Genomic DNA, 72,089 nt, shown 5'->3' on the forward strand with positions numbered 1-72,089 from the left:
CATTAGTTTAAGAATACGATACAGTACACACTAGTTTAAGAATATAATACGATATTTATTAGTTTGATAATATAGAGAACACATTAGTTTGAGAATATGATACAGTTTACATCAGTTTGAGAATATGATACAGTACACATTAGTTTGAGAATATGATACAGTACACATTAGTTTCAGAATATGATACAGTACACATTAGTTTGAGAATATGATACAGTTCAAATTAGTGAAAGAAAATGTTTAAGAATATGAGTTTGGAATATGATGCACAACACAATCATTAGTTTGAGAGGATGATAGTATATAGAGTACACTTTAGTTGAAAATATGATACAGTACATATTAGTTTGAGAATATAATTGAGATCATACTACTTTAAGAATATGATAGAGTGCATATTAGTTTGAGAATATTATACACTTCGCATTAGTTTGAGAATATGATACAGTACACATAAGTATGAGAATATGGTACAGTACACATAAGTATGAGAATATGGTACAGTACGCATAAGTATGAGAATATGGTACAGTACACATTAGTTGAAAATATAATACAACACATATTAGTTTGAGAATATGATACAGTACACATTAGCTTGAGAATATGCTACGGTACACATTAGTTGAAAATATGATACACTACACATTATTTTAAAAATATGATATAGTACACCATGTGAGATTATGATTAGAGTTATAAGATGTTTTTATAATTGCTACATTTAAAAAAAATGTGATGATAATGAATGTCTAGTTATGTATTCTTATGTCTGAGCTTGGTGGTAACTGTTCACAATTAAGTGTGTATGGTCTTAAGATATTAAGAGTGGTTGACATGAAAAAAGCTTGTAATTGTTTGGATGGGACAATAAATCGAGGCCCTGTAAGCTGTGAAAGTTAAAGATCTCTTGACAGTTAGAAATCGAAACAAGAGTAGGCTAATGCCGCTGTTGTAGCAAAATGTTCTGTGTGGCACACTACATGGTGTTGCTCATCCTGAATAGCCCAAACATTGCTATTTCATTCCATTTTGGGCGTATGTTATCTTTAGCTATTTAAGATTTTTATCATTGTTTAAAAGTTCCATGCCCGTCTTCATTAGCCCACACGGTGCAGAATAGTAGGACTTAAAACTCCATTCATTTCATTTTCATTTTTAAAAGTTTCATTCATGGAATTGAGATTAGAATGATTTATGCAATAATCATGATATTAAGATTGATAGAGATATAAAACGTGGGGTATTTGTTGGTAATTTGATCATCTTGTGTACTCTACAGTCAGATTATAATAACTACCACAATACCATGGAGATTAAACTAGTCTTTATTGATTCTAGACCAAATAAAGACAGCTTCATTCTTAAACCAGATAATTTGTGGTCCGTTGTTTCAAATTCTGTCTGTCTTGAACCATATCCTGGAACCGTAATCAGAAATATTTAATGTCAATTCAGTTTAGTATTTTCTTAATCTGATTGGTCAATCACTTGAATTGACTAAGTTTCATAAACCAATCAGATTTTTGTATTACTTTAAATCTGAATTTTATCTAAATTTAGTTTTTTGAGAAAAGGGCTCCTGTTCGAAAATCCTTGCCTTACATACCCTTTCTGGTGAGATCTCTAAATATATGTTAAGAATGTTCCTTCATATTTCACGGCTCAGTTTCTATTTCATGTCATACAAATCAGGAGTTAACATGGGAATTATGTCTAGCCATGCAAATGGGGCAATAAACCACAGCTTCTGTGTTAATCACTGCCTTTACCAGCAAATGTTCCTCTGACACGACATTCACATCATAATCAACACATCACGCGGGCTAAAGAATTTGGAAAAAGAAAAAAGGGAAAAAAGTTATTGAATATCTCTCATTTTAATTTGTAAAATATAAAATGGTTGCGCAGTGAAATCCGATTTGTCAGACCTCATGTTGTAGGATGATTTAAACCCCGGAATTTTATCTTAAAAGTCACTTCATTAGCACAAACAGGTGCAAAAAACTAGCATGTAAAACTCCATCTATTTTCATTTGAAAGTCACTAAGTATACTTCTGGGACCAATTCCAGATATGGATTGACATGCAATATAAACATCTATATGTAATCAAAACAAAAACTTGTTGACAACATGCCCCCTAGTTACAATCAATCTATACAGATTTGTACAGAGATGATTTGCCACTTGACGCTAAATTACTTGTTAAATATAAATCAATTAGATTGAGGGCACTTGGGGGAGTCTTAACATACACAGTGTATTGTCAGTTAATCATTGTATTTCAAGACTCATGCTTCTATTTTCAGCACTTTTATTTGCCATCGACGTCAAGTCTTGAATTTCAAGTAATTTGATAACTAATTTTATCCATTGTTCAAGACTATTGATTACTCTTTCATCAATCAATAGACACCATTATCAAGTACCTGTTTCTCAAGATAGACTTTGATTGACAATTCTGTTAATGCTTGATAAACCTGATTTTAAAAATGTTCATTCGACAGAATCAGTACACTATAATTTTGGTAGTTAGGTTTCAGCCCTGTTAACGGTCATCGTTTGATACGAAAACATATAAGATGGCAAACCAAAATAGATTAAAACATATAGTAAGATAGATGAGAATTATTTGTTTTCGCTGGCAGTAATGAAACTCTAATGGTTACTTATGTGGTATAAACTTAATACTGTCTGATATACCAAAATGTCAGGGGATTAAGCTATTAGCTCAATCTTAGACATTGTGAAATATTATTTTGCTATTGCGGTATTGGCAAATGAAGCGAATACCTCATAGTAAATTTGACGATTATTTTTTGTAGGTCTAATTTTCTCGGGAAATATTTTAAGCTTTAATCATATAGGATTGAAAAGGCACTATATAAGCTCAAAAATTCTTTACTGATAACTTTAGTAATTACTAAAAAGAATGAAATTTCAGTTTGGACTGCAAGGATCAGTTTTCGGATGGTTATCATCGTTCTTAACAGATATATTTCAATCAATCATCATACAAAAATTCAGTTCGAAAATATCAGCCTGTTATGTGGAGTTCCACAGGGTTCAGTTCTGGGCCCAGTTCTGTTTGTGTTATATACAGAACAGCTGGGGAAGCTGATGGATGGAATTGCCAGACACTCGTATGCCGATGACACACAACTTTACACTAGTTACCTTCTTGCACCTGTAGATTTTGCTAATGCAACTATGCTTTGAGGAGATCAAATCATGCATGACACATAATATGCTAAAACTTGATGATTCTAAAACAGAATATGCTCATTGGACCATCACCTCATGTTAAGAAAACTAGAAGCGGATCATTTATAAATAGGCAATAATATCCTGCCATTTCAAGAGGGCGTAAAAAATCTGGTTACACGATTTTACATTAAGCATATACAGTCAATTACTGAATCTGCTACAGCAACACTTGTTTGCTCTCTAGTGTTAAGTCGAGTCGCCTGTCTGAAACACCTCCAATATAATTAGACTGCAAACAATCCAAAATATCGCCGCCTGCATAGTAACAATATCATCAAAACACGCCCATATTTCACCAATTCTGAAGAAGCTCCAATGATTACCAGTATCAATGAGAGTCTCCTTGACCAATACACTACAAAATGACTCTAGAATACAGATCTTATTGCGAATAAGTGCCAGCACTAAATCTGAGATCTCGCCGAAAAAAAAAGTTACAAGTGTCCAATTACAGCATGCAAACTTATGGTTTCGGCGCCTCATCATTGGCTGCTGCCAACGTTTGGAATAACCTTCCAGAAAGTTTAAAATCTGTGTCAACACACATAATGTTCAAAAAAGGTGAAAACACGTTTTATTTGACTCTAGTTTCTATACACTGTAGACTATGATTTCTATATTCACTAGTTCATGTAAGCACCATGGGCACACTTCTGTGTGGAGTTTAGCGCAATTTAAATATATCCATTATTATTAATATTATTAATTAACGCACAGTTCTAAATCTAGCCCTAAACCTACAATACAGAGTTTGTGTATAGATAAGAAGTCAATGATTCTATATCATTTTCTACAATATTGAGTAAAATAGTTTCCCGCTTTGAATCCCGTGATTTTCTGTTGATATTTTTTTTGTTAATTTCAGAATACAATGGTGTTCTTTATTGTATAACAGAAGTTAGACAGCGAGTTTTCTTCCAAAGGCAGCAAAATTCTGCAGTTATTGTGAATTATATTTTATTAAAGAATGAATACAATATTTAGCTTACAATTTATTTGATTTGAATACACATTATTAACGAGCTTGCAGTACAAACATTTAATTTCATGTCTTAGTTAATATTTTAAACAATTTTATAAAGGTATATAAGATTTTCTTTCTATATGTTTTAAGAAGATTTAAACCGAAATTCTACAATTAACGCAGTCTTCGTCCTTTAGTTTCCTTAGCTTTTTGTAAGTAAATAATCTATTCAAGCATCCCAGGGTTCATAATATCAAATGTATGATTTCGTTATTTCCATTGTAAGTGATGCCATTTGAACTTATAAAGTCAAAGTAAAGTAAATGTTTCTTAAAGAGTATCCTCTATTTTTATCACTGCCAAGAAAGGTCAATATTACCTGCTATAATCCACTTTTCATGTCCAACACGCAAGGAGTAATTAAGTTTGTCCTGGTCATTTAAAGAGTCTTTCTATTGCAATGATGAATCAAAATGTCACATATACCTCTTTTCTGTCTTCCAAATGTCAACACAAATTCTTTTTATTTAAAGAGCAGACTTCAAGAATGATAGCAACTAGAAATCTCTTTCTTAAGGACAAAGATAGTAATCTATTTGATTCGCGATTAAGGACGAAAATGATGAAAGCTGGGTGGATATTGTGCCCACAATTTTTGTCCTTCAATCCATCTGATCACATGTATCCCGAGCTCATTGTTTAGGCCTCAGTTTTTTTTATTTTGATTTGTAAGTTTGAAAAGATCATATGAATCAAACAACCCAAAGCAGGAAAAATGGATAAATATTTAATTACATTAAAAGACAAATTGCTTGATGGTTCCGACACTACTACGACTGACACTGGTATTGAAATCACAGCGGGCAACACTATAATAACATTATAGCACAACTAAACGAATATTCTTTGAAGTTATCGACTTGATTCTGAATGAGATGAGGATGAAATTTCAGGACAATCACTGGTTGTATACAGTTCCACTCGTGCAATGTCTCGGAATTCTCCTCAATTTTTGGATCAGGCGGCTCTGACACCGTTATCCAAGCTTGGAGTAGAAATTCCCTCTGTCGCTGAACTTGAGGTGTCAAAACAATTTCTCCAGTCAGAAAAGCAGGACCCCAATCAGAAGCAGAAATTGGCTTTCCCTAAATTATATGCACAGGCTGCAAGCGTTGCCACATTCGGTTCTAGTACCGCTGTGTGTGAAAGCAGCTTTTCAACTCTTACTCGCGTTGACTCACCACAGCGACGATCTATAACTCAGCTTCGCCCGCTCAATCTTGTTCTTCTTGCCTTAAACAGGAAGCGTACCCAGAAAATTAACTTGGACGTATTTGTTCAACGTTTTGCCATAAAACATACCCGACTACGTTCAAACTAAAACGGCAATAAAAATGTAAGATATAACTAGCAAAAATCTAAAATCGAATCTAAAATACTCTGTGAAAGTCCGTTTCCCGACGTTTGATAGTCTGTCAAGGTGCTCTGCTAAATTGCCCCCTTCGATTGCACGTTTGCAATCCCAGGGAGTACTGGTCAGGCTACGGGCCTGTTTTCAGCGTAAATATGATGTATTGTACGGGCATTATCTCATTGTGTCTCTACAGACTACAGATTGTTATTATTTTTGATTCGTTGGTGCGTACCAAGGAGATTTTCGGTTTTATGTTGATTGAGGATGATGCCTATTGATTTTTGTGATGTTTTGATAAATTTTCACTAATTTTCAATTTAGGACTAAATGAAAGAACCACATACGTGTGACCGAAAATTATAATTGTGCAGATCGACGCTTTCAGTTCCCAGATACACATAAAATGTTTAGATAACTCCCTTACAATTAACTGAAATATCAGCTATGACTTAATGAATGGTGAATTTTTAATACAAGAAGTTCTTGCTTAAGTTTCCACCTACTAGTAATTCCAACTAATATCTTAATTTATTATCATCCAAACCGATGTTACTGAAAAGTTTCTTCCTGTTTATTATCAATTTGGCCATTATTTCAAAGATTATTTTAAGATATACTCAATGAAATGGCAGTTTTAAAAGATTTAAAGTCTTTGATTTATGATAAAACTGTCAATAATTATGTTATGTTATCCTCCCACATTCTATATAATTATATACTTTATCATTTTAATATCAATATTTTCACTGTTAATTATCTTCTTTACATTTTAAATAACCCTGCATAATATTACACTTTTTACATCATCAACATACTTTGTTTTGATACCATCTGGTATTTCCTTTGATGTTACATTTTCAGTCTGAAACGTATGTCAAGCAACGCTTATGTCAAATGTTAAAATGGTTGAAAAAAAAACCTATACAGTTAATATCACAATCAGAAGGGAAAATTCATTATTTATGTTATACGCCCACACAAAAGTCCATCAGTCAACATTTCTTGTTACCGAAATAGAGACTACAGTTTCCATTTGATTTTATTGAAATTTGGTGGGATCATTTAGATTAAGATCAAGGGAAAGTTTGAAATTGGCAGTTTTTTGATAAACAATATTTGAATTTGCCTAGCTGAAACGCTTCAAACTCAGTTCGTGAAAACTATAGAAACAACACCCTGCTATTTACTTGATAAAAATTTGCGTGATCTTTGCATCAGATCTCGGACAACTGAATCTGACAATTATTTTTCGATTAACGGTTTTGGAGTAATAGCACTACTTTAATCGAAATGATCAACTGTATCTGTTTTGAATGCACGATTCAGTGTGCTAGGTTATCTTATTTCAAAAATCTGATATTTTTTGTCTCCGTTGTCATCTAACAAGTTTTCTACCTCTGTCCGGTTCTAATGACGTTATTTTAATCAAAGCGTGCCATGAAGAAGAGAAATTGTAATCCGAGTTTAGATAAATTACGTATTATACAGAATGATAATCCGCATTCAAGAACACAAAGAAAATCTTGGTACAAACCGCAGGGTGGTCCCCTAGTGGACGTCGGCATTGGAATTTGTCTTGTAATTTTTGGTCGAAATGAACATAACTGATCTTCGCTCTACTAATGTATCTATAACTTTTATTGCATGTGTTAAATCATAATGTGGTTCTGTTATCAGATGTTAAAATGAATGATTCGTGGTCTAAAATCCCTTAACTTTGCACAATTATTGGTTTAAACATTGATATATTCCTCACACGGTTTCCGTGATTATACCGGTTGATAGTCAATGAGGCTCTTTAACTTCTCCAGTATAATTGATTATCGATATTGTGTGGGGGAGTATAGTGACGTATTAAGATTGTTAAGATGGTGAATGAAAAATAGTCATGGCAAGTTGAAAGTTAACCTAATATCCAGCATTTCAAACTAATTACACATGATGAGTGGTAGACATCTTATTTAATAAACTCTTTAATTCGCTCAACATTTGAAATCTGAATCATGTTAATAGACGAATTATTGGCATATCAATTGCTATAAATATATAAAATACTTAAAAAGACAGCAAAGAGCTTAATGTCAGAGAATTCATACAAGTTGCAAATTTGAAACAGTTAACCAATGCGAAATCCTTCTCCGAGATCAGTTATAAAAAGTTGTTCCATGTCTTGATGATTAATGCTGCAACGAATTCAGCTCTCAAAAATTTTCGATTGAACATCCGATGAAACTTCATGGTTCATATTTTCAGATCGGTGATATATGGTTTTTGGGCCATAACTAACTGTTCGTGCTAATGCATATTGATAGGATTTAAATATGGTCCAGAATGCCTTTTTTCAATGTTTTTAAAGCTATCGTGAAATTCTCTGCGCATTCGGAAATCTTCGATAGTCTCCAAGATGAATTAGATTTCTGAAACAATTTTTTATCTTCTGGGTCGTTTCTGGGACACTTGGCTGAAGTGGAGTTTGCATAATCATGACTGCTTTCTCTCTTTCACCAGAATGTTCTGGTATGCCAGGGTAGAAAAATTGATTATGGAGGGTTGTCCTATAAAAAGGAACACTTTCTTCGAGTAGAATAAACGTTTTTCGCAAAGATCTCAGCACATCACGGTCAAAACTTTCGAGTCGTGATTGCTGACGGTCGGCGGCATATTATTGTCTGGAGATGTACACGGATATTCGGACACGCATAAGTACCACAGAACCTGTCATAAACTACAGATATGAGACTATATGATATGGTTCAACAAGCGTGATAATGTCAATCATGATTTTCAAGATGTCAGTTTATCAATGTTTTTCACGTCAGTAATATTGTCTTCTTACCTCCGGACATAAATTGTATAATAACCAATAATAGAGAATATTATTTTTCTAATGTCAGTCCTCGTGATTACACCGCCCACTATTCGTATTCTATTAGTGAATGTTGGACAGCCTTTAACAACTATTGATATTTGCCCGAGAAACCAAATCTTAAAGTAAAACTGTCTGAAATAATACAATCGAATTAAAAAATTCGATTACAGTTTCGTTTTTTCGGTCTACAATGGAGACAGACAAAAATAATGAAACGAAATTGGAATCTAATTTTAATTCGATTGGAAATCATGTGACCCAAATTTTCGAAAAGTCAACCAAACCTTTCCCAATGGGTCCAGGGCTCCAAGAAAAACATTCTGGTTTTTGCATCATGCCTTCCATCATAATTATGAAATGTGATCAACTATATAAAATAAATTGAAATTTCAATCCCTCTTTAAACCCGCTTATTCCTAATAATTAATGATATGAAAATTAGGTTGCAATTACCAACAAGCAGTTGGAGGTAGCAAAGAAGAAATGTCTAAATTTTCAATTCGTTCGAGAAAGGGGTGTAACGCTAAACCTCAAACTAGATTACGTGGTAAATAGCCTCGACCTATTTTGCAAATAATTTTAACTTAAAGTGAACTATATATTAAGCTTCAAAGAATTCCAATACCAGCTTCTTACTTTAAAGTACACGACTCGGCACTGTGGCATCTGCTGTTAGATACACCACTTCAAACAAAATTTATATTTTACAAACTAAATAACCATAATGCACCTCAATTAAAGGTAGAATTTAAAAGAAAAAAATACTAGCCCTTATATATATATATATATATATATATATATATGTATATATAAACAATTGCTCGGCATAGAAAAGCGCACACCAACTTTCCGACCTTCTCCTACGTCAGAAATACATCATAATTATCTGAACAGAAAAGTAATTTGATAATGGAGGCAACATTAAACCTTAATAATTGAACTGTCTTCGTTTTATTTAAAAAGAGAAGCAATATGTACAGAGAGGTCCATATGAAGATCAGTCAAAATTATTCCAGTCGTTCTAAATAACTGACTCCTTTTCATACCTATCTCAAATTTGGATATCCTACTTTAATTTTTTTTAAATAGTTCATGCATTAGTTTGGAGGAATTCATTTAAAGGATGACAGTCCAAAAAATCTCAAACTTTCGGAGAAAATTTCTTCTTATAGGTCAAATTATCGTGCGATGAGATAGATAATTTGGGTCAGCAATTGTGGATATTATTCTTGTTCTTGGCATTTTCTTGGTGGCACTGACCCGTTGATATAGGTCTAATAATTGCAGACAGTGTTCCTTAATGGCGAGTATTCTATTTTGATTACCTATTTTGTGTTTTATGTGAACTTTCAGAATGATCAATCAATTCATTAACGCTTTCGGACGACATTAAAATACGATCAAATCTAAAGTGTCCCTTAAATGCCACACATAATATAAAGAGAAGCTATATATATATATAGAGAGTTATGCTGACTTTAAAACTCTGAACATCTTTTGATCTCCTTCTTTGTTTTGATTTTCAATTATCTGATTACGGTATATAAAAAAGATATGTTGAATGTTGGCATGCATGCCCTTCAAGATCGTCTGGTGTCGTACTGTGAATGTTTATAATAACTAGTTAGACTGATACTGATTCATTCATAAAGTTGGAAACCAGGAAAAGCTCTGATGTCTATTACAAAGGAATACGTTTAAAGCCAAACAATGCCAGAAATGCATATAGTCACAAACTCTTTTGATACAGAATTTCTTCCATATTATATAGCAGATTGTAAAGTGTCCTTAAAGTAGGAAAAGCAATTGAAATTGTAGCCTAATAGGTAACGATAATGACACATAACGATCTTTAAATGGTGCCTTAGTGATTTGGTAAATTGATTATACGTTTCTCTGTGAAATCCGGGAATCGGTTCTAAGAAAAGACGGTTTAACATTAGGCCTATGTGCCTAACAAAGAGATTATCAAATGCAAACATCGAGGGATACTATAATCAACGTGGTTCGATTTCAAGCGAATAGCGAATATGATAAAAAAATTAATGGTTGTCACAAGTTAACTATTGCGTGGAACACTTTATATAAGATATAACAAGTTTCATCCCGTTCTTATCAGACCCTCGTTGTCCAATTTCCAGTTATCTATAGCACATATCTTGTAGCAACATCGTTACGGTGTTCAAATACTTGCAGTGTGGTTTTCGTACCATAAGATCAGCTATAGACATGATGTTCTCCCTCAAACAACTTCAGAATAAATGTAGGAACCAACGGAAGCCACTCTTCGTTGCCTTCATAGACCTCATAAAGGCTTTCTACAGTAGGGATGGTCTCTTCCATGATCCTTCCCAAGATTTGGTGTCCACCCAAATTCTCGGCGTCATCACGGATCTGTTCGCGAAGACATTGTCCTTTTGATTGCCCAAAATCAGCTGTCTTCAACATACGGAGCGGTGTGCAACAGGGTAACACCATGGTTTTCACCCTCTTTTGAATCATATTTGCTGTGATGCTGAAACTCTAATTTGGTCTACCAGCTTATGGTGCCTACCTCCGATGGAATGCTCTTCAACCTATTCAAGTGCCTGAGTGACTACCTAGCAGACCACCAGCAGTAACCACCAACTCAGCCGAGGACCTACAGGAGCTCACGATTCACTACCATAAGCTTTGGAAGTCGTGTTGACTCTACCTCACCATTGGCATCAGTTACCATGATCTTCGTTAATCTCAGGCACGCTTTGACTCAGATCTCAACAAGCGCATCAGCACTAACCACTAAAAGTGTTCAGACCTTATCGTCGAAACTTAAGCCTTCTTAGTCATGTATATCCATAATTATCCGTGTTTGAACATTACATTAACGACTCGTCTTTTCAAGACCCTGCCATAATGTAGAACAGTAAGGAATGAATAATCAAAAGTTCTTGGTATATCGTATTTCTTATTATAGCTATATCAAAAATACGGCAAATTTTCGCATAAGAAAGAAATATAAAGTGAAATCCTAATTTGAGGTATTTGTGAATGAATTATATGATTCTTGTACATTTCTAGTATTTTTGAAGACTATTCATATATTCAAGGCCCACAATCAACCTGTGAAAATGCTAAACTATGGGCTTTAAATACAATGATAAGTATCCGAGCACCAAAGTAAGTTTAACGGTGGACTGTTTGATAGATTACCTGAAATAATGTTATAATTATATGTCACGGATTTTCTAAATTACACACGTCTAAATAAACCACATGGAGAGAAAAAACAAAAGAAAATCAGCAAGTGATTTCAAGGACTTGGATAAGACAATTAAGAATGGGATGTCACAAGTTAATATTGTTATATTGATAATGTATAAACTGTGTGACGTTAACAAGTATTAAGTGGCCCCAACAATCAATAATAGGAACGTGTAAAGTACTCTATTTACAATAAATCAATACAAATCTATTTATTACTCTTTAAGATTGGTGTGGGAGGGGGCGGGAACCAGACATCTAAAGTTTCGAGTACTTTTTCTTCAAGCCCCGCCCTATCTACAATCCCAGAGCACAATATATGATTTTGCTGTTTATATCAATTACAAATAGGGAATCTTTAATTTTCATTTGATATATATTCCAGTGAATGGTTTATTTTGTTTCATTATATATATATATCTAGTTGGGAATTAGTGTTTTTTATCAAAAAAGGTAAGTGTTTGTCTAAAAATGTGTTTCAAATATTTTCCAATAGAAATATTTATAAAAAATTTAACCGTATAGTTTTAATATGTGATGTACTAAGTGTCACTTAAATTGAAAAATGACGAACAGGTTCATGTAATTTTAAATTTCTGAACTTGATACGATTGGAAGTAACCGATATGAGCGAAAAGATTTCACAGATCTGCACGGACAGATTGATCCTTGCTTATTGATATTAATTCACAGTTCGTTTAACAGATCAGTTCAAATTCGAAGAGCTGTCCGATAAGAATGTGAATATCACCTAAATTTGTCTCAGACGACGTCTGATTCAGGAAAGCGCTTTACAGGTAGATATAAAAATAAAAATCCGTACAAGCAAGGAAATGCCGTCCATAAATATCTCGTCTAATTAAGTATGGCAAAATCGATAGTTAAAGTTGTTTAGTAGTGGACTCCCCCAAAGGAAAGTACCATCGGGTGTTTCGAAAAGAGAGAGCATGGTTGACATTGTAAATCAATTATTTCGACAAAAGCATTAATTAACAGAATAGTACATCGTCTGGACGGTGTAGATATACCACAATAAAATATTGCTTGTATTTGTAACAGGAAATATTTCACCAGAAAGGTGTGCTCTGAATGAGCTTAACTTTTGGAGAATGATACTCTAGTGACAACTAGTTGACTAATCCTTTTAGTTCCAGTAGGTGACCTTGGATGATAGCAAAATGAGTGTCTTTCAAATCCAGAATTACTTGCGGGAAAAGTAAGAATTTTTTTAACTGTTAATTTGCTGACTCCGAACTTTATGACGGTAGCCAATAACCATTGTAGGGGTCAATAGCTTTAGTTCCGGATTGAGTGGTAGATTATCTCAAAAAAGCACTTGCCTAACTCACAAAGATAAATAACAAACTGTGGCTCAACTGGGGCCCGTGGATTTAAGTAGGTCTTCCTCGGGAAATTCTTTTGAGACACATGCTCTCCTGCATATTTTTAAGGAATGAGAGTCCGTTGACTTGATTCAACCATTGCCTGTTGAACTAATGTATACAAATGATAATGGGTTACAAAATATTATTCATGATTAACAGTATTGCTGGTTATTCAAAATATTACTACAATTGCTTAAGAACATTAGAAATGTGCGTCATCTTACCCAAGTGATAAGTTTACTATACATGTATATATATAAAATGTTGCGAGAAACGATGTCTTTCTGTACTTGGGGGAGTATATCCAAGGTTTTAATAATGAAGGTATAACAAGCTATTATATTTGTCGCCTATCAATCTACCCTCTAATCCCTTGTAATGAAATTAATTAAATACTATGGGCAAGGATAAAGATATTTTAGACCACAATATCCCATTCCTCTCGGATAATGAGACGAAAATATTTAAGGCAGTGTTTCCTTTAATATTTAAAAATTGCGAATGTACATCTTCAATTTACATTACATTCATAATTCATATATAGATTATAGATTAAGATAACTTTGGAGTAGAAATTCATTTCAAAAACAAAATTTAAGTGACAGATTCGTAATTTTCGGTGGTTGCTTTCGGTCTCGAAAACGTAAATAGTCTTATTTAATACTAGAAATGTACAAAGATCGCATAATTCCCCCCAAAATACCCCAAACTTGGAAATTATTTTTCTATATATATGGCAGTATTCAAAAAAGACGAATCGTCCTTTTAACTTTCAAACGCATATTATGCTGGACACACATGGATTTGAAGGCTCAAATTTCGACAGTGAGCTGCGAATACTTTTACCGATTAGCTTAGCTAAAATATTCCCATTTCCTAGACTAGGGACCGATTGGTCAAAACGGATAGCGAATCTGGTATTAGGGAATATCGGTTTAAAAGGTTCAACTGCGAATAGTAAGTTTTTCAATAAAACCACTTATTGGCCTGTCTAAAATTTAGATAACTCAAATTGGTAAATAATTGAAGGCAATATTGATATTCTAAACCGTCACAGTAATGTTATAAAAAACAATCACCACAATAAATCTCAAACGAAAGACATGTGTATCAAAGCTTTTGTTTGGGGTCCAAACATGGTAGGGGTAGGGACACGTGGGCGTGACCTACGCAACGTTGTCCCCAAGTTCATAACACACAACACAAAGTTCAGATGCCGTTTTGTCACGTTAGTCGACCTGCTAAAAACGATCTTAAGGAAAGTGACAGACTGTGCTTACAAATTTTTTCGGAAGTACCAGGTAGGTCAAAAGAAAAGATATCTAGGATTTCGAGAATATATTACCCTGTTTAAAAGTTAATAATTTCATTCTATCAGAAAAAATCGTTTGTTGAGAAAGTGAAATGCCATAAATAAGCCAGTTTCAGAACGGGAGCGGCATAAGGTGTTTCGAAATGTTGTGCATGCCTCGACACGAGCTTAATCCTTGACCACCAGCAGAGTCATCGGCACAATAAGTTTGCTGTATTACCCCTGAGATTTAATAACGATTGCTTTTGTTTTCGAGACTCACCACATAGGCCTACATATGTATAAGCTTCATGCCATCCTATGTTTTACTGATGTTGACGACCAACTATAGATGGTATCTTTTTATTAACTGAAAGGCCCTTGTATTATATTAAATCAAGGCACGAAATCACTGTCGAACATTATAGGATAAACTGAAAGATTTAATGTAAGAAATGAGATAGCATAATTTTGTCAAATTATATTGCTTTTCTTCAGCCCACACAATCTTTCAACGTCACCAAATCTAGTGGGGTTAATTAACTGTATTCCTAATTTCGACAATTTTTCGCATTATTCTTGTGCATTTAAATGGAAAATTATTTTGATAGAAAACTGAGACTATACATGATATTTAACTTAAAATCAAGACTAAAACCTTGCTCTAAAAAATTATCCGGTTATTAACTAGAATAGTTTCTTTTCATCAAAAAGGGTTAATGAAAATGTTAGTGATTGAAATGAAATTTATTACAATTAGAGTGAGATCTAATACAATAAAGATTGATGAGATATTTATTACAATAAAGGTTATTGAGAAAGTCATTGCTAAATGATCTGATGAGATGTTTATTCCAATAAGGTTTAACAAGAGATATAATACAATAAAGTTTGTTGAGATATTTATTACAATAGGGGTTAAACGTGAGATCTGATACAATAAAGTTTGTTGAGATATTTATTACAATAGAGGTTTAACGTGAGATCTGATACAATAAAGATTGATGCTATTTATTACAATAGGGGTTTAACGTGAGATCTGATACAATAAAGTTTTGTGAGATGTTTATTCCAATAGAGTTGAACGTGAGATCTGATACAATAAAGTTTGGTGAGATATTTATTACAATAGGGTTTAACGTGAGATCTAATACAATAAAGTTGGTGAGATATTTATTACAATAGGGGTTTAACGTGAGATCTGATAAAATAAAGTTTGTTGAGATATTTATTACAATAGGGGTTTAACTTGAGATCTGATACAATAAAGTTTTGTGAGATATTTATTACAATAGGGGTTTAACGTGAGATCTGATACAATAAAGTTTGGTGAGATATTTATTTCAATAGGGGTTTAACGTGAGATCTGATACAATAAAGTGTGGTGAGATATTTATTACAATAGGGGTTTAACGTGAGATCTGATACAATAAAGTGTGGTGAGATATTTATTACAATAGGGGTTTAACGTGAGATCTGATACAATAAAGTGTGGTGAGATATTTATTACAATAGGGGTTTATCGTGAGATCTGATACAATAAAGTGTGGTGAGATATTTATTACAATAGGGGTTTAACGTGAGATCTGATAAAATAAAGTTTGTTGAGATATTTATTACAATAGGGGTTTAACTTGAGATCTGATACAATAAAGTTTTGTGAGATATTTATTACAATAGGGGTTTAACGTGAGATCTGATACAATAAAGTTTGGTGAGATATTTATTTCAATAGAGTTTAACGTGAGATCTGATACATTAAAGTTTTGTGAGATGTTTATTACAATAGGGGTTTAACGTGAGATCTGATGCAATAAAGTGTGGTGAGATATTTATTACAATAGAGTTTAACGTGAGATCTGATACAATAAAGTGTGGTGAGATATTTATTACAATATGTGTTTAACGTGAGATCTGATACAATAAAGATTGATGATATTTATTACAATAAAGTAAGATCTGATACAATAAAGTGTGGTGAGATATTTATTACAATAGGGGTTTAACGTGAGATCTGATACAATAAAGTGTGGTGAGATATTTATTACAATAGAGTTTAACGTGAGATCTGATACAATAAAGTTTGGTGAGATATTTATTACAATAGGGGTTTAACGTGAGATCTGATACAATAAAGTGTGGTGAGATATTTATTACAATAGAGTTTAACGTGAGATCTGATACAATAAAGATTGATGATATTTATATATTAAGAGAGGATGAAATTCATTCCAAAATGATCTGATGAGATATTTATTAGGGGTATCTGAACAATTTAAGACACAAAAAAAAGTTTGATGAGAAAACTGTAAAAGATATTGATAAGAGCTGTTGAAATGAAAGGGATTCACGAAATTCGTTGATTTATATCGTTTGATGAGAAATTTAAGGTTTTCCCCGTTTCAGGGTACGCACTGAAAAACACTTTTGAATGACGCTTAAACCATTTTTACGCGATATTGAGTTATGAATTAGTCTTGGTGGATTCATCGTATTATAGAGGGATTCTGTTGTATAGTTATGACACCAGGTAGGTCAAGGGATGAACATAGACTCTTATCTAATTGGAAAAATCTGAACGAAACTTTAATCCCCGTCTATTAGACTGATACAATGAGCGAAGAAATGAACGTAACATTCAATTCGTTCATTAATCGTTAGTAAGATATGATCAATAACCATCTTATTTCTATTTGAAGTGAAGTTGGGGGTGTTGAAGTCAACAACTCTTGACTTGAATTGAAACATCTGTAAATGAGGCTAATCAACTTATTGAACCCTGAATCATCACGTAGCACCTGTTCCAAATTTCATCGCTTAGCGCCCAATGCCTATTTTAACATATTAAAAAATAACTCAAGAAATATTCATAAATAAATAGTAAAAATCGTGAAAATCACGATAAGTTAAGTCAAAAGGAATAATAGATTTTGATATCATATACCTTAATTCAAAGGTTGATAGATACCGTTATACTTCCCATGATTATTAAGCTGTGTCCATTTCTATGGACCCCGAAGTCAGCCGCAAATGGAATTGTGACTGACTCCAGTAGATTGTGACTGACTTTTGCAACCAGTTGAAAAATTGCAATTTCGATTATTGATTCAAAATCAGTAAAGGACACCTTCTCTTTAGGACCCTTAAACTTAACTGTCCAGAAAGCTAAGCTAAAACAGGTATCAAGTAGTAAGCACCATGTTCTATTATACAATTACTTGCATAAGGGTTTTCAACTAGTTGAGAAAAACTCGACGACTGGTGAATAAAATATGACTGACGATTTCAAATAATTGTGGCGACTTTGGTTCCTACATTTCTAAATAGAATTAGCAACACTTTAGAAATTGACAATGTTGGTAGTAACCGTGTGCATGGTATACGGGTGTCACATTGTCCCTTCGAGGAACGGATAAGACCAGATATTTTGTCGGGCTAATTGAGTGTTGAAATTTGAAATGGTAATCAATAATCGATCTCACTGAAATAAACTGACTAAACTATCTCTAAAATTGACTTTATTTGAACAAACATGCAATAAGAAATGTACGAAAGTCGCAAAATTCCTTAAAAAATACCTCAACTAGAAATTTCTCTTTTTTCCAGACTAAAATTGAGTTACCCAAAAATTGTTCGTCTTGTTGATAAGGTTTATAATAGGAAATATGGTGTAGTTTTTGATTATCCAGTCTTTAACCATTCTACATTCAGGAGGAGTCGTCATTGTAGTTTTCAAACACGAATAATTATGGATACACGCGGCTAAACGTTGACGATAAACTGAACAATTCTCAACACTTAAACCAAGGTGAACATTGCCCTTAAATCGATATTCTTTTGGTCATTATTGAGCTATATCTGTAGTTTCTGGATGCTTAATCTTCAGAAAATTATAAATAGATAATAATACATAAAACATGTTGTTTTTACTGTTTCCTGAGTTAGAAAAAAAGTTAAAGACCTTAGTTGGTGAGAAAAAAAAAGAAACTTTTTCAGTGATGTTTTGATTAATTAGTATTTCAAGTCGCTACTTCAAGGTTATAAAATTCATTTTCAATGTTATTTTTTTACTGATTTATTTAAAACTTCATCTTTGTGTCCATTGGGTATATTTACGTCGTTATCTTTAGGTTCATTAGATTTAGTACATCTCCATCTATAAGTCCATTATATTACATCTTTAAGTTCATTACATTTATTACATCTTCATCTTTAAGTTCATTACAGTCATTACATCTTCATCTTTAGGTGCTTTAGATTAATAACATCTTTATCTTTGGGTTCAAGAGATTTATTACTTCTTCATCTTTAAGTGCATTAGTTTTATTACTTCTTCATCTTTAAGTGCATTAGTTTTATTACTTCTTCATCTTTAAGTGCATTAGTTTTATTACATCTTTATCTTTAGGTTCACTAGATTTATTTATAACATCTTAATCGTTAAGATTCATAAGATTAAGTAGATCTCCAACTTCAAGTTCATCATGTTTATAACATCTTTATCTTTAGCAGAGGGTTTTAACGTCATCATTCAAAATTCTCGTGGTTGGAGGGGCGAATTATTTCTGTCATCAAAAGAATTGGCTCTTTAATTTCAAAGAATAAAAAAAATAATTTGGGAATAACCTTTTAATATTTACATTCAATTGTATTATATGTCGAACAAGTCAAAAAATGATAATAATATAATTTAAGTGATTTTTTTTTAGTTACGATTAAGATTTAAAAGCTTTATTAATATCATAGGCGAGAAAATTGTTTTCTCAACTAAAAGTTCGTGTTAGATGAAAGAAAGCTGAATATTATTACTAATTATGACTGTAGAATTGACTTTGTTTGAACCCACGCACACAGAATCCTATATTTACAATGAATTCCATTGTCACAATCGTGTATCAACGTTTTTAAAGGTTACGTATGTTTAGTTACACGGGGACATTTAACATCCGCCGTTAGCACTTCCGTAACTTCCCATCTTCACAATTTCAAGCTATTACGAACTTCGTTGCAGTCAAGATACAAGACGGGATTCGTAGTAGATTAATATTATGAATATGGTCCCTATCAGACTCTCATTGGTAAACATTTCGTCATCACGGATTTTGTGTGGATTGGCCATTCTGATATATCGCACTCCGCCGTTACCATTATGTTAGCTTCAACAGTTTTCTGATTTCAGTTTTGTTGTTCTCTATCCACAATGTTTATAGAAACGCATTTCAACGATTATTTCTGTATTTATTTAAATATTATCAACTTACAAATTGTGGTACTGATAGACTTAGTTTGCTTCTTGGTTGATGAAAATTTTCTGTCTTTTTGATTGGAATTTACTGGGAGGATGTGGGTTATAGGGATTTAGGGATTTTTGTTACCAATCGTTCCTTAGTCTCAGAAACAGCTCACCGTAGAAATTTGAGCATTCAAATCCACGTTTGTTTTCCGCGTCTGAAAGTAAAACAAAGACGAGTCGTCTTTTCTTGAGACTCTGCCATTTATAGAAAATACATCTATAGAAATAGGAAAAGAAATTCCTATATTATAGTTTGAGATATTTTTGAAGGAATTGTGCGATTTTCGTACATTTCTAGTAGGCTATTTCTGAACACTAGTTACATATATTCAAGACTCAAATCAACAACTCGAAATGGCGCATCTGTCCCTTTAATTTCAAATGAAAAACTTCCAACCTTAATATTTCTTTAATGGAAATTTCATTTAATGTTTAATGTAAAATTACACTTCGAGCTGTGTGAACAGAGACTAGGAAATGTAGCGATTATATATTTTCTCTGGGTTATATCAATTCGTTTTAACATCCAATAACTAATTTTCTTAGCCAATAAATTATCAATCAAACTTAAGGACTATATCACTTCAAGAAATTTAGTTACACAGTTTTTTTTAAACAAAATATGTCGGTCAGGTTTGTATAAGAAAAATGATTATCTACAAATGAACAGAATGTTTTCACTCAATCTCAACATTACAAGTTCTTTAATGAAAAGCTTTAATGAAGTGATTACCCGTCGATATTTGCAAACAAATCCCATCGAGTATTGTCTCGTTCACGTTTTCTATAGATACAGTAGGCGGTTTACATCATCTTACAGACGGTCTTTACGATGGTCCGAATAACTTGCCTTTAAAGAGGGAAATTCGTTAATAATTTGGAATGTGGGAGTTTTAAAGAATTAAAGAAATTCAAAGAAGCATTTTTTGATGCCCTGAGGTGTTTTTTTTTTTTTGCAAAATCATTTGTTGAAGTCTATTACAAGATGTTTATATAGAGTTCACTTAGGATTGAAAACTTTAATGAGCAATATTTTATCACCACAAATTTCAAGTTGGATTTTGATTGGCATACCTCCGATCAATCTTTAGTTCCTTAAAGGTAATATAGGCTGCTGGGAGCTACTGCATATTTCTAGATTTGGCCGAAAATTTTTCACGAAGATTTGATTCGCAGATCGTCTTAACTTGACCCTTGGTTTTATATCAAACTGGTTGTTGCTATGTTCGAGAAGAAATATGCGGAACCGCATCTTTAATATGCATATGTTTCAAATAACTACTTTGATTAATCAAGACACTAAACAAATTTTATACCCAAAAGGAAGACCATTTCTTAAACTCCGACTAGAGTGTAGGAGGGGATAATATAAGAAGTGAGCAGAAAAGGAATCAGTTAGAAATAAGCCTGGAATTATAAATTGTCACAGTCAAACAATTTCACAGGAATGAAAATAGCTAAGTTAGTAGGCAAGGTAATATTCGCCCAATGGAACAGTAGGAATGCTATCGTATTCAAACCCTTAAAACCGTGATCTCATTGCTGTGGACAATATGGTTTACCATCAAGTTCATGAAAACTCTTTCCTATAGAATGCTAACAAAGACGAATTGTGGGAGAGTTACCCTGCAGTTCGTCATTGTTATCAAGTAACGGATTTGACATAACACGTTTCGAACGCAACTGTGGTACATAACTTGTTAGATTACAATGGAGACGACACATATATGGAAAAAGCGTCTAGTTGTTCGGATGGAACAATAAACCAAGGCCCCATGTGCTACAGGCTGTACACGTTAACGATCCCTCGACAGTTCGAAAAAGAGCCCGTCTTCATTAGCCCACGTGGTGCAAAAAAGTTCATTTCAATTATACACATACACATATCGTTGTTTATTGTCATGTTACTATGACTTGAATGGAATAATAACATGTTGTAAACTATCTTTAACGGTGTTATTGATCTATTTTAACTTTATCCTACTTTTATCAGTCCTCTTATTCGAATCTTATGTATATATTATTCTGCTTTCAGTTTGTTTATGATGTTTATGCCGAATCTATGGAATTTAATTCTTATCCTACATAATTGAAAAAAAGAACTCAACCGGTGTGACAGATTGTAAAAATTTGTGATTAAATATATTAACCAACGTCAACCGTCAATAGTAACGAACGCCAAAACCTCAACAGTGACGAAAGTCAAATCTTAAACGATATGATTGCAATTTGGCTGTGATTTTCACATCTAGTGATTTTTGCATTCCCTCCAAAACATTCATCTGCTGAATTCTCAATATGGCAACATTCAAAATTAATTTTTTCGTGATATTAATTTTTGCAATTTTCTTCAAAAATATAAACTGTCGTAGTTGGCAATATAAACACCATTTAAAAACAATTTTTCAGAATCCTTCGCCTGTTAAAGCCACCAATGCTCGACGCCAATATCTTCATCATATGCAAAGTAAATCTCAGTTGTCCTCGTATTTCTTGCACTGGATAGGAAAACGTGATTTTTTAGTTTTGCCTCCTAAAAGACAGGCCTCTCAAGGAGCTGATATATTCTATAACGAGCCTCTGACCTCAAGAAAAACTTACAGTCCTCGGTTTGACCTCACAGATTTGTCAAATCGGGAATTTTTGAAACAATTACAAAAATTGGATTCATCATCTGACTATGTAACTGAATTATTTCCGGACTCGTTAGCTTCCTTTAACAGTGATGATGATGGAACGAAAGATGACCATGGAATAATCTCTTCCGCCACAGATATAAATCAAGCTAATTATTATGTTTCACAAGCATTTAATGACAGACTTACTGATAATAATGATATCATAGAAAATATCGAAGAGACCTTGCCATTAAGTGCTGTTATTGATGGGGACTTGATCGAATATTCAAATGACCAGAAGGTATATCCGGAACAGCTCTATTTTAAAGACATTAATATGCCCAATGGGTATTCTGAAAAAGACGTTCCCCAATCGCTTGTGAGAGAATTGGACTTAAAAACCAATATGGCTATGGCTGAAAATGCAACACCGGAAGTTGACGGTCTCGAAGAAAACGAACATAGTGTAGCGTCAACCGAAGATACCAATAAAATAATCAACACGTTACTAAATTCTATTCAACTTTTACTAGAATCAATCGCTAAAATGGATACTCGTAGCAAACTTACGACAGTCACAAACAAAAGGGCTTCCTATAAACCGGAAGTAAATTACCACCATCTTTCCAAAAGGCCAGCTAATATTTATTCACCTATATCTCCACATCGTCCATTTTATTTTAAGGGAAATAATGACAGGTTTCAAGTTGTTATGCCTTTAATGCGGAGATATCCTTATTCAAACGTGGTACGATTGTCTTCTGGATGTACTGGTACTTTACTTACACCATACCACGTTCTAACTGCAGCTCATTGTGTTCATAATGGTGAAGAGTTCAAAACTAATCTAGAAATGTTAAAAATAGAAATTCCTGATACTATGGGATTTCGGGTTTATTATATTAAAAAAATCAGCATTCCGAAATCTTGGAGAAGGTCTGGGCATTTATCGGACACAGCCAGGGCTTCGTTTGATTATGCCATAGTTCGATTAAGCGTTGGTGTTCCAGGAAAAACAGAATTTGTGCCACTTTCAGTTCCTAAACTGAACGTTTTAAATCAAGATATGAATTTTCTAGGATTTCGTACTGATGAGAGCTCTGGCCTGTACAAATCGGAATGTCGCTCACCGTTCGGCTTGTCATTCAGAAATGTGAATCTAATAGTTGCAAACTGTGATTCGGTTGTTGGAAATTCAGGAGCTGCAGTGTTTATTGATGATCCTAGAGAAGGGAAACGTATTGTTGGTGTATTATCGTATGCTGAAGAATCAAGCCGGTATAGTTTCATCATGGCATTAACGTGGAATAAACTTTATGATATTTGTTCAATGATTTCACATTTAGGTCAAATATATGGAGTTTGTCCGGATTTTGAAACTATTCCTAGAATGAACCCACCTGTACATAACAGAATTATTCCATTTTTTGGTAGAAAGTAATATTTGTGATGTATTTGTCGTATTTAAAGAAATTGTTTAAATTTGTTATTTCACTTTTTAACTGTTAGATTCATATATAAGTGATCAACACCCCCCCCCTTTCCTAAATTCGCGTCCTTGCAAAAATAGATTGTAATAACTTTGTTATTAGAATCTTTGGTTATTAATTTCTAGCAATTGTTTCGGCAATGACGTTCAGATGTCGGTAATTCAGAATGAGAAAATCTTCATAACGGCCTGGAAACTTTATTTCTAAATTTATATATTGGTTAAATGGTAGACCAACCTAATTGAAATGCAGATCTAGATGTTTGGTATTATGTATTTTATGCGGATGCCACTTGCAAACAATTGTTGTACATCACTTAGTAAAAAAATATTCAAGCAATCACCGAATCAAAATTTAAAGAAGAATCTCTTCGGATCAGAGCAGAAAACGACGTGAAATATCTAGGTCTGTATTTCAATTATATCTGTATATTAAATTGATGTGGGACTGGTTGGCGGCTTTTTTTCTGAAAAATGATACGGACAGCATAGATTAATCATTGTCGGCAAAAGAATGTTCCATGTATGATAGAGCTCGATAACGTTTAATAATCACACATTTAGTCAACGGCAGCTGACAGGGTCAATGTGATGCAAACTCGGCACAAGAATAACCACCATAAATTTAATACTTTTTTTTTAGAAAACATTTGGTTCAAAAATATCAAAAGCACCCCTTTTAATCCAAAATATATCGTTTGGCCATCCATTAAATAAATACAGTTGCAAAGGGACGGGAGGAGAATCCGTTGTATAAGGAAACATATTTCTGTCCGTCATAAACTTGATAATTTTGGAAGCATCTTTCTTCCATTTATGCAAGAGCCATTCCATGAGCATGAATGGTACGTCCACTTTATCAAAGAAGTTAACAGCACCAAGCAAAACATTGGTTTCAAAGGATTCTACATCCATTTTAATCACAGCTCTTTTCAGGGGTTTAAATTTGTACACATCATCTAAGGTAATAGTTTGTAAGATCTCAGAATCGTTGGAAAAGCTCTTTCGAACATTCGTACCGCCGACATTTCCAAAATGTGTTTCCATGGCGACAAGACTTCTATTGTTTGACAATGGATTGGTTATTAAAGTCACTTTATCATTAACACGATTTTCTTCCAGAGTTCGACACAGTCTTTTGATGTTGGGTTTAAATGGTTCAATGGCTATTACTTGACGTCCAAGTTTTGCCATGGTTAAGGTATAGACACCAATATTGGCACCGATATCAATAAAATCCAGACTAGAATCATTGAGTAAAATAGAATGTACGTAATTTACTAAACGAGGTTCCCAAGCGCCTTCACGAGATATACCACCAGAAATATGCTGATCCTCGACGGGAAAATGAATATAAATAGGAAGCGTACCCTGAGGACCATCCAGTAACACTCCTGTTAGGAAGAAATCAGAATTGTTTCGACAAGTGTGTCCATCCAATATCCATTCATTCCTAACATGTTTGTGAACTTTCATAGCTCTGTTTGAATGTGGAGGATATTTAGAATTCCTATATAAAGTTTCAACATCCAAAACCTTGTTAACTGTCACTTTAGTTGTCTCTTCAATCTCTACAGTTCCCTGTAGCACCAACAATACTCCAAAGGTAGCCATCACAAACAGGACCTTCCCGAAGAATTTTCCACGCAAACACCACTTTACACACATCATGTTTGTAGTTCCAACTAATCCAAGCTCATCCCAAAGATGTTTTTAAAGAAAACCGGATTTGTAACTCAATTTACATGCGATCCTCAATTCAAAATCTACAAAGGACAGACAGAACACTTCCAAAACATGTCTGATATGTGAGAAAATGAAGACTAATATTGATGATATTTTAATTGAGATTAGTTAATTAATTAAATTAACCTTCTTAATGAGCTGGTAATTGCACCCGAGGCATCAATTTTTGGGTCACGTGGTGCACAATTTTTTTTTATTACGACCCGCTTCTCCAACCTGTATTGAAATATGACCTTTCAATTGTAGTCTTGTCGTGGCATCTTCCTATAATATATCACAATACCACTTACAAAATATAAAATCTTTGCTCCGAGGTACAATCACTTCATAATTTGCGACTTATTTACTCCAGGCGACACATTAGACGTTTGATTTCTCCGCCATTTCCCACCTTTGACCCGTAAAGTGTTTCTGTATCTAGGTGAGGACATTGGGGTTATGTCTCTGAAGGAAATCCCTTAAAGACAATTTTGAAGAGTATCCTATTGTATGTCCCTCTGGTATGTAATGCAACCAGGAATTCTAAAATAGTATTCAGATGTAGAGTTGATATCTGTACATGACAACAAATTGAAAATCTCCCAAGACTTCTTAAGGGGAATATAGACACAGCTTTATGGAACATCAATCACTGGTTAAAGATTTATGCAACGTTTCTCTTGTCTTCCTCAGGCGTCCTTCTTAGTTAGGGTTAGTTGGGTTTCGGGGAAGTGTGTCATTTTCATGATACGAAGGATTATCATGGCAATAACCTTTCAGTTATTTCATCTAATTTCCTTGTCTTTCTCATGCAAACATTTCAGAGTTGACAGATGGTTGTCTGGTCTGTTCCTATCCTTCACAGCCAGGCAGAAATTGTTTGCTCAAGGGAATTTATAAGTTCCATGTGCCTGGCAAGTTTGTGAATAGGGCTTGACGCATGTACGGTTAATTGCGTTACGAAATTCAAAACGATTGAGCTTTACGCAATATGCTTTCGCCTATGTCTAGCTTAAAATTGACAGCAGATTATGCGTTATTCGCACATTGGCCTACGCTGTTTTCATATAGTTACCAGATCTATGCAGTGCATGTCGACCCAAATCTTTTTGTTGGAATTTGATAAAACTTTTGATATTATATATGTCATAAATGATGAGGAAGTAATATAATATTTTTATAAGCAATTAATATTTTCACTAATTGATATATTAATGAGTAAGAGTATGACTTATATAGCTGCCTCGAGACAAACATGGAGATGAGCCATATATCAGTAGATATTTCGAAAGATTTTAGATTATTAAATTACTTGCTGCGTGATCCGTTTCACTTTCCGATTCGTACCTGTTATATCCAACTTAGTTTGATTCGCTAATAACTGGTCTTGGTTGGAAAAATTGTCCATATTTGGGATGCTGTCTTCGCACTTTCGTCTCTAAATTGAATGTTACAACAGATCATTATATGAAAATTAAAATAACAGCTTCTTATAATTTTCCCTTGACAATAATATAAATAAAAACACATTAGTCTTTAAATCAGTACCAATAGATGCAGGTCATCCAGAAACAAAAATTGTTACTTTCTGTGTGCATAGATATGAATAACGATGCTAACTTTAAATTTTGTCATAGCTCAGAGAAACTTAAAATATTGTCGTTGTTGTCTTAAATTTATAGTTCAAGGGAGGTAACACAAAAACTGCTTGGACTCAAAGTTACGCCAAGCTACCACTGTCTTTATTAAATTGTTTTGAGATCCTCTAAAGATTCCATCAATTGGGGACTTGGGTATCGGACGAGTGGCATTTCTACGGATTGGGCAGGGGGGCTATTGGCTTTGGCCTCACACTTTCTTTTTTTATCATTCACATTGCGAAAGAATGGACTGTGGCCGCCCCTTTCCCTATAGAAAATAGAAAAATTAATAACATTTAAAATCCCTCATCTCTCAAGAATCAGTCAATTCATCAAGCGGCGGCCTAGTATGCTAGACATACTCTACTTAACATTTGATTCTCTCTTTTAAAGGGACATTCTGTTTTTTTTTTTCGAAGGTGGAAAATGCTCAAATTTATGAAAACTTCATACCACAATCTGGAGAAAATGTGTCTCTGGACTTATTTGAAAGTTTTAACCAAAAAAAAAATTGTTTACGCCAAAACAATTTAAAAGGCTAAAGTAAGCTCTTAATAAGTTCCTTATGTATATTGAGAAATGAAGTATCCACTGGAGTAAATCAATGTGCTCTCTCATTCGTATAAAGTCCTAAACATTCCCTTTCGCAAAGGGATGCAACTCGTATCTACAAACATGGTCAATTCAGTCAAAGACCAGTGAACTAGACTTTTTAACAGATTAGATTCCAGATCACTTTCTTTCGTTGTAAACAGCATGATAAGCATAATACAGTAAGCATGTGGAATTGAAATAGAGGCCCGTTAGGATCTAGAGATTAGAAGACTTTAAATTGTAATGAGATACAAATTATGCACCTTACAGTTTTTGTGGTATGAAATTAAAATAGTAAGTAAATCTCTTTTAATTTTATACCACATAAACTCTAAGGTGCATTTTAAGTCTAAAATAATAGAAACCACACATTTGAATTGAAAGACGTGTATTTTGCTAGTTATGTTTATCAAAAGAAAGACTAGTCTAGTATATACATATTACAGGGAAGTAGACTAAACATAATGACATACTAATACTATGAGTAATTCCAATTTAAAACAATTTTTTAAAACTAAATACAATACTGTAGGCATGTCTTACAAAATCTTGTTTATTACAGATCATACTTATTCTATGAGTAATTCCAACTTAATACAAATATTTTTCAATAAACACAATACTGTAGGTATGACTTACAAAATCTTGTTTATTACAGATCATGCTTATACTATGAGTAATTCCAATTTAATACAAATATTTTTCAATAAACACAATACTGTAGGTATGACTTACAAAATCTTGTTTATTACAGATCATGCTTATTCTATGAGTAATTCCAATTTAATACAAATATTTTTCAATAAATACAATACTGTAGGTATGATTTACAAAATCTTGTTTATTACAGATCATGCTTATTCTATGAGTAATTCCAATTTAATACAAATATTTTTCAATAAACACAATACTGTAGGTATGACTTACAAAATCTTGTTTATTACAGATCATGCTTATTCTATGAGTAATTCCAATTTAATACAAATATTTTTCAATAAATACAATACTGTAGGCATGTCTTACAAAATCTTGTGTATTACAGATCATGCTTATTCTATGAGTAATTCCAATTTAATACAAATATTTTTCAATAAATACAATACTGTAGGCATGTCTTACAAAATCTTGTGTATTACAGAATATACTAATTCTATGAGTAATTCCAATTTAATACTTTTTTTTTTTAAAAATATAATACCGGTACTGTAAATTTTGTTTATTACAGAAACTTGTTGACCTAGCTTCTGATAAATATTTGAATGGTTAAGCTGTCAAAATATCTATCTATTTATCTAGATTTAGGCCTGAATGAGTTAAACTATTTCCATACCAAAATTGAGGAACCTGTTATGTTAAAATTTGATAATGGGATTGTAAGGAGGTTTTTTTATTTTTTTGTGGGGTTCAAGGATAGCATTTATTTGCACGATTCTTATTTTCTGTCAGACATCTGTGGTTCCTACATTTCCACTAAAACTTCAAGGGATAGATGCACCCTTTTTTTTAACCAATCGGACTTCTGACTGAAATTTGGTAAGGTGCAAATTGATGCTAGCAGTATCCACGACACCTCTTTAAATTCCCTTTCAGTTGGAATGTATTGATTTAAGCAATTAAGCAATTACTCATTCAGCAACAGATTTTTCTCATATTGTAAAAGTACTACTATGTACCTATTATTAACTAACAGAAAATTCTACACATAAAATTTTTAAATGCTTAATCAGATCCTTTTTCTAATAATTTAATAAGAATTTATACATATTTTTTATATCATGGCACAACATTCCCCACTCCAAAGTAGAACATTAATAAATAAATATTGTAATATGTATTTTGTCCTTACCTTAGACTCAAAAACAATACTAATATAATACTTATATTCATTGATGCCATTTCAATGTGTGAAGTCACACATCATGAACAGTGGCAGCGCCAGCGGGGGTACAGGGGTGGGGGGCAAGAAAAGTGGTTTGTCTCCCAATTGTGCCCTCCACTTCATTTATAACAAATTAAAATTTAAAAATGCACCAAATCAATTCTATTTTTCAAAAATATTCTTGGGGAGAACCCTCTCAGTGTCTTGCGCCTATTGTGTTTTTCTCAAAACCACCACATTTTGAATTCGACCTTCTTGTTCCCCCATTAAGTCAGTTTGCCCCAATTGTATCCTCTGTCTCGGAAGGCTGGCGCTGCTATTGATCATGAAATAATGTTTTTAATCCTAGGAAGTATCACATTAACTCAAATTATACCTCAAAATCAAATAAAAAAGGCTATTGCCATAACTTAAACCATACAAAATGAGCATATTTCAAAACATATATTGCACCAATATGATACTGTTTCTAAAATACAATTTAATAAATCAAAATCATAACTACCATTATCTTCAAATATTGAAAACATCCCATAATTTTTTTAATGAAAAATCAAGATAAAATTTGTGCTAATTCATATTGCATTCAGATGTATCTTCCTTAAATGATTTAAATTTTATCTGAGAAAAAGAAAAAGAACAGAAAATTCATCTGTGATGTATTGCTGTGTAAGACTCATAGCACAGAGATATTTTGCCAAGGCAAGATATTCTCTGTTTCATGAGAAGCCTAAAAAAATATAAAGTTTTCCTGGAAAATATTTACACATTAACAACCATTAACCCAGTGAGTGGACAGAGCCAGATATTGTCTAGAAACAACACTGGTATATTAGCAAGATGGTGGAGGGGTTTGGTTGAGCTCTGTTGGTTCTTTATGACTCAAGAGTACCTGTACACAACCATAAGAGTACATATTCATATTGAGAGTACCAGTAATATACCACTGATTAGCTTCAGGATCATAATATTCTATCACATCTGAATACAAATTGTCCTTTGCTCCTCTTCTTCGACCACCAAATGCATACAACTTGGCATCCAAAATTGCCAAACTGACAAAATCTCTTGGGTAACTCATGTCAGATAATATATCCCACTTGTCTGATGCTGGTGTATAACGAAACACACCCTCTAATCCAACAATATAAATCTGACTATTTAACACGCACGCGTTTAAACACATATCATTTGCTGGTAAGCCATTCTGTAGAACCTCACACTGCCCAGAACTGGTATCAAAACACTGTACAGTATTAGTGACCAATTCCTCACTGTTTTTACCACCAAATAAATATATCTTCTTTCCAAAAGCAACGAAGCCCATGTTTTCCACAGCTGTATTCAAAGAACCAGCTTCTTCCCAAGTATTTGACTTTTTATTCCATTTCTCAATGGAACATAATACAACTTCTTCATCAAATCCTCCCAGAACATAAATACAGTCATCAACAGATGCCATTGCATGTCTTCTTCGAGCATGCATCATATTGGATCCTTTCAACCATGTTTCAAAGTTAGGATCATATTTCCAGAATTCAGAGCTTCTAAGTCCTCCTGATACATAAATTTCATTTCCCATAGTACACGCTGCAAATTCATTTCGTTTTTTAAATGGTAGTGTTTTTAAGGAAATGAAGTCATTGGTAGTTGCTCGATAACATTCTACCTCATTACTTAAACCATCCATGACTCTACCTCCCAAAAGAACAGCACATTCGAAATATGGGAAAGAGAATCGAGGAGTGATTTGGTAGGAGTTCAACATATCTCTACGAGATGGTACTAGATGAAACATTATGGCATCATCTAACAGATCCTTTTCCTTGTCTTCCTCTGAAAGATGGCCCATTTTAATGACCACATCCATCAGATAACTTTCAGTGATCAAAGGATATTTGACACATTCTAATACTTTGAAGCGACTCTTTCTTCTTTGATCTGGATCAAATTCCAGCCATTTCACAGCTGCCTTAAAGACTATATCTTCACTTTTACAATTCAATCTTCTATCACGAAGCAAATCCACAATACAATCTACTGACAGTTTCATAAAGTCTTCATCCAAAACAACAGAGCTAAAATGGGCACAGGCATATTTCTTGGAGAATTCATACAAAGGTTTGTGATTGTGGAGATCAGCCAAGGTTAAGGCAGCAAGACAATTGTTGTCATTCATGTTCTGTTGAAAGAACTGGACTGTTAATTCCACTAGAGGAGTGATCTGAAATAAATGAGCTTGAGTAAAGAGTTCCTGGACCATGAGTCCAGTAATATTGACACTACCAGTATAGATAAATTGTAAGACATGTTCAAAGACCTTCCCATCCAGCTGTTTCAACTCCACAACATTTTGTCTACTTTCCTCCATTCCTGAAGAGAACATTGACCGAAAATAGGCTGAACCTGCAGCCAAAACTATTTTATGACAATCAAACTTGTGATCTTCAATTTTAATGGTGATATCAGTATAGCCTCCCTCCATACGAAATTTCGACACATTGTCGATTAGGAACTCCAAATGATCCTTGCTGGAGAAACTAGCTTCTGAATCAATACTTATTTCATCTGACATATCAGACATTCTTCTGAAAAATTGAAGAGAAAAAAATGACTTTTTTATTGGTCATGATTATTCACAAATTATCAGCAGATATCCAAATCAGATGTGAAATTTGTTTTGACTAACCCAGGTTCACAGACATTGCCATACACAAACATGAAAAATAATGTGATTCATAAAGGAATACCACAGCATGACTGTGTCAAATCTAGATAAACTTTCTTCTACTCTATGCTGTATTGAAGCAAACAGAGGTATTCGCAAACACTGATATCTAGCAAGGCCCTGAGCACTCAAATAAGAGTGGTTGATCAATTTTCTAAATAAGTTTATTTCAATCTTGAAGTTACGGCAAGATAATGCAACATGATTTGATTGTACACTGTCTTTATGATGTCATGATGATGGACTTATTTCAAGTTATTTGCACCATAATTTTAAATAAAGCTTACCTTATTAATGCATCAACCTCCAAGAATACATTGCATTAATAACACATATTTTGAGCCTGGAAATAGAAAAAAATGGTGACATACTTTCACGATGAGTTTTCAGGCATCTATTTCCACATTTTCAAATTCTAGACATAAGCTAAAAGGGAATAAGACAATAAAAGACTCATCAATAATCAACTTATAATTGCATTCCTGAATAGAATATAATCATCAATTATCACCTTACCTGGTGTGTGATTTACATGATACAAGTTATGGTTGACAAACTGTAAATAGCCTATCTAAAACTTATAACGCAGCAATTTAAAAGACATATGTTGCCAAATCAATAACACATACAAGCACACCTATATAATTTATTCATAGCATTAATACACAAATATATTTATTAGATAAGAACTAGAATAGCTCAATGATAAACCGGGTACAAAATGTAATGTAAATGATATTATAACAATAGATATATAATTAAAATATTTTATGATGATGTCTACTCTCTGAAAAAGACTTGACAAAAGTAGCTGTAAAAAATTTATAGTGTCAACATGTATATATACAGCATAGCTTATTGTTACTTTGTACAAGGCTTAAAGAACTGTTGCATCCTCGTTGTTATCATGTTAAAGTCTAAGCTTATGGTGCCAATATATGTGTCATTTTTGTAGGTCAATTCGATTGGACAGATATCTTGTGCATTTGTGAGCCAGAGGTTTAGGCTAATTGGTACATTTCTGAGAAAGTTTGTCTAAACTGATTAGACTAATCATCTAAATATCCTAATAGTCCCAGGAAGTGGTTGGGATATTAGACTAAAAAAAAAATGACTTTCTTTTGTTGTCAGCGGAGGCAGTCATATTTCCTAATATCAAATTTGGCATTTATTTGTAGACCACTGCTAATCAAATCAAAATTACACCAAAATTGACTATCTTGTTATTTGGTGTTTCTTATTAATCTGAGTAGGGTAGCCTGAATTTAAACAATAAACCACTCTCTGAGTAGGCTTACATTGGATTTGACAAACTCTTTCTTCCCCAATGATACAATTAAACCACTTGTTTATTCTGTGATGTCATGCCTGGATTTCTCATAAAACCAGTAAAGAGATTGATCTTCCTTTGAAGAATATAAGCTAAAATCCAGTAGCTACAATAATTTTGCAAATGATTTATATTCATCACATGATATAATTTTTTGTCATCCGATATGATGGGATGCATGTCGTTGGAAAATGCTAGCATATTTTCATAAAGAAAGTTAAAATTTTACAGGTAGGTTGACTGGATAAATGACTGAAGATGACTGATCATTAGACCTTCACACGCTGATCACGATCGAAACCCACAGCAACCATTTGCTCAATGTAACCAAGCAAATGACGACTGTAGTATAATATAGATTGGATGTGGATTGGAGATAAATCAAGATCTTCATTTTCAATTTCCATGTTTCAGAGAATCTCCTAAAAATTGTGCACAATGTTTCTGACCTTGTACAATTAAGGCTATTGTCAAAAATATCTTGCAAAGTCAGAAGCATGGTAAGTCAGACAGTTTCGGACTAACTAAATGTTATATAATTATGAGACTGACAGATTTCCTGATTTGTTGCACTAATTAATTAATTTAAAGACAAGGCCTACATAAATAAGATGCCACTTTAGTGAAAATATTGGCACATTGCTTCGATACAACCAAATAAGTATATAGGGCAGTTGCAGCATTCTGATGATTATAAAGTGATATATAGGCCTATATAATACATAAATATACACCAATTGACCAATACTGGCAATAGTCTATAACTTGTATTAGCTTGTAAGTTGTAGTTACACTCAGTTTCATTTGTAAAGTATTCTTGTTCATTCTCCATATTCTATTCTTACAAAGATGTTTAATAGGAAGTCTATAGCCTAATGAAAATAAAAGATTATACTGACCTTATTCTGTTCAGAAGGTAAATATTTATCAAAATTTTATCATTTTCTCTGTGACTACTGAAGGGAAATAACTCTGAATTGTGAGCTATTTTTATCTTTATTAGATTATCCAGAAGCAAATATAACCGACACAATAATCATTATTGGTGATGGAAAACATACTTAAAGCACTGTTATTGAACAGTATCAATGTCGTATATAGGCCTACTGTAAAGTACCAGAACACTGTTATTGTACAGCCCAGTACCAGAACACTGTTATTGTACAGTATATAAAAAAATTGTTATTTTATACTATAATTTATAAAGTAACAACCCTTCTGTTATTGTATTAGAACTCTGTTATTGAAGAGTTTCAGAACTCCGTTATCTGAATAACGTTTATCAGAACGTTATTGTACAGAATAGGAACTCCCTAGCCTACACATAAATAAGGATCCGAACCATCAGAGCAATGTTATTGTAGGCTACATTGCACGATATCCTAAACTCTGTTATTTTACAGCAATCTGTTATAGTATAGTATCAGGACACTGTAACAAGTAATTTATATTATCTGAACACTGTTATTGTATAGTGAAAGAACACTGTTAGTGTACGGTATCAAAGTCTGGTATTTACAGTCACTATCAGAACACTGTTATAGTATCAAAAGTCTGCTATTGTATAGCAACAGAACAGCGTTATTGAACAGTATTAGAATATTGAATATTGAACTTGAGCAGTATATTATCAGAACTCTGTTATTGTATATTATCAGAATAATGTTATTGTATAATATGAGAATGTTATTGTATAATATCAGAATAATGTTATTGTATGGTATTAGGACACTGTTATTGTACAGTATCACAACTCTGTTATTGTATAGTATCAGAAAACTGTTATGGTATAGTAGAAGAACACTGTTTTTTTTTTTTTGTTTTTTTTTTATAGAAGACTGTTATTGTACCGTATCAGAGCACTATTACCAGGAGACTATTCTTGTATAATATCAAGACACTTAGCACCAGGACACTGTTGTTGCATAGTATCAAAACTATGCTATTGTATAGCACCAGAACACTGTCGTCGTATAGTTCCAGAACAGTGTTATTGTATAGTATCAGAACACCCTTATAATAAAGAATTAGTATTATCACTACGTTATTGTTCTCTCTATTTTCAAAACGCAATTTAGAGTATCAGACAGTGTTAGTGTACAGTATTAGAACTCTGTTATAGTATAGCATCATAGATACAGAGTAGGCCTATTTTTATTTAGTCTAAGGTCTAGCAGATTTACATAATACATGCTAAATGTCAGGCCTGGGATGATTTCCGTGCTCTCAAATGATTTATATCAATCAAAGTCTCCCGAAAATAAGATTGCTCGTTTCGATGATGACTGCATTTTTTCATGAAAGATAGTTTAGTGGTTATTTTGTAAGGGTACATTCTGTCCATTAACTTACTCTCAAATTACTTCGATTATTGTAAGGTCTCTTGGTAAAACTTACTTGAGCAGATCTTACTGCTCCTTGCACATGGAAATTGAAAATATCCAAATTGGTATGGAATTGATCAGTAAACATCAATGGAGAAGGCGTATGTCAAAATTGAATTAATCCATGCTCATGCTATTTAAAAAGATTCACAAATACAGTCATTCTAGGGGACAATATAGAAGTTAAAACACGCTTTTACAAATTCAAAAAATATATTATTTGATATCATTTACAAATCACAGAAAGTGGGAAAGATCAACAGAACATAATGGAATAATAGAAAATTATCCTGCAATTGATGTACAGTATCTCTGTATTCACAGCATATTCCATCAACTTGTATTATTGGATTAGATTTTTATGTTGAGATTTTTTATTAATTCAAGAGAGATGGCCTCAACGTATCTGCATATCTAACAAGTAATAATGATCTATCAAGATAAGTATTGTATTTACCGATCTTATCTCATTGACCCATTTATTCATTAAATCCTGTTTTGAGGGTATTTCGTCTAGAATGTCTTTAGCCCGGAGATTATTTTCAACTTCAATTCAGCTATTGTTTCATGTAATAATAGCGTTTTAACTTACTCACAGGGACTGGAAACCTTTTAAATGTCATTGTATAAGATATACTTCTGCATTTTAAAAATAGATCAGTATGCGACTTTTGATCAATCATAAGTTTTGACTCGAATAAGTCTTACTTGATATTCTGACTGGAATAAAATTCATTAAAGATTCATTATCGATATTGGAATAAGATTCCATCAAGTTCGGAAAAATTTAAGTTGGGTTTCCACTTACGATTTACATTTAGAGACATATAAGAATTTTACTGTATCGAATACAAGAGATCGACCATGATGTTTTTGTATATCATTGAAACTTCTACCTGGATTTAGGTACCCCACAACCATATAAAAAATAGCCAGTAGTTAGGTAAAACAGAACTATCCTATGCGATTCTTTTGCTACTGTTTTCTGCTTGAATGATAAACAGGATGTTGCCATAGACAAATCTTAAAAGGAAAAATCAGCAAAATAACACAATCAAATTTCATCCTAATTACCTGCGAGGAAACGCCATAAAAAGGTTATTCCACCTGTAATTTGTATCTATCGTTTTGAGCATGATTTTGTATTTGCCAGCACCTTGGAATTTCACATCAATAAAGACATGGAAATATTACTTCTATTACAATAAAGTTGTTATCTGTTTTGATTTAATTATCTTATTTCGCTCTGAAATGTCACAGTAGAGGAATTAAAATGTTATGACTTGCCAGCATCTTTTCCGTTAGAGAGTTCCTTTAATTTTTTACGATGTTTCAATTCAATTTCTTGTTCTTCTTCGTGAGGTAATAATATATAGTCCGTCAACACCGGATGTCCCTTCCGCCACCACTGAATAAACGATCCGAGTATTAAAATTGACATTGCTATGGCAACAAGGATCAAAGCTGTTTCCAGACTCTTCCGTTCGACATGGGTAATGAAAGACTGTTTGATTCCTGGAAAGAGAAAGAAAATTACACATCACAATCATTATTGTTTATAAGAGCACACAGTAGGTTTTATAAGGAACGTAGCCTATCCACTTTTTGTTGTATGGAAATGAAATAAGTTTTCTGCACCTTTTATTGTATAGAAATTGGTACTCTAAAATATGTTATTTCTTACAAAAATGGTGAAAAGGTTTATGTGACATCATGGTTGTTTATACCATTCCACTTGAACAATACGTAATAAGTCTTAGATTTAGATGTTCTTTATTGAGCTTGATGGTAAGGGGTTCATTTACGAATACCTTTTAAAACCCAGTTTTAACCATTCAGTGATGTCGCATTGACTGCCATGGAAGTCGTTCCGTTGGAACAATAAATTGAGGCTTTTAGACACTGGAATGATAACAGATTGAGAATGACGGGTTTGAATTTTTCGTACCGGTACAAGACTTTATGAAATTTTATTGATGTTACTATTTTAACTTCATTTTTACCTCCCTTGAAAAAAAAAAAATAATAATCTGATTATATGCCTCGTTTGACAATGACATTTTTCAAATGTAATTCAAGATAATCTGTCAAACTACAGTTTAAATGGGCCCTACAGCAAATAATTTGCTTTTTAACTTAAAAATTGTGTTTTACTTATTATAAAGTAATAAAGTTCTGATGACAAGGAACTTGAGCATATCATTGTAGCTTTCCCAGTATATGAAATCAATTTCCTCTTGCCAACAACGACCATAATCTTTCAGACTATATAACTAATGAACATAAATACGGTCCATTATAGACATTGTTTAAAAACCAATAATTGACTATTTATATAAAGATGAGTTGAAAGCCATTCAATGTTCAGACTGTAAGCGGTGAACGATTCCAATTATTCTGTAAGTTAGTTCTATAGTTCATTTCAAACGAGGAAACTTTGTAGCGTTAAATTCGACATCCATATCTTAATCCTTCTATTTTCACATGAACTTAAGAACACAAACGAGACAAAAAATTGTTGCTTAATTATCAAAAAGGTACTTCAGAACAAAAGCGTCATGAATAATAACTGGGAATCAATAATGTATGCAAAACACACAACTAAAATTTACACCAGACTTTGTTTTTGAAGACAAAAGAAATTCAAAAAACTTGTTTATAATGTAGGCTATAAGTTTGCGTAGACGCACTGATAATGGACCCGGGTTATAAACATTACAAATTGAGCTGTGATATAGTCAATATTATAAATAACGTAATTAAAATACATTAAATTTATATAAAATTATCTTTTGTTTTAGTTTTTAGTTTTACTGAAATCGACCTTCAGCAGTTAAAAACCTTTAAATAGTCCTTAATGTCACACAGAACAAAGCAAGCACATTGAATAGGTCAACATACATACGTGAACGATTATCGTTATACATTGTATTTAGGATTATAGGACAACATGTGTACAGAATAAAGGAATAAAGCAAAACACGTAAAAGAATTAATTGTTTAAAAAAGACTATTATTTTGTGATGATCGCATCAGGTAAAAGTACACCCAATGGTAAATAGTTGTATTAATATGACTATATGACGTTTCAAGATGTGAAATGTGTCATAGTTTGTATAGTATTAATTCACCGACCAGTGATAGCATTCATATAGTTAACAGTAAATCTATAATAAAAATAGTTTTACCAGAACAACAACATTAAAAATTAACATACCAGTGGTTTTTATTTCTAGTTTCATGCTGGATACTTATCAAGATCTTTCTCAAGGGTTACTTTTATTGATTTGATTCCATTAAATTCTTTAAAATTGTATCATTTTGTACTTTATATGCGTATACACTCACAGAGTTCTTAATTCAAATAACACTACTTAAATCAATTCGAACAGTAGGGAAATTCTGTCTGAAGACCATCTGGTGCAGTTTGAGATACACGTGATATACAGAATTAATTATTTCCATAAATTTATTGATTTAATATCAAACCAATTACCTGTTTCACGTGTCAAATTATCATAAAATAGTATTATTAAGCTTTTATACTGTTTTAAAGGTATAATTATTCTTATTCTATTTCCGATACAAATAATGATTGTATATTAAAAAACTAAAAACTAAAGTTATGCACATTAAGTAACATTCTATTAAGTGGCTGGTACCTGGTAATATACGACATACTCCAGAACTCCCTGACATCTGATCAAAACCTTCCTCACACCTGATCTACTGTCGAACTCTGCCATCTCTAATACCTGATCTACTGTAGAACTCTGACATCTCTGATACCTGATCTACTGTAGAACTATCCCTTCCCTGATACCTCTATCTACTGTAGAACTCTCCCATCTCTGATACCTCTATCTACTGAAGAACTCTCCCATCTCTGATACCTGATCTACTGTAGAACTCCCCCATCTCTAATACCTGATCTACTGTAGAACTCCCCCATCTCTGATACCTGATCTACTGTAGAACTATCCCTTCCCTGATACCTCTATCTACTGTAGAACTCTCCCTTCCCTGATACCTCTATCTACTGTAGAATCTCCCATTTCTTATACCTGATCTACTGTAGAACTATCCCTTCCCTGATACCTCTATCTACTGCAGAACTCTCCCATTTCTTATACCTGATCTACTGTAGAACTCTGCCATCTCTGATACCTGATCTACTGTAGAACTCTGCCATCTCTAATACCTGATCTACTGTAGAACTCCCCCATCTCTAATACCTGATCTACTGTAGAACTCCCCCATCTCTATTACCTGATCTACTGTAGAACTCTCCCATCTCTGATACCTGATCTACTGTAGAACTATCCCTTCCCTGATACCTCTATCTACTGTAGAACTCTCCCATTTCTTATACCTGATCTACTGTAGAACTCTGCCATCTCTGATACCTGATCTACTGTAGAACTCTGCCATCTCTAATACCTGATCTACTGTAGAACTCTCCCATCTCTAATACCTGATCTACTGTAGAACTCCCCCATCTCTATTACCTGATCTACTGTAGAACTCTCCCATCTCTGATACCTGATCTACTGTAGATCTCTCCCATCTCTAATACCTGATCTACTGTAGAACTATCCCTTCCCTGATACCTCTATCTACTGTAGAATCTCCCATTTCTTATACCTGATCTACTGTAGATCTCTCCCATCTCCAATACCTGATCTACTGTAGAACTATCCCTTCCCTGATACCTCTATCTACTGTAGAACTCTCCCATCTCTGATACCTCTATCAGAGGTATCAGAGATGGTACCTGATCTACTGTAGAACTATCCCTTCCCTGATACCTCTATCTACTGTAGAACTCTCCCATTTCTGATACCTGATCTACTGTAGAACTCTGCCATCTCTGATACCTGATCTACTGTAGAACTCTGTCTGCCATCTCTGATACCTGATCTACTGTAGAACTCTCCCTTCTCTGATACCTCTATCTACTGTAGAATCTCCCATTCCCTGATACCTTTATCCACTGTAGATCTCTCCCATCTCCAATACCTGATCTACTGTAGAACTATCCCTTCCCTGATACCTCTATCTACTGTAGAACTCTCCCATCTCTGATACCTCTATCTACTGAAGAACTCTCCCATCTCTGATACCTGATCTACTGTAGAACTCTCCCTTCCCTGATACCTCTATCTACTGTAGAACTCTCCCATTTCTAAAACCTGATCTACTGTAGAACTCTGCCATCTCTGATACCTTATCTACTGTAGAACTCTCCCTTCTCTGATACCTGATCTACTGTAGATCTCTCCCGTCTCTGATACCTGATCTACTGTAGAACCCCCCCCATCTCTAATACCTGATCTACTGTAGAACTCTCCCTTCCCTGATACCTCTATCTACTGCACTCTCACATCTGTAATACCTGATCTACTGTAGAACTCTCCCATCTCTAATACTTGATCTACTGCAGAACACTCCTTTCCCTGATACCTCTGTCTACTGTAGAACTCGCCTCCCCTAATACCCGATCTTCTGTAGAACTCTTCCTTTCCTGATACCTGATCTTAACTAGAACTCTCCCTTCCCTGCTTTAACTGTGTAACTCTCCCTTCCCAATACCTGATCTACTGTAGAACTCTCCCTTCCCTGATACCTCTGATCTACTTTATTTCAATTTTCTCTATCAAATGTTTCGATCTATTAGTCTGGTTGTTAAGTGTGATCACCGCGATCATCCGGTTTCCAATTGAAGTGAAACTTACCTACAAACCATGTTTCTTTAAATGGCACACGAACAAGACTAATCACACCATGTTTCAAATCAATTCACTCAATAATTTATCAGTAAATAGCGAGTATATGAATATAGTTTAATTTGTAAGAATGAATGAAGTAGAAGAAAAGAACCCAACGTGTCTATTGATTAATAGTCTTCAAAGCCATGAAAATGTAATAACCAAGAAAAACATCATAAAGAATGAATGAACATGTCATAAATCTGAACTTGTCGATTTTATTGCTGTCTTAATGGTTACGGTTCAATATTCTTAAGTCACTCGATCGGTGGATGTCTTGTGATTAGATGATAGATGGTGAAAGATTTCTAATAAGAGGATATCTCAAGCTTACTATTAAGATTTTTGTATATGGGGAATCTACAATACAGAAGTTTTCAATATTCACGAGTTGATGGCGACGTAACCCCGTGATCACCATGGTTCTAGAGATTGACTGATGATTAGGTTCCAGAGATTACCTGATTAAATTGTTGACCCTATCTGATATTTAAGCCCCGTAAAAAGGAGTCTATAGTCAATTAAAGCATCTACAGCTGATGATAGGTACAAGCTATTCTCCGATAGTTAGATTCAGGAGTTGGGCTTACAACTATTCTGTCGTAGATCAGCATTCAATTAAATGATCACCTGGTACTAAGCATAAGGTAGCGTAGATCACCATCTAATGGCTGGTTTCAAGAAATCATAAGAATTTTTTTTTCTATTTTCGGGAAATTTTCTGATGATAGGCCAAAAAAGAAATCTATCTGATGTTTATTCCAAAAACTTGTAGAGGTGGGAGGTAAGACACAAGTCATTCTTTCACCATGCACAATGTTATAAAAAATTGAGAGTGGGGTAGAAACGCCACCGATCATATATCAAATACAATAGGTTCGCGAAATAACACAATTAGAAATACAAAATTAGCACTTTCCATGTTTCAAAAAAAAAAAAATTCTAAAGAGCGTACAAGATTCATTGATTAAGAAATGGTATTTTCTGTATTTGCTTTCCAATCTGTTTTCTGATTTCCCGAGTGGTGTTTATATTGATTTAGTATTTCGTCTAATGTAAATCTTTAGATGTCCCTATCTAAACTTATCTAACATCAATAGTCGGTATTGTGAGGTATTTGTCAAACTGTTACTATCTATTCCCCTCATGATTCCAGCATTTCGACAAAATGATTAAAGCCATAATTTATCAAGCATCATGAGGATTAAACAACAAGTAGAAAGATATTCGAGTGAGTCACTTGCCGAAGATCATATCACGATGCAGATAGTTGTTTCTGATCTCTGTTTTTTAGGACTTAAAATTGTCCTAAAAATAGCAGTCCTACACCCTGGTATATCTAGAAATGTTACTTTGGAATAAGTTAGTCCACATCCGTTGCGGCTTTCAATATGTTCCTATTACTATACTTATTCCATTGACATTAATGTCCACAGTTCCAGATTGAATCGTCGGAACAACTGCAGCAGAACCGTTTGTATCGATCGACAATTCACTAAACAACGTTTTATACAATAAGGTCACTAACTAATAAAAGTTATCTAATGAGGAGATGGGTATCGATTTTCTGACAGAAACAAAATTCTCAAACTTTCATACTTCATATTCTGGGGTCTTTTAACAACATCTTGGATATTGACATATAAATTATCATGACCATACGAAACTACGTATGGTTCTTACATGTAAAATTACAGGGTAGGGTTATTTACACGTAAGAACTATATGTCGTTTCTTTTGATATCATGATGTATAGTTATGAGAGTCAGGTGTTTCTGAGAACAGGTTTCTGACTAGTAAATACATATAACACATAATGTGTACAAACCTTGGAATTCCGAGATTACTCGGGCAATTCTGGACGGTTCTGCATATCTCATAGCGGGGCTTTCGTCAGCTGGACAGTCTCCACATTGTTTGCTCTCAATATTCTGAAAATATATTCATTCAAGTCATTATAGTAAATTGTTAAACATCAAAATGTAAAACTACTTTCATAAAGTTATATGTTAAAGAAGATAGAAAAAAAAAGAATTGACAATACGATAACAAGTTGGCTTTTTGATATGGTGGTGCGGTGTATATTGATCATTAGTATTTATAATTATTTGCATACAGCAGCAGGTACATTGGATGCATTTGTATTTTGTGAGAAATACCACCGCAACTAGTTAAACATACATCACAGCTGTATGGAAGTATAGAATATGAGTTCAATGGGAGTAGCTATGTCATTTTGACTCTCGAAAAATCTGATAAAAATCAACACGAATGAAAAAGGTATGCAATGTACATGAAACGTTAAATTTATGTAAATTTCATACCCATCATATAAATTTTGTTTTGACCAGATACTAATTACTGGTAAAACAAAAGTTTTCTGAGAAACGAAGTAGTAACATTACAGAGATACAATTATTTTCAAAAAGGGGACGGAACCAGCATCAAGCAAACGGGCTCGAGAAGGTGTGGAACATTATAAATTTCAGAAATTCTTTTGCGTCGACAACAATCAAGTCAAGTCATATTTGTCTTCGTTTTACATATTGTTTTACAAAACATAAAATTAAGTGAACATTCAAGATAAGTCATCATATTTTCATTCTTAACGTCCACACACCATCTTCAAACTACATCAATTATTCATTAAAAAATCAATTATATCAATTATTAGCATAGAATGACCAATAATCAGTACGGTGCGGCTACCCATCTTTAGAAATGAAAAATAAATGCAAAGAGCCACCTATTTAGAGTACGGACAATTTGAATTTACCAATAATTTGACTCAAGATAATGTATAGAAAGTTTATGGAAAATATAATATATCGATCAATAGAAGCCATTGACTTCAAATAGATTAGCAATATATTGATCTGGATTAACAGCATTATAAGATTATAACATCTAGGCTACATAGGTTGCTGAAGGTAAATGACAGATTTTTAAAAGACTTTTCTCTGTAAATTATCCATATCGGTTAATATTCAATCCTGACAAGTTTTGTAGGTAAAATAAAGACTGGTAGAATTTTAACCTATCCCTATTGTTGACCAACTATTGCTATATTATGATGATCATTTGTCATACTTCCCTAGCCATATTTTATTACTTACAAAATCATAACCCAGTAAAAGCTTTGTCATGGTCAACTGAATAAGATAACGTCAAACTAATGATTTCTGGTGTAATTTATAAATTTTTAACATAGTTTTTACATACCTCACAAACTAAAAGCATTCTGATAGAAAAATAACAATCCAAATAATAACAATTATATACTCTGACACAAACACTGACAACTCATCAACTAAATATACATATTATTATCAATATTTTCATAAGTAAGGTTGTCATAACACATATCTTAACACCGAAAAGAACTTCGCCAAATGATTATTCTAAGTAGGTTCAAGCTTTTTAAGGTTAAGGGGCTCTATAACGATATATAGTAAACAGTCAACAGAGCGAATCAAAACAGGTTCCTACATGTAAATTACAAGTATAAATAAGTTTAAATTCTGTGTTGTGTTATTACACATTGATATGACCTGCAAAATGTGTCATTAATAATGAATCAATCATCGATAAACATTTTATAGCATCGATAACGTAACCGGAACTTATGTCAAGGCAACAACTTTACAGTTCAATAAGTTTTTAACGCACATTAATAGTCTACATGTTTGTTTCACTAGGTAATATTAGCTAGCCTTCTTATTATCATTCGGGTAAAAACGAAACAAGAGTTGACAGTATTAGTTGCCAGGCACCTTTGAGAACTACTGCATTCGACATAAAATGTATACTGTCGTCACTTCTGCTTGGTTTGAAGACGAATTGGTTGTCGTATTTTCATCTTGAAAAGTTTTGTGTTTATGCATATAAATAGACGAATATATTGTTATGAGTTGCATTGGTACAGTTGTACCTTTTAAATGAAGGCAAATTCAGTTGGCAAAATATATATATACACTAAATTATATAGAGGGTAGACAAGTAGATAGCACCTTGTACTTGATAAGTTATTTTGAGAGTGTACAATTTACTTTACAGCATACCCTGGTAATCAATTCTCATAGACCTTGAAATGTCTACATAGCTTACTGTACGCTACCTGAACTCATTTAAATCAAAAGATTTTACCAATTACTGTCGCCGATGAAAACCCAATCCAAGTGTTTACCAAGAAATTCCCTCGGGGTAATTAAGTCATTAGACATTAATTAATATATTCTACAGACAACTTCATGTCACAATGTTTCTTAATCGATCACGACTGGTAGATATTTACATAAAATGACTCAATTAATGTAAATCTTGTGATCAAAATATAAATCATTTTCATAAAACATGATATCGCACTCTGAAACATAATGCTACACTTCAAATTGCCTAGTATCAAAATCTATGGGCACTGATAACTTAGTGCTAGTAACAAAACTTTCATTTTTTTGAAAAAAAAACAAATGTAATCAGAGAGGATCCAAGTTCTAGCAGCGCCAGTCAATCTTACCCTCGTTAGATTATAATCATCCTATCGATGATGCCGCGATGAAAATATAATGTACCGGTATTTGAAGCAGTAGAAAGGATAACTCTTTTAATCCAAAATGACTCAACAAAATATACACCTATTATGCAAATAGAAGTAAAATTTGACATATTTCAAGAGAATGTCATGCAATTGTTGTGAGTACATTACGTCTATAGATGATTTAATAGGGGTGCAGCTGTTTCTATTTAATTCCACGATTCATGAGAAAAAAACTACTTAAATTTTCAATAAATTTTCAAACCAAACTGGCATGGTCGCAAAATGTCATTATTAATCTATGAAAGAATTATTTTACGGAATCATGTTTTACACGAGGGAATATTACAAAACCTTCAAAATTGTTAGCCCAAAGGTTTTTCAAGAAGAATAACATGCAAAAAGAAAAAAAAATTGTGTATATTTTGTCCAATTAAGTTTCCCATTTGGAAGTTTTATTGAAAAGATTCTATGGGGATAGGGTTGAGCGATCGGTCACCAGATTCGTTCATTATTTTTCTATGTACTGGTATATTAAAGTATTTGTGTAGATTAGAGTACCTTGGACCTGTTGACTGATACAACACGTGGAGTCTTGACATGAACTGTTGTGAACTTTAACCTGTCTAAATAGCAAACATATACACTGTCACGTCACGCCTCTCACTCACTATCATGGTAAAACTCGTGATATCAAAATGACTTATCAAAATAATGGTTACAACTATACCTAGGCTTTTCCCGGAAATATCACCCTTGCTGAACATCACATCACATCAACAAATGACATCACATCAAGACTACAAACGCAACTACATTTAAAGTGACGTTAATAATTAAACAGAAATGACCAATCAATCTTAGTTCACCAAGTTGGCACATATTAGGCTATGCATGAATTTCGGATATTCCTGACTGACTAGAATTTTAAAAATGAATTTATATCAATTCAAAAACAATACCAAGATTTTTAAAGGAGCATCTTCACTATCCGTTCGACGAATCACACCTTAGTTTCAGAAACAGGAATGTTATTAGCTTACATAATCAGTAATGGTGTTCTCAGCTCATGTGTATCCATAATTATTCACATATGAAAGTTAAAAATTCGACTCGAATTTGATGAGACTATGCCCTATATAGAAAACACATACATGTATATACATTGAAATAGACAGCGAAATTTCTAGTTTGAGGTATATTTGAAGGGATTATGCAATTTTCGTGCGTTTTAGACTTTTAGTACTTCTTAAGTAAAGACTATTAGAGCAAACTCAAGACCCAAATTAATCCCCGAAAATGCCAACCACTGAAAGAATATTAATATTTAAAATGATTTTACAGAGCACAATTTTCAATCCGATGGAACATTTCTGGGATGGAAGTGTGATTATTTCAAATACAAGATACCCAAACCTCATATTTCTATGGACCTCAAGACAGTCTTGGGCTTAATCAAATTACTATTGAAAAATTGTATCATTAAAGATATCCTGAGGCCTATGTTAAAAAAACAGGTTTTGTGTTTGTCTGAATTCATATGTGGCACCGTTATTCGATAGCTACATTTTTATCTTCATAGAAACTAAGAAAGGGAATTTGTACAGAGTCCAATGGTCCAACCTGTTGTTCTATTTTTAACCATATCGTAACACTTTCATCGACATATTATCGGCCGATAAAAATTTGACCGAATTACTGAGATAAGGCCACGAATACTTAGTATTACTAGGCTATAGTCTAATAGTAACAATTCAGGTATTTGAAAGACTCCTCTTGCCTTTCAACTGTTGTATCAACGGACGAGGACAAGGGATTTAAATTAAGTCAGATGTATAGTCTAGGCCTACATGATGAGGAACAATACACGTCAAAGTTCAGTTGAAAAATGTAAACAACACATTCAAAATGTAAATGTACTCTAGAAAATAACACTTACCGAATCGGATTCACATAAAAATGAAAATGCCAAAGATAACAGCAAGCTCATTGGTTACTCCCTATACGTAAAAATCACTCCAAGCCCAAAATTGTATCAAAATATTTCGAAATCAACTGTAGCTAAATCACACCATGTGGATACGACCTTGTCCTTCCTGCTTTCTCCCATCAATAACAACAAACCGACGGTCACGTGTTTAGATATATCGTCTGCTAATCTTTGAGTTTCGATTAAAAAGTCAGACGATAGTCCGAAACTTGCTGTTCCTCACCAGCCTTGATCAATGTTTGGGTCATAAATCAAAGACTTGTGGTGGGTTTACATATTTTGTAAGCAGGTCTATATCATTTATTCGTAACATTTGTAATCAAATTCGCCTGTTTGTCAACCGTCAAAAATAAATATTTAGGACTAGAAACTTAAGAAATTTCGGAATAGGACGAAAGATTGAGAGACTGGATAATGTAGACAAAAATATCCATTTAAGGCGGGAAAGTAAGTCAAAGCGGAAATGAAGAGATCCTGTCAGTGGTGAGGCATTAAATTGGTCTTTTATTCTATTTAAAAGGCAGGAAGTCGTCACAATATAATGATTCATGGTAGGCCTAAGTGGAGTGTAGCATTAAAGAAAAATCTACTGGGAATTCCTTTCCAAATGTGAATAAGACAGTTTTCAAAGCTTGAAATGCCACAGATTGACAGGTAATTGCGTTTGGTTATATCCAAATGTAAAGGGAACTTTACTGTGCAACGTGATGTAGCAAGGCTTATATTCCAATTATACCCGAATGGGTTTTTTTCTAGGCATATACCAGCCATTGAAGTCTGAATCACTAAGAAAGGGGAAACTTTTGCGAAAAATACGAAGACATATTCTATTTAAATCACTGTGCTCCCTATGGGAAACAACCACGGGCCTAAAACGGGAATTGAAAGTTTTGATAGGTCATTTTTTGATCTAAGCCATAATACTTACAGTTAGCAATTGTCAAAACAAGGGGATGTTTATCGCAGTTCCAATCAATGATAATATTGGCGTCTGTATTTGCGTCAAACGACAAAGCTGTGAGTATAGTTTGGGTATTGCAATTTTGGTCTGGGATAAATGAAAAGGAAGTGTATTATCTCCCTTTACCCATAATCAAAACATATATGGAAACCGGTGGATAGCAATGCCGATGGAATGATTTTATTGAGTCCCACTAGGCTATACCAGTAGTGTGGTTTTGGTAATGGTTATTTTAAGAATATTCAAAATACCATGGAGATACTCTTGATTTAATACTTCATTTAAAATTATTAAATTTTAATTTTCCATAATCTCATAATGTATATCATTTACTTGAAAGACAGTATTCTCTTTCATTTTCAGGTTAAATCTAACTGTTTCAAATTAACAAACGCTCTTCAGAACCATGGGGTTGAAACATCACGAACCTAGTAGGTTCATTTTATATTTTTGTTGTTAAACCTTGGTCCAAAACTGACTGACTCCTCATGGGTCTTTGCTTTTTGTTTTTTTTGTTTTTTGCAGCCTGATTTTTTAGGCAACATTTCTATTCTACCCATAAATGGCTTACTGATAACGGCGCAGTTACATGCCAATTTCTGGAATATATACAATGCCGCAATAATAAACGAACTGACCTAAATAGCTATGAGATATGAAGAATTAGTTCGGAATAGTGACTTAAATGGAAGGAGAGGCTATATATATCCTACATCATGGTTATGTTCAACAGTTCGTGAATTGAAAGTGACCTTTTTCCAAAACACAACAAAATGATTTTCCAGATTTGGTATCTCACCGGTATGTTGTGAGTGTTCCAATTTAATATAGAAATCTCATCTGTTTTACTGATACATAACATTTCACTAAAACTGGTATCCATGTGATCAATCCCACGTTTCACGATCTTCATGGAATCTAGCGGGATATCGTCCATCGGTTTTGTAATTCATAGACGTTTCGTCGCATGCATCAAAAGCAACCGATTCCAACGCCATTGCCTTCTTTCGAGCCATGCGTTTTTCGTGGGATTCTCGTTTAGTCCAACACAAACAGCAGCAAGTGACTACCACCAACATTAATATGAATCCACCAACGGCAGGAATGATTGTTTTTAGATAGTATATGGAATACGCCTCGGTTTGTTTGTCCCATTTCACTGCAATATCCGTCGTGTATGATAGAGTCACAATATTGGACACATCAGCAACGTTTCCATGTTCATCTCCGGTCCGGACAGCAACAAATATAGTGTTATTTCCTGCAGGTGGAATATTCAAAATGATAGTCTCAAATTCACCAGGTTCTTTTGGGTCGTCAAGACTTCCCAATATAACATGGACGTCGGTTATGACGTTCGTTTCGTCTATATTTTCACGAATTTTCGCAAAATCGTGTGAAGTGTGTATGTAATATCTGTGTGCTGAAAAGAGAACGAAATATACAAGTATCAAATCAGAACAATAGTACAGTTTAAGAATCGAATGCTAGTGAAACTTACAGCTCATAAATCATACACTAAAGTCAAAATCCACACACTAAGATTAATGAAGATAGAATCAGACACAATAATACAACTACGGATGCCAATAGACCGTTTTCAGCGAAACAAACCTTTTCCTCTATCCATATCGTTACCAACTGCTGTCCATCTTAAACTAGTTCGTCCTGTATCTTGATCAAATTCTTCGATCAATAAATCTGTAATTCTGGACGGAGCAATAACATCAGCAATATCCGCCAACGACTGTGGGAAACCTTCTACTCGGAATTCACCAGCAGATGATATCCTCTCAAAATCATCCACAGGGGCTAATTCTTGGTCAAAGTTTGGTGCTGAAACTAAATGAGAAAGATAAAAATGAAATGTGCAAAAATGAAATCAATGCAATTAGTGCAGGAGCTTTGATAAACGTTATTCCAAATTATTACAAAATAAGGAAATATTTCGGAGGAAAACCTAATTCAGTGAGCATCTTGTGCCATAAGCCAAATAAATAAACCAAGTACCACGATCTGAATATAACAAAGTGCACAAAAAAATATTCTGGCCAAGAAAACCCTCACCATGTTTAAATAATAAAAGATTACTCCTTACATGTTTCTCCTACAGCTAAAGCACCAGAACGATTTCCTCTGGTAACAAATTTTGTAGAATTACTCTTTCCAATGACGGTTATTTTCATATTGTAACGACCATTTCCCTGTAAATCTTTAGCTAATATATAGGCTGAGTATATTCCATCACCGCTAATTAAATCAGATCCTGTAATACAAAATAATGTTCTAGTGGTCGACACCAGCCATCATTCTTCACCTCACATTTTACATCGGCACTCGATATTTAGTGTGTCAGTTTGTGATTTAATACGTAAATTATGGTTTCAAATTAGAGAACTGTGTCGTACAAAAAATAGAACATAAGCTGCATAAACACTGGTAAAAGCTGTATAGTTATGGGTGAAATTCACTTTCAAATATATTTCTTTAGACAACTTTCAACGAAAGGATACTCACCAATTCCATTATCCTTTAGTGTGAAGAAACTTGAAGTCGATTTGGGACCCTCGAATGTTGCATAGACCTGAGCACCAAGAACCGGTGCATTACCACGTCTAACTTCAGAAAAGACAACAAACATTTCTTTTGGATTGAATTGTAACTCGGTCTTTGAAATCCAAGATTTAGTTTGGATACTTGTTGAACCATCTTCAACCGGTGGTTGCGAAGTGACACTTATAGATACTTGTGTACCTGTTCGCCATGGGTGTATTTCATATGTCCATACTCCCGTCTGTAATGAGAAGGAACGCAATGGGCTAAACTTATTGATAATTCTCATGATGATACAACTATAATATTGACGTATTATGGTACTGTTACTGTTATAACATATACTGTAAAATTTGCGTTGAGTGTCATATTGATGAAGGCAATGGAGATGATTGCCATTGATAGAAATAACAGCTGTTGAAGCATGGGTATGGTAATGTACCTTATTGTCGTGATTTATCTTTGTGCTAAATGATATGAATATACGCTACCTACCAATGCATTTCCATGTAATGGAACCTGAAGAAGTCCACCGGTTATATCGTTATCCAGGGAAGATGAGATATCCCTGACTTTAATTTCGGTGTTATTTGGACCTCGAATAATTACATCAATAGGGTCTTCATGCATGAATGTGAGTATGGTGTCCTTCCCCAGACTAGAATCAATGTGGAATGTGCCCTTATATGGAGTTGCACGATCAAGAATTTGTGTATCCGATACAACCTGAAACACAACATTACGAACAACGATTATTATATGGCATCAAATGAAACTGTTCAATGTATTGAATCATCCAAAAGGTAATTGTATTGTGTATATCGTTATGTGATTGATTTGACATTTTGAAAGAGAGCTAAACTTACAGTAACAGGAGATTCAAAACCTTCCGATGTTTGAGGCATAACCATAGCAGCTAAACTATCAACCAATGTAGATTGTCTCTGTCCAGAAAAGAAGAAGGTCCGTCCACCAGTTTCATCTGCTAATGCAGAAATACCGGTCTCGGCCTTCTGGCCATAGGCTAAAGCATGGACCATTACACCCTGCTTGAGTAAGGAAGGCTTGATATCTGTTATCCACGGTGATTCATTCTCTTGACCATCTGTAATCAGGATCAGTGTACCCCCAACACCACTTTTAGAATGCAGTAAGGCCTGTGAAATACAAAATGTAATACTTATAATAAGAAGGAAACGATTTTTTAATGTCCTAACCAAGTCTCGAACGCAAAGCACCAGAACATTAGCAATAGAAGAATAATCGCTGTTGGTTTGCCACCAAGAATAAACCAATGGCTAGATTTTAAAATGTAGTTTAATATAAGAGAATAAATATTTTAATTTAAACAGGCCAGAAATGTTTCAGGTGACATTTTAACAGAATGACAAATTATAGCTTTAAGATAATCAACAAAGAGGCGTTGCATTTTCATTGTATTTAAAAAGGTGCATTTAGCTATAAACATAAATTTGATCATTATATATAGAGGAATATAGGATTCGGTTAAGATTGTTGATATGGAAGAACAGGAACACACAAGTTTCATATAGAATATCTGATAAGAACCGGATAGTTGTAATCACCAGATCGCCAAATGTCAGTATAACTGCTCCAATCCAATAGTTGTTATATTCTGAAGCTAAAATTCTATTTGAAAAATGAAATTGCGATAACATAACTTGAATACAGTACGGTTAGATTAACTAAATTGACAAATGTGTGTGCATATTCTGAGATAATAATCCTGACACTTGCTGACTATAATTTATGTGACGTTACATCCCATAACCGTCACATGTGTTGATGAAGATTTCGCCTTTATTGTCATCTGCTGTCACGACAAGCAGGGGAAGTTCGACATTAAACCTGGTGAAGTTTATTTTTATTTCACCACTTGAAAATTAATATAATATGCTCTATAAACTGGTTTTATCCATAACATAATATTTATTACAACCAATTTCTCCAACGCGTATTTGCAGTTGTTCTACATAGATGAAGTACTGGTAGAATTGTATGCTTGTAGTAGTCCTCTTTGAAGCCCATCATAAATCTACATTAGGACAGTCAGTCACAGAGATCAGCATTCTACCAGTTCCCAACTACACTAAAGTAATTCATTTGACTAAAAAAAGTTTTGAACTGTGTGCATTTTTGATAGTGGTAACGGTTAATCTGATTCAGTTTCTGTGTTGAAAAAAAAAAAATTTGTTTCGAGTATGTTGTAAGAACCAACTTTTGTATTTACCAATAAGTAGATCACTCTGCTCTGCGGGGGAGCAAATTCTTGAACGCACGTAAAAGGTCGAGTACAAATTACGACTTACCTGGATAGCCTTTAATAATCCCCCTCCAATACTTGTCTTTCCAGTAGCTGTTTTAGGTAGTCTGTTGATTAACAATTCTCTATCTGCTCGAGAAGAAATCCGTACTAATGGTGACAATGTCGTTGCTGCTGTATTAAACTCAACTATACCCAGAGAGCTACCAGTTTCAATACTGTTCATAATGAAATTGGTGGCAGCTTGACGTAGGATTTTCAATGAGGATCCCTGTAATTAAACCAAACCACAGTATTATTGATGTTCACGTATAACTTTGAACCACAATAACTTCTTTGACCATTCACGGGTTTGATTTGGGCTTTCACTATGCGTAAAAAGTCTTCAGAATTACCAAAACATTACAAAAAAAGAACAATTCTTTCATCCTCAAACAAGAAATTTCATTTTTTTATTTATTTCGTTCCCAAGTTTATTTTCTCTGAAAATTGGGGTATCCGAAAGTTTAACTTCGTCAGAGACGTCGTGTCGATATAGCCTCTGACACCCAGATTTCTTTCCTCGCAGCTGTGCGTAGACGAAGTGAGACCAGATTATTGAGTCTACTATATACACATGACGTCATCAACGAATATTCAAAATAAAAAATCTCGTAAAAAGACTAGTCGCATTTTTAACTTTCAAATGCGGATATTTATGGATACACGTGGCTAAGATGGCTCAAATTTCGAGTGTAAGTTGTGAATACTATAACTGGTTAGCTAATCTAAACAATCCCCGTTTTGGAGACCATGGTACGATTAACCACGGACATTGACGAACTATGGACTTTAAAATGTTCCATTGAAATTTAAAGAACACGAAGGTTGTTGTTGTTTATTCGTTCCCTTGCATATAAAATCGCTGTAGTTGGTTAAACCGCACTTACCGACATACTTCCACTTGTATCAAGAACAAGAACTCTTCTTCGCGGTCTGACTTGAACATATCTAAACGTTGGAGTAGTATCAAAGCCTCGTGGTAATGATTTGTGTGCTGAAATACCAATGATTTGATTATAATGGTCGCAGGGTATAACTTAATCAAACAGAAGTTTAAAGCTTGATATACAACTTTGGATTGATCTAAATTATATAGTTATCCTGATTGAAGACCGCTTTTTACTCACCCATGAAAAGCAGTAATTTGATAAGATCATCTTACTTGATCTGAAATCGGGATGTTTCTTCATGACTTCCCATGCACTGCGGTAATTACACAGTCTGTTTTGTCTGTTTGGTGCAAGGTTGTTATGGCGGAGATGTACGGGTGAGGAATAGGCATCATCGCAGAATTCTACAACCTGCAATAGAAGAAAATAAATTTCGAAGTTGGTTTATCAAGCATAAGTTGGCGTCAGAGGAGGAACGTAAATTGGAACAATAATACAGATATATATACACACGAATAAAACTGATATGTTAAAAGTATAGCGAGGACTATCTTATATTGAACCTTTTATCAGCACAAATTATAATACCTTCATGGGGATAACATACTACTTACACTTTCTAGGTATTGCATGAACATAATAGAAGCTACGGCCTTGTTCTGTTTTATACGTGGAAAGAATTTACAGCTGGCTGACGGTTTTCCCGTAAACAGATCAACTAGACATCCTTCTTTTCTGTTCTCATTCTTCAATATACCCTCTACTTCTGTTGTACATCTGAAGTCAAAATACATGTCGCCCATAACGTACTTCAGAATCATAACATGAAAAAGTTGCTTAATTACAAGGATTGTTATTTATGGGTTCCAACCATGTGGAATTGAAAACTGAGTATAAGTGAACATACAGTGCATAATGTATTCAATTACCTGATAATTAATTGATACATCTTACCTCGTGGGATGCCACTGACCAGCATATCTATAAAATGGCGAGTCCTGGGGATCAATGGGATATTCATCAAATAATCCCCATCGCAGATGAGCCCATTCATGTGCTAGTGTTTTACCTGGAAAATATCAATGGAAATCACAAAAAACTACCACAAGAAATAAAACGAACTGAAGGAAGAATCATTGTAGACGACTTGAAGCTGCTACTAAGTTACTGATGAGAAATTCGATTAGGATTTTTTTTTCAGTGATACTTGACCTTCGTGAAGGTCAAAATATTCCACAGATTTCATTTTAGTATGTGCTCACCTGGTAGTCCCCATCTGAATGTGACCTCATAATTTAATAAATACTCTGGTGTTAAATGAATGTATAATCCTGGAGATCCGCACTCGGCATATTGTTTCACATATGGTGCATGTCCATAGGCTGGGTTTTCAGTGTCTATCAATATTTGCGCATGCTCAGTTTCAGAATCTTTGGCGTTTGCATAGAGACTGCTATGACTCCATGTTTGTGGTATAACTATTGTAATTTTTCGAAAATAGATTCTCTGTCTGGTGGCTGTGAAAAGAGCTTGTGATGTTACTGTTAAATAATTCTGAAATAACGAAAAAATACTAATTAATAGTAGGCCTGTGATGTGGTATATTTTGTTAGGTATCAGATATTATTCCTGTCTGTTAACAACATTGTGAACAATATCAGGTTATATATTGAACTTAATATTGAAATTATTTTTTTTACTTCTTTGCCTCGTTCCCGAAGCGGCTTAATTGTATGACTCTTAGGACGCTGACCAGCATGAAGGTGGGAGATGGACTGTTCCCTCCTATGTCGTATCTGTCACGTGTTGTTAAAGAAATGTGACATCTTCCTTATTTCAATGTCCATAGATCTCTTACAGTAGGTCTTTTCGTTTTTGGGTCAGTACATTTATTGTCAGTAATAGCTATAGAATCTATTGTCTGAAAACTGGTTCGTCTGCATATATAGCTAGTTACAGTAACATATATTAATATAAACCGAAGAAACAACGCAGCGAGATGAACTCACTAAAGTAATGCCTGCCAAGATACTCGCAGCAAATTGTTGAATTTGGACTTAATAGCTGAAGGCAGATGGATTGATGAATGACATGAGGGAACAGTCTTGTCCACCAGCAGAATAATATTTGACAAATATGAACGAACTTTTTCACACATAATTATTTGAAGAAAACGTTTTCGCTATTTCATGGTCGTTTAAACACAGTATGCTTCCATACAGTGGTCTATTGTTTTAATGACATAAATGATACCTTAGCTCTACAACCTGTCTTCAACGTTCTGTTATATTGGCAATAAAAAAAAACTATCCATCAAAACTACAAGAGATACTCGACATTAATAGTGATGAGATGGTAAAAGTTATAATGTTTCTTTTTATGGTACTCCGAAAGCCAACATTCTCCTCTGTTAAAATGTATTACTGACATTAAACGACGAATTTATCATGCATCTCTTTTTGTGTCATATTATTATATTATACTAATCAAGTGTTCTGTTCAATAAAAGATTTCCTTACATGTTTCGGGAATTGGGATATCATAGTATAACCACGTTTTACAGTGTTTTGATTGGGTAATATACATTATTACAAAATGTAGAAATAACACAAAGTGAAACATCCAAGCCATGCATTTTGATCAGAATTAGACCTAGGTATTTCTAGAAACATGATTTGATACGAATAGAATAACTTATAAGATCATTTAAACAAAGTTGATCATTAAACTGTCTTGATGCCACTTCTAGAACATGAAATGCGGTTGTAGATTTGAGTTGCCAAAAACGTACAGTAAAGTGATACATTTCAACATCAAAATGCACATGTATAATTTTGCATGTTGTCGTGTTATGATGTATGACTATTGTACTAGAGTTGTCAAATTTCCATAATTTTAACATAGCAATTGCGCAATTATTTTTTTAATCTCAGTCGACAAACATTCATAATAGTTTATGTAGTTTCCTGCTAATGATTTATATACTATTGTATCTTCTATCAGTATAATATATTTATACATTCCTCTTTATTCTAGATTCCAAATTATTAAAAGCTAATTCATTATCATTTTCTTTTTTTCAAAATAAGGGTTACGGGTTACTCCCCTTGAATTTGGCCTCCATCAATAATTTTCATTTGAGAACATCAGATCCTACTTTTCTTGAACCTAAAGCCATTTAATTTTATGCCATTACTTTTTTTAACATCACTATTGTTGAGATATCTTTTTTATATGTAATTTATACTCCATATCATTATCGCTTAGAAGTGAATTCGTTTCCACGATATGGAGGCTATGCTCATTGGTAAGGTTCACTTTTTACCTGTTTCAATTGGCTTCAATCGCATGCTCAGTGGGTTGAAAGTGTTCAAAAACCCATTAAGAAATTTAATTTTTGAATTCATCTGTGTTATATTATGTGATGTGGTAGTGTAGTGTAGTGTCGCCTGTCTGGTACCATGGTTTCAATTTTCAACCCCTAACACCAAAATTATGTCCAGTATTCAAAAAGGAGTTGACAAAATAATATATTTTTCATTTTGAACTCGGCCATTGCATTTATTCAATTGTTAGAAATTTCACTGTCTTTGTTGATTGTTCCTTAACGAATATCTGCGTCAAAATATTGTTATTGTCAATCAGATTTAGTATTTGTCAGTTAAATTTTATAGACATTCTTTTATAAACAACGCCATTTCAGATGTTTTTTTTTCTTGATATGCATACATATATAATATAATACTTTGTTTTAATGTCAAAAAACTGAAGAACCTATTTTTAGAATTTAAACTTTAATCTCATTTCTTTGTAAATCAATTGTTTGTAATATTATTTATTACATTAAGCCAGACTGAAATGTTGATTCAAGTTGGTATTACGTTTTTATACACATTTTCCCCCTTATTACTTAAATGTGATTCATCATCTGATGGTCGACCGACACCTTTATCCGATAAGCAAGGTTTAATTCACAAGGAACATCAAAGATGTAACAAAACACAACAGGCAATTACTGTTCTTCAAAACTTTCATCCTTGATTAACTTTATAATAAAATATTTTTGTTTTGGAAATATTTGGAAAATATTTGTCTGTTTTTTTTTTTAATATTGGTCTTTGATAAATTGTGACACACCCACCTCTAATCTTTTGAGTATATTCGGATCTTCTATGACATTTTTACCAATATTGATAACAACCTCTTCATAACCGTTGTCAACTAGTCTGATCGAGTCTACTGTAGGTAAGATTAACCAGCACAATATCAAGTTAGCATAATTCCAGTCGAACATCGTCGAGAGATGAAAATACAAATTGATTGAAACTTTTGATTATCCAATTAACTATTCTGAAAGAATCATAGTGGGGGTGCCAGAACATGAGACAGTAGTTCCTCGTCTCTCAGAAAATTTCCAGGAATATCCAAAATTACGAGGATCACAGGAATTTAGGTCTTGAAATTGCAGAAAAAGCGTCTGAGAAAAATGGAAGCCAAAAATGTTGAAAGGTAACGTTATATAATGATATAGAGTCACATCTGTGTGTAATATTCAGTCCAAGTGAAGGTTTGTCTCCAGGCGGTTTGACATGATTTAAGACGACAGGTAAAACTGTCAGCAGTCGTCAGGAATAAAAACACATTTACTCCCCATTTTAGACCCGTTTACAACGCTATCAACTGACAAAGTTACATGAAAAACATGCAATGACCGATTTTAATGTAATTTCAAAAAGGAAGAATTTTGGACTAACGAAAAAATAATATACAATTATGTATGCAATGTACTCAATGTTAGAATAATAAAGGACATAATATGATATAAACTACTATAATGTTGGGTTCAACGACCAATGCAATGGCCGTTTTTTTTTCTTCATATATTTACTTTCTAACTGCATTGAATTAAGAATTTAAATTTGTTAAAAATATAGTTTTGAATTGCATGCTACTTGTCTGTGAATATCTTTCGGGTTAAGGTTTGGAAATTTGACTTTTAAGATAAAGTAATTTGTTCATCGGTTGGCATTTTCATCAACCATCAACCCGAAGACAGTCTAAGACCATTTTAAAGTTGATATTTAAATTCATTCAGATATAGTACATTAAAAAGGATTCTGTACTCAACAACCGGTCTTTTAATATTGTGTTTTACTCTCATCTATCAAATTGTGAATAAAATACCTTTTTAAGGTCATAGTGAATATTAAATCTTATTTTAACTTGAAAAAACATAAGATGTATAGTTGTTAATTATATCATTTAATATTAAATCTTGCATGTTTTACATATACCATAAAATCTCGGTAAACTTTTATTTGCTAAAATAATAATCGTGTAATCACAAAGACTTAATAGCGCCAAATAAACTTTGATTTACCTGTGAATTAACTTCAATATTAATCTGATATTATTCATTATATACGTTTTTGCATTTAAAGGTGATATCCCAGACAGAAAAAGTGTCAGAGGAGATTTAGTTGTAATAGATGAGTTAGGTAACATCGCCGTCATATTCAAGAAGAAATACGCAGAAAAAATTGAGATAAATTGCTTATTTTGATATCATCCATATGTTTTTGAAATAAATATGGTGATTACACTTAAAAATATATTTGAATTTAATAAATACGCTTTCTCAATTGATAAAATTGTCATTTCAGATGGGTTTGAACTTGTTTTTTTTTTTTGTAAATTAGATGATATTTCAAATTTATGTCATATTCTTATTCTAATTATATTATTTCCTTGATTCGGTCATGTATATCATCCTCCTATATAATATCATATGCTCTTTTCGATTTCGAACTGTCTAGGGACCTCGGTTTATTGCCCAATCCGACCGACTAGGCGCTTCCGTACCAAGGCCTCCAACCTGCCTCATTAAAAAGGCAAAATCGAATTGAAAAATCCAAACGTTTTATGTTAGCTACGGTGGAATTCTTGTGGTAATATTTGCACTATTTAGCCACGAGTCGTTTAATTCAAACAAAATCGACTCATCATATGTAAGAAATTCCAAAGTATTATGCAATTTGTTATTCGACCAAATATTCTTTGATCTTATAGTAAAAGTACATTCCTTTCTTTGTACATGTCAGAATGTAGCTAGTGCTTATGTTAAATATTTCCATAATTTGTGTCATTGTTTTGTTTTAAAGAAGATCATTGCTTTCTACGAAGAGTAAAATCTTGAAATGAACTGGTATGATAGTAATTACCAAATTCAGTCAAAGTTTCATTAATCTCAGCATTTCCTCTCCGTATTATTTATAACAGCGGGGAAAGTAAATAACAAGAGATTACCAAAAATGACTTTTATGTACGAAAAACACCTGTAGCCTAATCAGAATCACGATTCCCTAGGCAAATAAATAAATTATTTCGACATTTGATGCACGAAATATGTCATCGAAAATAAGTGATGTTGCAATTCATTCATGTCCTTAACTTTGCGTAATCTTAATTTAGGCCAATGCAGAATTCAGATGGTGTGTTACCCCATTAAAATCTCTTGGCCAGTTGACCACGACGTTGAGAATTTAAAATAGACATTGGTGATATATCCGACATCTAATTCAGTAAAATGCTGGTGTAGGTTCGAATCTTTTTACATCAGCAACTGGTAACTTATCCCCTTTCCATGGTCTGAAAATAGAATTGATTGAATTGATAAAGATGACTTGAATGAAAACTAAAATGTACTACAACAAGTTCTTTCGAAGATAATTAGTGAGGTAAAATTCACAATGACCCCCTACACTTTCCTTCTACCTCCGGGAACACCGCTGTTATTCAGAAATTAACAAATATAATAGTAACTATTGTTAGGCTTATTATTTTAGTATTTAAGTACATTACGGTATATTGTAAATCAAATATATTTATTAGCTATTCTGTAATACAGGGACGTATAGAATGGTTGTCAACTGCGAGGATTCATCTACAAAATTGCAAGCCACAACGATGAAATAATTCTTAAGACACTTATAACTCGAGAGGCTGAAAGTTTATTCTTCCGCTCAAGTCCGTTTACAAAACTATGACGATCAAATAATTCCAAATAACGAAAATAAGTTGGACAACGGAACTCAATAAATTCTGTGGGGTTTGGGAGAGGGGATATTGTTATGTTCCTTTGAAATCTTAATGTCTATATTTCTGTGATAGTTGAAAGAATTTTGTTATGACTTACTTGTAATACATCCGAGATGCATTCTTTAAATCAATGGGCGTAAAAACCTAAAAAAAAATAATAAAAATTATCTATCATCTGTCAAAATTTGATCTATGAATGTGATATATTGTCTCTTTCATTAAAAATTGGGTTAAATATTCCCCAATGCCACCTAGTGTATTACAAATCGAGTTTGTTTTCTTCTGTCAATCTGTTGAAATTTAGGTTTGTTGCCTCCGTCAAACTGTTTGATGGAAATTACAAATGTACCCAAGCCGAACTGTTTGACGAAATTAGGTTTGTTTCCCGTACCAAACTGTTTGACGAAAATTAGGTTTGTTTCCCGTACCAAACTGCTTGATGGAAATTAGGTATGTTACCCATGCTAAACTGTTTGATGGAAATTAGGTTTGTTTCCCTCGAAATTAGGTATGTTACCCATGCCAAACTGGGTTGAATGGGTTAAAATGGATTGAATACATTTGAACTATGTTAATAAGAACGTTTAATGGAAATTACGTATGTTACCCATGCTAAACTATTTGATGAGAATATGGAATGTTACCCATGCCAAACTGTTTGATGGAAATTACGTATGTTACCCATGCCAAACTGTTTGATGGAAATTACGTATGTTACCCATGCTAAACTGTTTGATGGAAATTACGTATGTTACCCATGCCAAACTGTTTGATGGAAATTACGTATGTTACCCATGCCAAACTGTTTGATGGAAATTACGTATGTTACCCATGCTAAACTGTTTGATGGAAATTACGTATGTTATCCATGCCAAACTGTTTGATGGAAATTACGTATGTTACCCATGCTAAACTATTTGATTGAAATATGGTATGTAACCCATGCCAAACTGTTTGATGGAAATTAGGCTTGTTACCCATATCAAATTGTTTGATGAGAATTAGGTTTGTTTCCTGTATCAAACTGTTTGATGGAGATTAGGTTTGTTACCCATGCAAAACTATTTGATGGGAATTAGGTTTGTTACCCATACCAAATTGTTTGATGAAAATTAGGTTTGTTTTCCGTGCCAAACTGTTTGATGGAAATTATGCATGTTATCAATGCCAAACTGTTTGATGGAAATTAGGTATGTTACCCATGCTAAACTGTTTGATTGAAATTAGGTATGTTGGCCTGGAAATTAGGTATCTCACCCATGCCAAACTGTTTGAATGGGTTAAAATGGATTGAATACATTTGAACTATGTTAATAAGAACGTTTATCCAAGCTAAGATGCTAACTTTGTTATCTTGTCACTTTTTTGAGCATTATTTCACTGTATGAAAACAGCATTGTCAGTATTAGATCTGTAACCTATATCATCATGCACAAACAATAAACCTGATAATAGACCTAATGGTGGTGTCGATGTCTTCAAAACCAAGAATAAGTTTCACTTACAGGCATATTATAATTCTGTACAGGTTCAAAAGTCAAGCTTTTAGAAGACGACACTCTGCTGTGTAGACTTTTCCGTGTATCAGAGTCCAATCTTAAACCCTGTGACGTTATAGTCCTTGCTCTTGAAGCTATTTCCGCCTTCCTTTGTCGATCTCTTTCTAGTTGAGCTAAAATAAACATTGGTGTCAATGCAAAACTTATTATTTTGATATATCATAGGCGTTGACTAATTACCAACATGGGTGTTAGGTGAAACTGAATTGCCCAAGGGTGATCATACTTGAAGGCAAGTTCCAACGTCCTGACATTTGTAGATACGAACATACATAAATGTATTGACATAAATGTATTTGGAAAACGTATTTCGCTTGTCATAATAATTGTTCTTGTAACAGATGATTTAAGTACAAAAACTGAAGAAATCTCATCATTCATTGAAGTCAACCTAGCCGTAAATGGGTACTGATAATCCGTGAAAGATCAATTGCCAAGAACTAGCTAGTAAACGATGGCTATTTGTATTTGCGTTCTGTTCCGTTCCGCAAAACACAGATCAAGGGTAGAAATCTGTATTTTGCGGCACGGAACGGAACATGATTTATTCTTGTTCCGTTCCGTTCCGCAAAATACAAATAGCCGTAAAGGATCCTTTGTGAAACTAAATTGTTATCTTAGTTGTTTATTTCTTTCTTTTTAAAGATAGTCTTGAGAGATACATTATTGCTATTATACATACCAATAAAATCAGAGGCTGTCTTTGGTCGACACATATATTTTCTCACTGCTAATCCATATTCATTTCTCCTAGCAAGAGCTTCAGTCTGATCTCTACTACTAGCTGTACCACATCTAAATCCTTTATCACTGGACAGACTAGTTGTTAGTGTTGGTTGTGCTGTTTTTGGTCGAGCTTCTAACCTTGAATTCGTGCCTTAAAAAATATCAAATGCATGAAGAATCTTTTAAAATGGTTGTCTTATTTTAAACTCTGAAATATCAATATTTATTTATCTCTAAAACATTCCGTGGTTTTATCAGAATGTCCGTAGTTAGGACCACCAGGTGTAAAGGGCTGACGTAGCTTCGTCTAGTTCACCCAGAAATACTTGACCAAAGAAAGATGCCCTGAAACTTACCAGTGTTTCGCTGTTTCGGTACCCTGATTGGTGTGAGATTTACTTCGGTTAAAGTGTGAGGAACACTCAAGGTAAAAAAAAATCTGAAATATAGATACGTCATCTTCGTGTAAGTTAAACGTTATACAATCCAAAGTAATTGATTTAAAGTGATAATACATCTTAGAAAGAACATAAAATTTAAGTTCTCAAGAACGATCAATATGAGTATATATTCATCAGTTAGCTTACCTGGTGTCATGAAATTACAACAGAATCCCTATAAAATCTGGAAAATTGGAAAGTTCATAAAACTAAGTAATTATTGAAAAAACGCTTAATCTTAATATTAAGCGTTTTTCAATAGTTAATTGTATATTTATGAATAATTACTAAGTTTTTTGGATTTATCGGATTATATAAGAATCCTGTTATGTTATTTATGACACCAGGCATATCTACCGATGAATATATGCTCTTATTGCCCAAGTTTAAAATTCGTAAATTTTATGTTTATTCTAAGACGTAGTATTCCTTTAATATGCACTTTAAATTGTCGAAATTTCTTACTTAAAAAACGTAATCAAATTGTGGGTGAATAATGCATCTTACGAAGATTTCCATCTTATATATTATTTCGATTCCTCACGATTAATAATACACTATGAAAAACAATTTCAATTATTTTAATAATTCTCGAAGGTAATGACTCTATTCTTGTACCCTTACCTGTCAAAGAATTCTAATATATTAGGATGGTTGAACGTAGACACAGTACTGAAATTTTGTGATGCTGGGTCCATTTTCTCCGCCTACAGAAAAAAAGGATCATTAAATAGCTGATAAAAATTAATTTCAAATTCATACAACCATTTCAGATCCAAGTAAGATAAGTGATGATTTTAATCCTGATTTCTTGACATAAAGACTGATGATGGAGACTTTGACCCTGTAGTTATGGTTCACCAATCTCACGATCATATAATTTGTAGATAAAACAAATAGATAAGCAAATATAACTAAATAAATACGACATTGATTGAATATGTAAGATGTAAGATATATTGTTAATATTTGTGAAGCACTTAAAATGAAATTTTTAAAAAGAATCAGTTTAAGAATCATTTAATATGTTGTCAGGAGTATTTAAAAAAAAGAAACGACTAATTTCGAGAGAAAATAAATACATAGTAGATGGTCGGATAGAAGACAGTAGATGATAGCATGTTGCAGATGATTAACTTAAAAATGGTACTGATGATCATCATAAAATGGTAACATCAGCGTATAAATTGCAGAATATAGGCTAAAAGATTGCCCAGTGGTAGATTACAAATATCTAGCTAACAGATTGCAGATTATCAGCGAAACGATTGTTGATGATCTGCTAAACTGATTGGTAAATGGTAAAAAATAACCAGATATGCAGCTCAGATAGGGAAACAGTCTAACTAATTGAAAACTACAGATTATCTAAAGATTACACCTAAAGAAATACAGGCGATCTACAGGTTCGGACAGTGTGAAGTCCATTCAAATGTTACCTTCTTAAGAAATGCATTTTGGTCACCCGATAGTTTTGACGATAGCTAATAAAATATAATTGAAAATAAATTAGGAGTATACAATCAAAATATAAACATACAACATGCAACAATTAAAATACAACATATGACAATCAAAATACAACATATAAACATTATTATAAACAACATCAATGACATTAAACGATTATTACAAAGTATATGGCCATGTTTTTAGTTTACAACTGAACATAAAATGTTATCATTTCCATATTCTCAAATAAATCATTGCATTAAAGCATGTTTTATAGTGGTATAAACCGAATTACATGAGGTTATTGGTGAACCAAGATTGTTCATGTGAATAGGTTAATACAACATGGCCAAGAGATACATGCAATTTCTCTCATTTAGATGAGAATGTGTTATGGCTTGTTGACCAACGTAATTGGACTAAATATCTTTACCGTCGAGATGGAAATGAAAGCTTCTAAAGTTTCTTGCTAAAATACATAAATTTAATAAGTGTCAGGGGCGGAATCTATACAATCAATTGTATTCCCTGCAAATCATGTCTGTAAGAATCATGAATAAGGCTTCAAAAGACTCAACAAAATACATGAAATTGTTAGAAAAACTTACCAGTGGCCTGGAAATTGAACCACGGATCATTAGAGCACAAACATGATTAGGTTTGATTTTTAATGCCATGTCTAGATCTTCTAATGCCTGTAAGGAGAAAAATATTAGCATTACGAAACGTCAAAAGGGAGACAATAACCTTCTGTTGTGCTTTTCTAGTGGCACGTAACTACCATAGGGACTGGTTGAACCAAGATCACCTGGCTTGTGGACACTTTCCTAATTGCATAAAACCATACCATAGAGCTTTCTTCTCTAGAACTTCTGACTAGAGCTCGTATACAATATACATCAGGATTCTTGGTATCTAAAACAACAGCTTTCTCAGCATCTTTTAATGCTTTGACTAAGTTTCCTACAATAAACAAAACAAAAATTGTATTATTCTTTTCCCTCCACGAACATTATCAGATGTTTCAACTGAAGTTACTGCAGCCGTCAGACAGATACCACATTTTAATCATTTATGCAATACCAAACAAGTCAAATCCCATATATGATGGTAATTAGATGAACGTCTTATTTCCATTTAATTTCTTCTACAAGATCAAGGAAAATATAAAGTAACCGTTTGAATTTGAATGAAAGTCAGTATGTCCCTTCAAATGCAGGGTGTCACTTTTAAAGGAACACACCAGGCCCTTGTGAATCTTCTTATAGGAATCTTACCTATTTTAATGTAAGCGAAAGCTCTTCTGGTCATTATAGGTGTCATTAAACAACTGTTGGTTACACAGCCAGCTAAACAACCATTCTGAAGAACAAAACAATACCCTTAAGATCTGCCAGTTCATAACGTTGGATTCCCTTATAAAAGAAAGGTTTTCAGAGATTTAAAGGATTCTATCAGTTTCTGATTATGGCTGACTAATATGAAAAGTTTACCCTTGTCGCGATTTCAAAGCAGAAATGGGCCCACAAAAATTAGAATCATGTCAAATAATTATCAAATTCTGTAGCTGTCATTGTAAGTTACACTTTTTGGAAACGACGTTTTAGATCAATGCTCATTGTACCTTGGGAATAGATACAAGCTCGAAAGCTCTGGTATATTGTGAGATAGCCTTTCTATGTCGGTCTAAATGTTGGTAAGCAACACCAAGATGGTTATACAGCTCATATAACTGAAAATATAAAATTGTTAAGTGAACACATATCATATACAGATTTGACTGTCAGTCTTACTTTTCTGCTGAAATTTCAAAATTCTTATAAATTTCAAATTGTGAAGAATTCTTTCTTTGACCTTATATTGAAAACATTCTTTTGAAATAAAAATCTTCCTGTATAATCTGGTAAAACTTGTTTTATATGTAAATATCGTTTGCCTTACCAGCATGTCATAAGAAGGTGGTGCTTCATAATCTTCTGGGAAATGTTTTAGATCTATCAACCACAGTAACTTTTCATAGCATTCAATAACCTGAACCACAATTTTAGTAATTATCATAAGATACAAAGGATAAATATTTTATCTTTGGCACCTGAGTGGGCCAATTGAAAAATTGTGCCAGGACAGCGGAAATAACCCACTTCAACTGTCTCGGTTTATAATGTTATAATCGATCGCACAACCTTTGTTTTGCATCATGTAAGCCGAATTTTTGAAAAATTTTGATTTTAGCTAGCTTCTGTCAAAAAAAGTTGTGGTATCTATTTAAAGATTATACATCGTACAACCGGTGTGAAAAATCTTAAAATATTAATGTAAATTTTAATGTAAAAGGTATAAAGAGGTCACTTTTGCAAATACAACTTCAACTAACATAAACTAGCCTATAAACTCATACCTTTTGCCATCGTTTCCGTCGTTCAAATATCATGGCAGATCGCAAATATGACGTAGCTTCTTGATTTAAATCTTCTATAGAATTAAAATTCCATTGGTCGTCCTCATTAAAGGAAATCATGGTGATGAAAATATTAAATCTTGCCGAAAATATTATCCAATGAATAAAATCTCCTCGCTGCCCTTTTTTCCTAAATTTCCCTCGTTAAAATCAATTCCAGATTCCTTTCTGCAAATAGGAAATTGACTGGAGTCAAATCTTACTTCTTAAGGCAAGTACAGTAAGTTAAAAAGTTGAAATATAGCTTACAACCACGACACTGTATAATATATACAAAGAAAACTAATCCTGTTTTTCAATAGATCGGTAGAGAAATCGATAATCTCGCACTGATTTATTTCACTTGTAAATCTCAAAGTCTAAATAAAGATCGATCATTTCCTTTGAATTAAGACTGTATTAAAACACCTAAATCAGATTTGATATAAACTGAAAATCAAATTCCTAAGAGCATCGAGATTGAACATAAATTTTCTAACTCTAATTTTTAACAGCCTTTGTAGCACAGAAACCTATCACTCTAAAATTCAGTTACTATCTTACCATTAGTTCTGAGATTTTTCTCAATAACTTCCAAAAAACAGTTTCTAATGAAAGGTCGGTTGCAGTTATCTAAATCCAATATGTTTTACTATTACTGTTAACTTTTTGCCTTGTTGCTCACAATAATATTCTAATAAATGTAATTTTTTTGATTGCTGATTTCATTCAACATCTAATTTGTTGATCACAGAGTTAACATTAGTTTGTTGACCACGATCTTTCACATAACAAAAAAAATTCTTTAGACACGTAAGTTATCTTAAACGTTGCTAGTTAGATTTATTAATTGGCCTTATCTTGGTCTATATCTTATATTTTAGTCTTATCACTATTCACACAAATATAACATATAACTAAAGGAGATATATAACTTAAACACACAAATAACTAATAGCACCTAGTGAGATCAAAGCTAGTTATCTAAATGAATTTACCACATATTCTCTAGTGTTCTGTTGTGTCGTATCTCGTTTTGAGGACAAATATTTAAATATAAGTCTTTTTATGCAATCCTAATATGTTTGAATATTGCGCATAGACACACGTCACTTTTGAAAATCAATATCCAAGAATCGAAATTCCTTCCAAGATCAAATTACATCCGACGATATTGCAATCGATTCCTCTTTTCTCCTATCCTTCAGGTAGGAGTACCCATCCAATGAAATGAACCACCTCTTACAAATTTCAAACAACTGTAACAGTAATAAATTTCGTTCAGTCGTTATGTTTTTGACACAGTTTACGTCCACTCTGCCTTCATCATAGGAATGAAGACACAATCGAACAAGAAAACACCAAGAGACCTTAAGTTGCGTGTATTCCACTCTTTCAAGTCAGAAATATACATAAGTATATATTGTATTACATTTTTTAAGGACTGTTTCTAACACAAGTAAAATTTATGATCCAATATCTAGGTCAAGAACTTGCCAATGTAGGGTCCTGTAACACTAATCCAATAATCCACCGTGAATAATCTGGGTTTATGTGAGATTACCTAGGTCAAATAGGCAGATTAGTGAAAGTCATATAGCAATGAAGATTTACAATAGCTCTGAATAACTACTCGTGAATGTCCCTCGCAACAGTCAATCATATCTTTATGATACGCAACCTTTAACCTGCATTGACATGCTGTGAGACACAGACTTAAATCATTATGCAGGAACAGCTATGTGGATAATTTTTTTATTGAAAGGACAGATTTGCCTTTTTGATGGGTTGATTTGAGTCTTGAAAAAAGTCTTCAGAAGTATTAGAAATGTATATACGAAAATCGCATAATTCCTTCAAAAATCCAATTCCCGTCATTTTCTTAGACTAAGGTACGATCGGTAAAAATAATGGCGCAAATGTTCCTTTAAGGGGCGTAAGAGACATTGAAATCGAAATAGATTTTGATGTATTTTTCCCTGAGTGAAATAAAGTATCGCACATAAAGTTTATAAGTTCTATAACATTTTACATCACAATTCCTCGTTTTGGGGAATGACTGGCGTCCGGCATGTCAAAAAGGAAAATTAAAATATACTTTCAAAATTTATGATGAACCGCTATAGATTGTGTAAGTTGGAGATCAAGCAACTTGCTCCGACCACTAAGGAATATTTTCTTCTTAAAATTGACCATATAAGACATTTTGTTGCCCGAAAAAGGACATTAACCTAAACCCAGATTGACTTTCTTTTGTATTTAAGGGTATAATAATACATAGTAATAGGCTTTTATCTATTTCAATAAAACACTCAAGTTTATTTATTAGGTATAATAATATAATAAATATCAAAAATAGTTAGTAGTTCACATATTAGAAAATAATAAATATATTATAACTTGGTTATTAAATAATTTTACACATTCTTCAGGTATGTCCAATTTAATGAACTGATATCAGACTTCTTGTTGAAGAATTGGGTGAAATTCTTTGACTGAACCTTGTTGATTTATTCCACGTCTTTCTTGAAGATAGTAGGGCTGAAATCTATACGCACAGTTCCCTGCTCTGAAGAGGTAGAAGGGTTACAGAACAACATTATTGCTACAAATCATCTATACTTTTAAGTATTTGAAATGAAAAATTTCATATTTAGTCATACTTCAAATATTAACATCAAACACCAAACCTTTGCTGTAAATGAAGAAAAGGATCACCTCGTATAATATGGTCCCAATGTGGTTAAAATCTGTCAATAAGCATGTAAAAGCCAAATATGAGGCACTTTCATCGCCTAGAACCAGTTGAGGCACGCCTACCTGCCAGAAAACTCTGGAACCATTCTGTAAGATATATTGTATCTTTGCCATGGGTAATGGGAATTAAGCAATGTCGAACAAGGCATGTGATAGTCACTAGCTTGATTAGGAAGCGCCAAAATGAAGCACTTTTGACTGTTGATACAAATTTAAGATCGCCCGTCGCTCATACCATTTGAAGCGACTTATTTTGACCGAATTTCACATCTCAAGGGAGGTAACTTGTTCTTCATTTTTTTTAATAAATTGTGTTGTTGACTCACTCCACTAATTTATTTGCCATCTCTTCCCATGTTAAAACACGAAATTCAACCTTCTACAACTTTTTCCAGAAATCTGAATGAAAGCTTTCCAATCCTTAATGTCTCCTAAAAATTCAATATGTGATGACCATGAAAAGTTTGAGCTACTAAAATTGGA

At 33.4% G+C, this 72,089-nt stretch overlaps 6 protein-coding genes across 6 annotated transcripts; 1 reads left to right on the forward strand and 5 right to left on the reverse strand.

Moving 5' to 3' along the window:
• Positions 1–22,026: 22,026 nt before the first annotated feature.
• LOTGIDRAFT_173852 (hypothetical protein) lies at positions 22,027–23,787 on the forward strand (the record flags this gene model as incomplete). Its single annotated transcript, XM_009051929.1, has 1 exon — positions 22,027–23,787. One exon carries the CDS (start codon positions 22,027–22,029, stop codon positions 23,785–23,787), a length of 1,761 nt encoding a protein of 586 aa, XP_009050177.1.
• A 687-nt stretch (positions 23,788–24,474) lies between these two features.
• On the reverse strand, positions 24,475–25,506 carry LOTGIDRAFT_173853 (hypothetical protein; the record flags this gene model as incomplete). Its single annotated transcript, XM_009051930.1, has 1 exon — positions 24,475–25,506. The coding sequence occupies one exon, from the start codon at positions 25,504–25,506 to the stop codon at positions 24,475–24,477; it is 1,032 nt and encodes a 343-aa protein (XP_009050178.1).
• Positions 25,507–30,070: 4,564 nt separating this feature from the next.
• On the reverse strand, positions 30,071–32,257 carry LOTGIDRAFT_173854 (hypothetical protein; the record flags this gene model as incomplete). The annotated part of the gene is made up of 2 exons (XM_009051931.1): positions 30,071–30,142; positions 30,566–32,257. 2 exons carry the CDS (start codon positions 32,255–32,257, stop codon positions 30,071–30,073), a joined length of 1,764 nt encoding a protein of 587 aa, XP_009050179.1.
• A 4,052-nt stretch (positions 32,258–36,309) lies between these two features.
• LOTGIDRAFT_238843 (hypothetical protein) lies at positions 36,310–45,123 on the reverse strand (the record flags this gene model as incomplete). Its single annotated transcript, XM_009051932.1, has 3 exons — positions 36,310–37,630; positions 43,712–43,814; positions 45,106–45,123. The coding sequence occupies 3 exons, from the start codon at positions 45,121–45,123 to the stop codon at positions 37,392–37,394; spliced, it is 360 nt and encodes a 119-aa protein (XP_009050180.1). The 3' UTR covers positions 36,310–37,391.
• Positions 45,124–49,651: 4,528 nt separating this feature from the next.
• On the reverse strand, positions 49,652–59,687 carry LOTGIDRAFT_238844 (hypothetical protein). The gene is made up of 13 exons (XM_009051933.1): positions 59,279–59,687; positions 56,400–56,691; positions 56,092–56,206; positions 55,752–55,914; positions 55,410–55,548; positions 55,135–55,241; positions 54,252–54,476; positions 52,788–53,078; positions 52,417–52,647; positions 51,886–52,162; positions 51,467–51,634; positions 50,983–51,210; positions 49,652–50,791 (listed from the first exon to the last, which is right to left on the reverse strand). Exons 1-13 carry the CDS (start codon positions 59,429–59,431, stop codon positions 50,256–50,258), a joined length of 2,925 nt encoding a protein of 974 aa, XP_009050181.1. The 5' UTR covers positions 59,432–59,687; the 3' UTR covers positions 49,652–50,255.
• Positions 59,688–61,715: 2,028 nt separating this feature from the next.
• Positions 61,716–68,930, reverse strand: LOTGIDRAFT_173857 (hypothetical protein; the record flags this gene model as incomplete). Its single annotated transcript, XM_009051934.1, has 12 exons — positions 61,716–61,785; positions 62,333–62,379; positions 63,741–63,907; positions 64,477–64,671; positions 64,877–64,959; positions 65,585–65,667; positions 67,021–67,107; positions 67,260–67,375; positions 67,690–67,774; positions 68,037–68,144; positions 68,354–68,443; positions 68,811–68,930. 12 exons carry the CDS (start codon positions 68,928–68,930, stop codon positions 61,716–61,718), a joined length of 1,251 nt encoding a protein of 416 aa, XP_009050182.1.
• Between the last annotated feature and the right edge of the window lie 3,159 nt (positions 68,931–72,089).

Source organism: Lottia gigantea, assembly GCF_000327385.1.
Source record: "Lottia gigantea unplaced genomic scaffold LOTGIsca_175, whole genome shotgun sequence".
Classification (NCBI taxonomy): domain Eukaryota; kingdom Metazoa; phylum Mollusca; class Gastropoda; family Lottiidae; genus Lottia; species Lottia gigantea.

Excerpts from the sequence above, each read along its gene's own strand:
- LOTGIDRAFT_238844 (XM_009051933.1), bottom strand. The coding sequence starts at position 59,431 with ATGTTCGACTGGAATTATGCTAACTTGATATTGTGCTGGTTAATCTTA. Across the intron at positions 55,915-56,091 it reads GGTCAGTGGCATCCCACGAG|ATGTACAACAGAAGTAGAGG; the intron begins GTAAGATGTATC and ends TTTTGACTTCAG. Across the intron at positions 55,549-55,751 it reads TCATGCAATACCTAGAAAGT|GTTGTAGAATTCTGCGATGA; the intron begins GTAAGTAGTATG and ends CTTCTATTGCAG.